The 72,089-nt window shown below is 38.2% G+C and overlaps 1 protein-coding gene across 1 annotated transcript; it reads left to right on the top strand.

Moving 5' to 3' along the window:
* Positions 1-55,030: 55,030 nt before the first annotated feature.
* Positions 55,031-59,734, top strand: LOC129729068 (centrosomal and chromosomal factor-like). The gene has a single exon (XM_055687553.1). The coding sequence runs from the start codon at positions 56,187-56,189 to the stop codon at positions 57,846-57,848; it is 1,662 nt and encodes a 553-aa protein (XP_055543528.1). The 5' UTR covers positions 55,031-56,186; the 3' UTR covers positions 57,849-59,734.
* Positions 59,735-72,089: the final 12,355 nt, after the last annotated feature.

The raw sequence follows: 72,089 nt of genomic DNA, 5'->3' as shown, positions 1-72,089 counted from the left end.
CTTTTACCAAGTTGTAATTAAACCTTAATAACTCATAATCATTCACGCTAGTTTGTTTCGTTCCCTAGGGTTGATACGGTGAGCTACCGTTCGCAGTAGCGAACCTATACATTAGAGAAATGACAAGACACTCACCGTTAAGGCAACTGTCAACATCAAAACGGATAACGGCAATGCAAAATGATACAACTCGCCCGTTTTGATGTTGACAGTTGCCTTAACGGTGAGTGTCTTGTCATTTCTCTAATGTATAGGTTCGCTAGTTCGTAGCTTGGAATTTCGACTATCCGCAGCCGCACTCACCTGCCTGAACATCGTCTCCGCGTTGCTGACAATGAAACGGTACAGACTGGTGTTTTTCTTCGTTTTTTTTTCATTTCGTACGCATGACTTTTCAGTCTGAATTTCCTGGTTGCTTATTTACTGTGTAGTTTTTCTCCCGGTGCAGCAGCAATTTTCTATAATTTGGACGTTCGACTACAAAATGCTAAATTAGAGTATTCAGTTTTTAATGAATGCGAACGTGTAATTAGCTGTGGTAGGAATCCAGGGTTGTGGAAGAATAATAAAATTAGGCATTAATTTAACCACGATTGTGTACCATTACGTTGCTCATTTTCTTTGCTACGAAGTTGACATTGTTCGGTACGCTCAATGCCCCATTATACATTCGGTAGATTGTAGTACATTGTGGTCTCAACCTGTGAAGGGTAATTTATGGAGACATTGTCAGTTGAAACATGGCAACAGTCGCTTCATACTGTTTTCAATCAATTAATATAAGATTATTCATAAGGGTTACATACATACGAACATATAAGCAACATTTTGTCGTATAACTTTAAAAACTGAAAAAAAAAAACAGCTCTTTTAGTAAGACACTTCCTCATTCACTTCGTGTGTGGCGTACACAATAACTTCATTGGTACCATTTTATCGGATAATCTGAAATGTCGTGGTGTTGTTGTGCTTGGTAGTTACAACAAATCAAGTTTCTAAGCTTTAAATTATGCGATATACACAGTAAATTTAAATATAATAGAAAATATTCCGATATTAGAATGTCTTCAAATTACTGATGTTTAATCCCTGGCTTGAAGAAACAAACATTTATATTTCAAAAATACATCTGAAACTGTTCATATTATTCGAACAAACTTTTGTTTTATTGTTTCTATCCCAACGGCCGATTTCGAAAAATTAACCATCTTGTGCCCGAGCCCGCCTTAAGACGGGCTTCAGTAAATTTACTTTAAACCTTTATGAACATTTTATTATGCTAATTTAATTTTATACTGATTGATTTTTCAAAATTGGATTCAATGTTTCGCTGCACTCCATTTTTTCATGTGAAATGTTCATTTACCGGATTGCTGCTGCAATTCAGTCCCAAAATTTACTGAATTTCTTTCAGCAATTTTATTTTATGAATTGATTAATTTACTGGAAATCAGTAATCGATTTAATGATTCACGCGAATACAGTAAAATTATTTGCTGAATGCAAAACAGTAAATAAATATATGCTGGAAATCAGTGAGCAAATCGATTTGTCAAATATTTTTACGTCAAACTGTCATTAGTGAAATCCGCCAAACCGCTGCGAAGCTCATACGGGATCATAGCTAAGTTACTGATAACCGGTACGGAACCATAGCTAAATTACTGTTGAGCTAGATTAAGGTAGGTGAAATTTTGTGCATGAGGGAAACATGGTTCCCTTACTCCAGCTGGTTAACCAGCAAAATATACTTTGCTTTGCTGATTGTACAGCAGAATTTCATTGCTGATTTTCAGTAATTGAGGTCAAGTTTGCTGAAGTTGAGTGCTGTTAGTTGAATGTAATTTTACTTCACTGGATACACATCCAAATTTATTTCACTGGATGAATTCCTGGTCTTACAGCTCGGCAAAATCCACCAAAAATTTGCTGGTTTAAAGGCAAAAATACATGAGTAGTAAAAAAAACGTGGAAGGGGATATCGAATAATAGCGAGCTATCGCTGCTTTGTGACAATTTCGTAAAAGATTTTCATTCTCAAGTTGGCCGCCAGACAGAAAGTTCTATTCGTGTTGTACTGCCCTTGTTACTTACTTTTACTTTTATGACGACAGGTCATAGAGATTCTATGCCGAATCCAGAATACGCCTCCATAAAACTTGATCTTGGGTTGCTCCTCTCCAGTCGTCCCTTACACCCGCTACTTTTGGCATTCTCGTCGACAGCACACATCCAAGGCGTGCGGAGTCTGCCTCGAAATCGTTAGCCTTTATCCGGGTCAGGCCCGGATTCAAGGGAGGGGGGGGGGGGGCACAGAGGGTAAAGGCCCCGGGCCTTCCGATACAAGGGCCCCCCTAGTCCTAAGCTAGACGAGACGGTAGAGTGGAGACCTTTTTTTTTGCTCGTCAGCTTTCAGCAAAGCGTTAAATCATTTCAAAATTTAAAATTTTCTTACCTCTATTTTTTTAAGAAGAGAGGGCTCCACGAAAATATCTGCCACGACACACTCGAAGAATCCAAGCGCTCACTGATCGACCTCTCGACACGTCCACGATTTATGTTCGTAGAGCGCTACCGGGAGGATAAGTGTCTTGTGAAGTGCAAATTTTGCAATCCCTAACAAGCCCTGTTCGCTGCCGCAATCCCTCTCTTCACATCGCGGCTCACTTCGTTTTTACACATTACGAGTATACTGCCCATAATCGCATATCAGTCCCAGCTTCATTTTCATCAAGTTGACAAAACAGCGCGTAAAGGTATTTTTCTTCCTTAAGTTATTTCAGCTGTTGAGCGTGGTTCATTCCCATATTTTCGACATAATATAATGAGATAGACATTTACCATAACTTCTCTAGAAGAACAACAAAAATACAGGTGGGACTGGTTTGCGATTATGGGCAATGTACCAAAATAGACAAATTCATTAACCACTTCTAAAGATTCTCATCCATCGATCTTTGCCAGCTCGATGTCGCCCGCAGTGCATGTCAGACTCCATGTTGATGGTACCGCTCCTCTGCATACCTCTCCTTCGCAGAGCACTTTCCAAGGCTTTGTTGAACAGCACGATCGAGAGCCCGACCTTTTGCAACGTTACAAACGTATCCGAAATTTCATCCGCTGTCCTGACACTCGATGTGAACCGTCAAGGGTCGCACAACTCAGCTTGATCAGTTTTGTTGGGAAACTATGCTCAAGTATAATCTGCTATAACTCGTTGCGATTCACTAATTCCAATGCCACCTTGAAGTCTATTAACAGATAATATGCCAGTAAGTTGTGTTCTCGAAATTTGTCGTACTTGTGGTACCTTCGTCACCGTTAAGTACCACTTCGAAGTGTTGTTTCCAAGCTGCGAGTTATCGATAATCAGGTTCCCCTTCGTCTTATTACACATGGCAAAAATTGGCACGATTCGGTTTCTGATTCCGTTAATCACTCTATAGAAGTTCCTTCGCGAGTGCAATGCTCACGTTTCTCTCGGTGGTGGAGCCGCTTTTCGGTAACTCTAGCTTCCCAGTGTCTCTCCCGCAACTGATGCGTCACACGGTTTGCTGCCTCTAACTTGTTAGCGTATGCTCGGTTCTTTCCCTCGGGCACATCTGAACACTCAGCACCGAACCACCCACTATGCATCGTCCCCACTGCCATGCCTATCATCTTTGACGCTGTTTCACTGATCGCGTCGTGGATCGTCGCCGTCGTTGGACAGCCAGGCGCGAACCTTACCTACTACGAGATAATGATCTGCAGATAGCCACACCGAGCGAATAAATTCCTACTGTTTAACTTGTGTGTGTTTAAATTCCAGCCCGCGATATTTATTTCGTGTTGTACTCTCCGTACGCATTTTCAATGAGCTTAGAAAACTTCTTCTTTACGTTGTTGGTTTTATCGTTTGTTGGCGTGTACACGTTGATGAAGCTGTATTTGAAAAATCTGCTCTTGATTCTCAATACGCATAAACGATCATTAATGGGCCTTCACCCAATGACGACCTTCATTTGGTTCCCTAGTAGCACGAAACCAACGCCCCGTTCCGCTCTGTCACCGCCACTGTAGTAGATGTGGTTAAAACAAAAGCCCGGAATTCATGTTCTTCTGTTTGTGGCCAACGCACCTCGTGTATTACTGCGGCTCTCTGGCCAAGATGCCCACACGTGCCAGTTCGGGCAGTGTTCTAACATTCCAAGTACCAAGTACCAAGTTTGCTTAGGTCTATTCAGATTGTTCCGACTCATGTTGTTCTCTGGATTGTTCAAAGTATATTTGTTTTGGCATGCGGCCTTACTGGGGCCGCTTGCTGGCGAAACGCCATAGTTTAGCTCCCCGCTCCGGACCAGTCGCTGTTTGAGCGGCCTGACATGGGAAACAGACGCACAGACGCTCAGACAAACTGCCCTCCGAAGAGAACAGCTTCCCCTTCCGTGTCAGTATATGATCAAGCTAACCCCCCCCTGGTTCAGCGATCTTCCCTTGGATTCTCGTGTCTCAGTCGGTACCTCGTGGAAGTAGGAACCTGGACCACATTGAGGTCTATTTTATGCCAACTAGTACTGTTGTACATTTACATGCCTCCTGTTTGTTTCGATTTTTGACGTATGTTGTCTTAATGATTGTTTAACAGATAAAGCGTACCCAGTTAGTGAACAGTTACCTACTGTATCAGAAATCTAATATTGTGAAATGGGAAGTGATAAACTGCTGAAAACAACATAGACTGAGGCGGTTGCAGGGAACTTTTGCTAGCAATCCTTGATTAATTCAAAATGTTCAGCCTTCAAATTTACCGCCAGTAAACGGAATTTGACACTGTTACTTGCAACGCTGGTGGCACTGATGTTCTTCTTCCGTTCAAACTCAGTTGACAGCTGTTGCGCTTCGTGCTGCCAGAAACAACAGACAAGGGGAATGGTTAACAGAAATGCTGAAGACACGAGGAAACTCTCAATGTAATATTATCAGACAACTAAGATTTTTGAAATTGCACTGCGTTTATGTTACGAAAATTTTCTGAATGCTTGTCGTTATGTTTGAACACAAGCAGATGCAGGTAATGTTATTCAATTTAATTAGTTTTAGTTTCCCAACGCATAGCTTCTACAGCGTCCTCAAATAATAAAAACGATAGCTAGGGGCGTAATACGCAAACTATCCACTGACGGAAACTCTGGGAATCTTTGTATAGTTTCCCGTATTAAAATCAGACTTGCAATATCTGACAATTAACGCATAGGGCAAAACCTGTTCTTCAGAGCTATTTAAGGCGATATAAAAAAGAGGATAGATCGACCATCCCGTAGGTACCAGGAGGTTTTCTCATAACTTTGGTTAGGACACACATTGCCAACACACTGGGGACTCTACGCACATATATACTGAAAATTAGCAAAACTATGAACATTAAAAACAAGAACTCTCTCCTCTTGTCATTGATTCTAATCTGGCTCAAAAAATCTAATTATTTGTTCGGTTAATTTTTAGATATGAGACACACAAAAAAGTTTACTATTTGACGCAGACTTTGACCGAAGTGTATCAGATAGGTAGATCAAATTTTGAGCTTAAGAATTTAACAAAAAATTGGGCCCGAATAAAGACATTTAAGTTAAGTTTTTTTATTCTCCTCACCGTGCGTGAGGTGAATTTGTAATATTTTATTACACTATTCTACTTTGGTAAATATGTTTCAGATCGAATTATTCTTCCACACAAATATAGTGTTCATTCTATGCAAAAAAATCGATTTCCTTGAGAAAAACAAAAATAATCTGTCAAGAGAAGATCCTAGTGGTAATAGGTTTAGTGTTAAGCTGAAGTAAGGTACCAACAGTTGCGGCAGTGAAATTCTGCTCCCATAGATGCAAATCCCATTGAAACCAAATAAGATTCTCAACTACAGGAACACTCTTTTACATCCACCACTGTTGGTACACTTGCCCTATGCTGTGACTTGTACATTCCTAAATCTACCAATTTATACAGTGAATGGTTTAGTCATTAAACTGAATAGAGTTTGAGTGTAGGTATGGTTTTGTTATTAGGTAAAGCGAAATCGAATTCCATATGCCGCATATAACGTAATTCGCGTATAAAGTATTTCGTCTAAAGATTGAACAGGGGCTTTGCGAATACAAAACCGACTTTGGTTTATTTTGTGAGGATATATTTTTGACCAAATAATTCATTGCCTGAAGGCAGTATTCTGACTCTCCATATTCTGTTCGCCCGACAGTTGAGGATCTAGTACTACCTACGATCTGATAGATTTCAATGGTTTATGGCAGCAAGTTTCGAACATACAATGAACGTTACGTTTATAATAAGGTCAACTCATGAGAATTCAAATTAACATTAGTCATTCTTAGAAACAAATTATGCATACGAACAAACAAATCCGCGTTTAAATAATCATTCGGAAACTCGTTGAGTATTGCGAAGTTGCTTTGTTCGATGGTGCTATGACATTAGAAGTCAATATTTATATTAAATCACAAACGGTTCGTGCTGTAAAAGTTTGAGCATGAAAAAAAATCGTGTTTACCACCCTAGTCGAGAAAGTATGATTACAACTCCAGGAGATACTTCTAATCACCAACAACTGATCGACAAAGGCCATGCTGGCGAAGCAATTTAGGGCCAGAGAAGAATGGTAAACAAAATTATGGACACCTAGAGCGATTTGTTAATGAAATAAATACGTCCCGTAAACAATAAACATCGATCGTCCGGGAGAGAAGTCAAGGGTACCAATAGTACAAAGCGATATTATTTTCTCGAATTTAAAGATGGAACCTCGGCGACGAGTGGCGCAGAAGAAGTGAAATGGAACGGAAAGCAGAAGCAATAATCTAAACCGAGCCAGGCCAAAGTTAGCGAGCTTAGTAAACATTCCTTTTTCGAGCTAGACGAGTTGAAGAAAAATTGATCGCTTCTCAGTTTTTTTCCGTTTCCTCAGTTGTCAACAACATACAATGTGTTATTTCTTCGGAAGACCGCATTGTGCCTCAGGTTCTGGGAAATCAGATGTTGCTTAATTTATATCGATCGTGAAGCTATCAAAATTAATTGCGAGTGTGGCATTTGGGAAAAAAATACATTTTCCATTTATCTTTTCATCTGTATGTGATGATGTACTATTGTCGTAAGAAGAATAATTGATTGCTGAAGCTGTATTGTGCATCAATCGTACACGCAAACGAAGAATAAAGCGAAACAACGGTAGTATTGAGTAAAATAAATTCAATTCTCGCGTGATTTTGGAACCTTGATAACGAATTGCCGTAAACTCTAATGTATATTTTGAATAGTATTTCTGTTTTATTCGTAATTTTAATTATGTATCTTCCGTTGTCTGGGATAGATATCTGTCTACACTTAGAGATTAAGAGTGATTTTCTAAAAGAGCGTAGACACTTCAGCATACATTTTATTTGATGCATTGTAGTTCAGAAATCTTTGGTTGTCTGTTCAATAATAAATTGTAGGTTACATTGGAAAAAATTAGTTGTGCATCTGTGACGCTATTTATTAGCAGCTATAGAACGTTTATTTTGTACCTAAAATAAAACAAGAAGGGGTAAATTTTGGTGGCCTTTGACGTTGTTCATATCACTTTTTGGAAGCTGTATTTGGAATCATGTAGAAATCGTTATTTACTACAACAACTTCGGATCGTTAACTGAAAACTCAAATCAGCATAATGAAACTGTTTTTCAATTGATTCAACAAAGTAATGTGAAATAATAACTCGCAACAAATTCGTTTCAACTTTCAGTCAGTGATTTATTTTGGACGCATTTAATTTCAGAGCTCACCTAACGACTATTTTGTTTTCCGTCATGCAATCAACTATCAAATTTAATTTGATATTCTCAACGACGTCATTGTATCACTTCGAAACGGAAAAGATAATCTTTCCGAGTCTGACATACGTTACAGCCGTACCAGTTTCCCCGGGCACGGGTCTGTCCACGAGTACGCTAGACGTGTTGTTCAAAGGAAAAAGGGGCTCCGGCCTTGTGAATATTCTCTCCTAAGCTCTTGTTATACTGAAACGAAACAAGCTCAGTGCGGGGTGGTCTAGTGCTGTCAGGCTCCTGAACGTGATACTACGAAGCCGATATTCATTGTCTTTTGTTCCATATGTGTCGCATAAAAGTGAGACTCTGCCTTTCCACCCGAGTTGGTTGCAAAGCTTGTTTTTCTTTTTTTTTTGTGTCGGAACGATCTTTTCTTTCGTTTACATTCAACGTTACCAATATAGGTGGAGAGGACAGAAATCGCTTTGCAAAAAATCTGAACCTCGGTGCGGCATAGAAATATGCTTTGAATGAACTGATTCTCCTGTCTTGAAAGAAAGAAAAACTCATGGAGCATTTCAATGGCTTCACTCTACGGTCGATTTTGTCTATGTTTGTGTCTTTTTTTTTTCTTGCTTCGTTCGTCTACAATTTCACCTCAAATTTTGATGTATCTATGCTGAATTAGTTTTGCTAATATTTCTTTTTAATTTCATAATTTTCTCATTTTACCGTATAGAATCTGGGTTTAGCTAATATTGTTTGATTATTTAGTGCAGCGGTTCTCAACTTTTTTTCGTTCGCGTACCCCTTGGCGATATTTTTCATATGGATTGTACCCCCTGGTTTTGAATGTTTTCGTAGAGTGGGAGAGAGTAGTGGTAGATCATGTTGTGGTAGTCTTATTTAGGTTTCAAATTGAACTATGGTTTGTTCGATTGCTACAGTCATGTTTTGAGAGCAAGATTGAAAAACGAATGAAGTATTGTAGAGAAAAATTGCTTTGTCAGCCATTACTGATTTTTCTCTCGCGTACCCCCTGAAGGCATTCGAGTACCCCCAGGGGTACGCGTACCCCAAGTTGAAAACCGCTGATTTAGAGTAAACATGACATTCAGTACCCCTATCATTTTTTTTCAACTACGTGCTGCTGGGAAAATAGTTTTGAAACGTATAAGAGCACTTTCAGTTCAACAGGCAGAAAAAAAACATCAGTTTTTCCGAGACATTGTTGAATTTGGCATAAACTTTGATATTCTCGGATGTGATGTCTTTCTTGTTATGAAAATACACCATGAACAATATTAATGATATCATGAACTTTTGCTGCGTAACGCTATCTATGCGTTACTGTTTCGCAGTGTTGACAGCAACTGAACTGGATTAATAAAAGCATGCATTATCAAACGCTAAATCGAAAATTAAGTTCATAATGCTTAGATTTTCATTCATAATTCTAAGTAGTTGAAACTTTATTCGTGATTCCGAATCATGAAAACTATTATTCTACTCGAAACCATGAAATAAAATCCTGAAAGGCCGAGATGTTTGGCCTACAATGCACTGATTGACAAAATGCCTGAGTGTTATAATTGTCTGCTTCTTCTCTCCTCAATAATGGTATTGAGTTAAATATCTATTTTCTTAAATAAAAACACGCTTATCAAATACGCACCAATTTTAGTAGGTTTCGCCAGGAATATCCACCTCTCTTCAGTCGAAAGTCTGGTTAGAGTCCCGAACGGAACAGAATCGTCAAAGTTTAATTGTATTTCGTTTCGAACATGAGTGAAGTATTCCGGCAGTGCTTTGGACAACTATTTCGGTTGTTCATAAACGATATATCAACCCTGCCGTTGACAGGGAAAAACAATATCGCACACTTAGCCTTGGGGCTAGTAGCGGCTTCGATCATCTAGATTAATTGAGAGAATTCGTTATCGATATTGTTGTTATTGGCACATTTTGCATGTGTAGGATAAGTGCAACGATACACCGTGCCCCAGTGCTGAGTCGAGAAAATTTCCAGCTCGAAAAGATCCTCGACTCTATCGGAAATCGAACCCGATATCACAACCATGTGGGAGAGCTAGCCGACCGACATCGCTAACCACAGAGCCACGGGGACCACATTGGCCGTTGACAAGCTTCGTGTTTTTGGAGACGACACGTTTGTGTCTTATCGAGGATCACCAATCGACGCAGTACAGCAACAGATTAAGCATGATCTTTTTCTGTTACAAGACTACTTCAAAACCAACTTGCTTTCGTTGAACTCAAGCAAAACGAAATACAACCTATTCCACTCACCGTACCGACAAATACCATTCCACACTACTCTGGAGATCCATGGTGAAACCATAGAGGAAGGACTTGGGACTTACTCTGCACTCAATGTTAAGCTGGTCAGCACACATCAACCAACTTAAAAGCAGGCTGTGTTAATTTTGTGGATTGCTGCGTAAAATTTCTGCGTTCATTTCAAGTAAATGGCTGACGAAGTGATACACTACCTGTCATAAGTTTGGAATCGCTTTACTGAGTATTGCAACACCCCGTTTGAATATTGCAACACCTCCCGAAAAGTTTAGCATCATCTGGAATAGGCGGATACCTCGTGTTTTTGACAACAAAGAAAGTTGCGGTTTTCAGAAAAAATGTTCAGAAGGTCAAAGGCTACTATATGGTAACCAAATCAATGTGAAATTTTAGCGCTATGTGACGCTAGTGACGCTAATCTCACGATTCCGACCTGCTAGAAAGTTGCGGTGTTCAGCAAACTTGTTCAGAAGGCTAACGGCTAATACATGTTAGACAATATAATACTGAATTACCCCGCTATGCGGCGCTAGGGTGCATGCAATTTGGACTTCAACTTATCGCGTGATTATTATTACGATTTCGACAACTTCGGCAACCACCAGGGCGAGTGTTTTTGACCTCGGTTGTCTGCTCGCTGGATGGGGCTTACACGCGCCTTCTCGAACGCACCAATCGTAAACAATCAGTGCTTATAGAATTGCGTGAACAAAAAGTGTCAGGGTAGAGCGGGGCTAGTTGGTCATTTTTGGTCAAAATGTTCTGTAACCTTTTGTGGGAAATATCATGGCAAAAACTCATTCCATGGAAATGTTGTGTTAAGTCTATAGCATCTAGAAAAAATATAAACTGTACAGAATAGTTTATGATTTTGCGGATATTCTATGTTTTTTGAGAGGATGTCGAATTGGCCAACTAGCCCCTCAGCCGGGGTAAGTTGGTTAGGGTGTGGGGTAAATTGGCCATTTATATTTCGGAAGGACAATTCAGTTTTCAGCGAGCAGCGAGCATTTGCGGCAGCCTGTGGCGTCTCAGCGGAGGTCAAACTGCATCCGGTTTTTGTTTATACATTTGCTTTCCGAAATCCCAAACAATGAAAATAGTAACTCATAATTGTATGAAAAAAATCCTGTTACTCTTTCATACCTGACGAGAAGTATATGTTTAAATCTCTCTAATAGTTTGGTTGCGAACTAAATCAAAGACAATACGGATTAAATTGAGAACCGGAGCCAAATTCTAGATTCGCATCTGCAATCACAATTACAAGCACAAAACTATAGCTACATTAGTTTTTTTCTTTTTTTTTTTTTTGTTGAAAGCTTGCTTTCGTCGAAATTTTCATCAGGTAGAAGGCATTTGTCGATGCATTAGTGTACGTTATAGTTATTTTAGATCAATGACTCAGCGTTTATAGTGTGCAATAAAATATTCATCAAAATGACAATGCAATGGAGATAATTTTTACCAAATAGTTTAATCGTTTCAAATAAATGGTTTTGCTTAACAATAAAAATGCTATTTTCGCTTGGATTCAGTTTGCATCACGAAAGCACTGTTCCTGAAATTGCGTTTACTTGGTTACTTGAATTCATTTATGATGTCCATATGACCAACCAGCCCCGCTAGTATGTGACCAACTAGCCCCTCATGTATTAAATATGTAAAATACTTGAAATATATGAAAATAAAATTTTTGGCGAAAATTTGCTTTACACAACTTAAAACTAACGAAAATGACTTTCATAATACGTTGAGCCATGTTCATTTCCATTTGGCTTACTTTGTTTAGACAAAAAGTTTAAACTAGAAAACCGAGTAGAATTGATGGCCAATTTGGCACCAACCTGTATTTATTATAGGTCCTTATTGAAACTGTACATCATTTTGTCATTTAGTTTCCCTGGTTATCTACTGCGTATCACCCATATAACCTGATTTTTTGATACGTAGATTCGAAGATATTCTCATTGACCAACTTACCCCGTAACCAACTAGCCCCGCTCTACCCTACTGTGTTACTGAATATCACAACTATCTAAACAGAGTTTGAGATAGAGTAAGTAGGGAAACACTGAAAACTTTATGCATACTAGCAGCACATTGAAGAAAAAATCCGAACTAAACTGTTAACGAACCAGAAACTCTTGATCTTTTGAGTAACTTTACTGAAAATCGCAACTCTCCAAATGATGGGATTATTGAGCTAAACCGAATTTGAGACGCTCCAGACTACATGCACACTAGTGCTGCGTTGCGTCTAAATTTCGTACTATACTGTCTGCCAATTACAAGCTCTTGACCTCCTAAGCAACTTTGCTGAAGACCACAACTCTTTAGGTTTCCAGAATCAAAAGATAGAGTTACATTAATCTGCCCATTTTAGGTGATGCTAAACTTTCCAGGGTGTTGCAGTATTCAAACTAAGTGATACAATACTCAGTAAAGCGATTCCAAACTTATGACGGGTAGTGTACATCGCACTGATCCACTCTAGACTGCAGCCTGCCTGTAATCGCATAATTGTAACATTCGACATTTCATGGATTTCGTGCTTTTTCTGGGAAATGCTTAGAATAAAAAATATGCTTATGTTTGTGTGAAAAAAGTAGTAAAAAATACCAAGTTGTTTTGTCACATAGCGTAAATAACCGCATAATTGTCACACTATTTAACTTTTTCAACTTTTTTGTCAAAAAAACTTCCATCCAAATCCACATCTGCATCCTTTGGAACTCGGAAGTTATTCTGGTCCGGTAACCAACCACCGGTGATCCGTTTCTGATGTTCAGCTCATGCTTATTGAATACATGAAAAACTTCATTTTCCCTGTGATATATTCCAAAAGTAGCTTGAAAGTGACGGCATAAATGTATCATTGCAAAAATTTCAACCAATTTGACTTCAAAAGTAATGTTTAATGTATACAGAATGTAAAGTAGTGCTTTCTTCATGATACAACGTTCAGTTAAAGTGTCTATTTGCAAGAATATATTGGGAACAAAGCATTTAAGGTCAAAATATAAAAGTGCGATTTGCTCGAACAACCAATTTTGCAAATGTTACAAATATGCGAGTATGGGCAGTGCAGTATCTAGTAGTACAATGCCCTGCCTACTGCAATAAGGACCTCCAGAAATCACAAAAACTTCAAACTTCAGATGAAACGATTCATCGAACAACAAACTCACCGATTCCTCACATAACCACTCTAATACGCCCTATTTTTACTTTTTCTCCGTTTCCGCCTAGGTCCGCCACCCGCCGCTCATCGATAATCACAACTATCAACATCACTAATGTGTTTATGAAAATCCAGTTAAAATATTTTATAAAATGTTATTTTTTAAGCATACTTCCTTAAAAGAGCATTACTTGCTCACTGGGAGATGCTACAGTAATTGTAAATAATATTTGAATAAAAATACGGGTTTTTATGCCTATTGAAAAAGTTTCTCGAAAGGAGTAACACTTGAACAGGCTATTTCCCGAAGAAAATTAAAAAAAAACTTCTTGACTAATTCTAGAAAAGTGCTTTTGCGAAAAAAAAACTGGCAACTTACGCTTCGAGACCTCAGACCAGAGCGAGTTTGGCTGATAAAAACCCGTTCTAGTCCGAGGGTTTAGCTGATATAAATTTCGAACTCTTTTTATGTGCAAGTTTATCAAAGTTAGCCAAGAGGAGGGCGAAAAATAAATAACACCGAAACGTAAAAAACGAATTTCTTTGATAAAAGTTTGTATACAAGTTACTACGTTGGCAACTTACACTCGAATGAATGTTAAAAAATACCAGTTTATTATTATTAGTAATCATTTTGCTTGCCTTTTGACGTCACTCTCGCTGTCACTGGACTTGTTTGTTGCTAAATTTAGCATAAATCTACTCTTTCGAAAAACCAATAATATTAACAAAACGGCTTGAACTTTTTTTTTCTAACTATCACAAGCTGTAATCACATATTTCCCTAAAGAGCATTATTTTGACAGGAGATTTTGAATTTTTTTTTTCGATCAAAAAAACATCAAAGACATTGTAGAAAATGAATTGATGATATAATACGTAATATTTATTTATTTATTTCGTCAAGCAAATGTAGACTACAGTTATAATAATACAATGTTTACTTATACTCTATACATTATTTCCAGTAGCTAGTCGTTTTTTTATTTGATTTCTGCCCATAGTGATGTCGATATTTTCGCAGTGCTGATTATAGTGACGCGTCATGCGATTTATTGGGCCATTTTTTGAGTAGTTAGTTCTGTGAGAGCTTTCCGAAAATATTTTACGATTTCTTAATTGACGACTGGGTGCATAAAAATTTAGTTGCGATAATAATTTAGAAGATTGCACGCGTTGAGAAATAATGTCATTGATAAAATAAAGCATTGAAAGTTCGCGGCGTTCTTCAAGTGCTTGGATGATTATAAGCATGCAGCGTGTTTCATATGATGGCATGGGAAATGCTGTCCAATTTAGCTTACGAAGCGCGTACAAAAGAGACTGTTTTTGGACAGATTCGATGCGTTCTTCATGTGTGACAATATAGGGGTTCCATACAATGCTACAATATTCCAGAATTGGTCGGACGTATGTAATATATAATAGTTTGATTGTATATGGGTCTTGAAAATTATGGCCGAAGCGTTTTATAAAGCCCAGCATTCTATTTGCTTTGTTGATTATTGTGTTATAATGTTCTATGAATGTAAGTTTAGAGTCTAAAACTACGCCTAGGTCCCTTACGATTTTGCATTTTTCTACTGGTTGGTTCCCTAAGAAAATGTTTGTAGGTGGTGTTACTGATTTTCTGCTAAAGGCTATTGAATTACATTTTTTAATGTTAAGTTGTAATAGACTTTTGTTGCACCAAGTGTAGAATATATTAATTTCATTCTGGAATATTTCGAAGTCTTCTGCATTGGTTATTTCTATAAAGAGTTTTATTTTTTTTTTCTTCATATATAAAGAGCTTTATGTCGTCAGCATATACAAGCACATGTATTGACTTGAGAAGAAAGGAAATGTCAATTACGTATAATATAAACAGAAGAGGGCCCAGGTGAGAACCTTGAGGAACCCCAGAAGTTACTTTTATTGGGTTTGAAAAGGAATTTTGAAAGCGGACTATTTGTGTTCGTTTTTTTAAGTATTACTGCAGCCATTCCAAAAATTTTGTTTCCATTCCGTATTTTTCGAGCTTGAAGAGCAATAAAGGTATGTCGATTCTGTCAAATGCCTTGCTGAAGTCCGTATAAACAGCTTCTTGTCCATTAAAGTCAAAGCGAAAGTTATGAATTCCAAAAGATTTGTGGTAGTTGATCGGCCTTTGTAAAAGCCCTGCTGTTGAGTTGTAATTTGGTGTTTTACTTGCTGAAAGATTTTTTCATTAATCATTGATTCAAATAATTTTGGAATGCATGAATTAATGGCAATTCCACGATAATTACGAATGTCAGATTTAGCGCCAGATTTGAAAATTGGCACTGATTATGAAGTTTTCCAGAGTTCTGGAAAAATTTCATTCTTTAGGGACATATTAAAGCTATAAATGGATAAAAACTGTTACGAATGCTCGCAGCCGATCACCAACCTTAACCTAATAAAATGTCATCTTTGCGATAGTGTCGCACACATGAAATGCTTCGGCTGGGCACGATCGAATTTGGATTTCGTCAATAGGCAGCCCAATTTGCTTTGGTTCTGCGCAGATTGCTTAAAGTCTATCGAGAATCTGAAGACGAAACATTCATCGGATACTGCTATCGATACCACATCAGCTCTCGCAGACTCAATCACCTGCTGTATGAATGAAGTGAAGAAAGAACTTGGACAAATAAATGCTTTCATAGGATCGATTTCTGATAAGCTTTTAACAAATACAACACCAGTAATGTTGTCGGCTAATCGCAGTTCTAAGCGCCCTAGAGTGATTTCCCCGAGCGACACCCCTAAGCGACCAAGAGGGTTTTCTGGTTTATTGAGTGGAACTAAAGCTGTCGAAAACTTTCCGTCTTTAGTCGAAACCGTCCCGCAACCAACTGCAAAATTTTGGATTTACCTCTCGCGCATCGCCCCTCATGTGTCCGAGGATGAAATAGCTGCTCTCGTTCGTGATTGCGTATCCGACATACAACCCGTCGTTAAGAAGCTTGTTAGAAAAGATGCTGATGTTAAATCCCTCGCTTTTATTTCCTTTAAAGTCGGCATTGACTTACAGTTGAAAGATGCCGCCCTTGATGCTAATAACTGGCCGAAAGGAATCTATTTTCGGCAGTTCGAAGAACGCAATGCATCATCGGATTTTTGGAAACCAAAAGCATCGAAGTTTCCCCGAACCGTACCATCGCAGCCTGCAACAAGTCCTCATCTTGTTCCTCTCAACTAGCTGCGCAACCTCCGAGGGATCCTGGGGGCCAACCGGCCCCCAGTCTACACATCTCGCCACATCGAGCTGAGCGTAGCTGAGGCGCATTTACCACCAGCACCTGTGACCGTCGTGAATCGCTCGTTACCATCAGCAGAATTTGAGCCGCTACAGATATCCAGCCCAGTTTTGTCGCCAACTGTTAACAGCATCCTATCTGCCCAGCAACGACTCGAATCTTCGTACAATCCATTGACTTTTACTACCAGAACGTAAACGGTTTACGCAGCAAAATAACAGAATTTGCGCTGGCAGTATCCGATTCGCTTTATGATTGTATCATTTTGACAGAATCTTGGCTAGATGAACAAATCTCTTCAGCGCAATTGTTCGGTTCTGACTATACAGTATATCGCTCTGATCGTAGCTCACTGAATAGCAGCAAAGCAAGGGGCGGCGGAGTAGTCATTGCCGTTCGGCGTTCATTGTTTTCTGCGCTGCTAGCAGAGGCTGCTGATGATTCACTCGAGCAAGTGTGGGTAACAATTAACAACAGTGAATGTAAAATCGTAATCGGAGTTTCCTATATTCCACCCAATTTGCGAAATGAAACTGAGATTATTGATCGTCATATTTCGTCAGTAGAAAAAGCCGTTAATTCCACTGGTATCAATGACGATCTTTTTCTTTTCGGAGACTTTAATCGCGCTGGTCTATCCTGGTCGGTGCAACCACAGTCCAATTATCTTATTGTCGACGCCCTGCACTCATCTGTGAACGCTGGTAGTACACATTTGTTAGACGGCATGGCTTTTAACAACATGTTTCAGATCAATCCTGTTCGGAATCAGAATGGCCGGTTCCTAGATTTAATTTTTGCAAATTTGCACGCTTTGCCATCATGCTCCGTCACCACTGCACCCGATCCTCTGTGTAACATTGATGTTCATCATCCACCATTGATGGTTACCTTCAACAGACCTGTAAAGGCTCAGTTTGTAGATGAGTTCGATCCTTCCAGTTTCGACTTTCGGCGGGGAAACTATGAGGCGATAAGTTTGGCACTGAGAGGTATCGATTGGAGCTTTATCAACCAGTGTAGAAATTTGGATGAGGCCGTGTCACGATTTACTGCATTGATTCAGGAACTTATACATTCATATATTCCCAAAGTTCGTCCTCGCTATAAGCCTACCTGGGGAAACAGGCATCTTGCTAGGCTCAATCGTGCTCGTAAATCAACCCTGCGTGCCTATCAAAGAAACAGAAACCCCGTCAATAGGATCCGTCTCACCTCTGCCAGTCGATCATATAAAGCCCTAAACAGAAAAATATATTCGTCTTTCGTGCGCAGAACAGAACACAACCTACGTTCGAACCCGAAAAGCTTTTGGAGGTTTCTTAATTCGAAACGTAAGGAGGATGGATTACCATCTAGCATATTTTTGTCAAATAGTGTAGCGTCCACGAATGACAGTAAATGCGTTCTGTTTGCCAAGTATTTTGCTGGTGTTTTCAATAGCGAGTGTGCATCCTCGGATGAAATTGCTGAAGCCATGTTTCCTGTTCCTAGTGACACATTTTGCGCCGGTATCTTTACAATCTCAAACGAAGAAGTTGCTGAAGCCATCTGCAACCTGAAACAATCATTCTCTCCTGGACCCGATGGTATTCCTGCCGTTATCCTGAAGAAATGCGCTGCAGTTTTAAAGTCACCGCTAGCCGCTATTTTCAACCTTTCCCTTCAATGTCATCAATTTTCTCGCAGCTGGAAAGAATCTTTGATGTTTCCGGTTTTCAAAAAAGGTGATAAACGAAATGTGGAACACTATCGTGGGATCTCTTGTTTGTGTGCTTGTTCAAAAATTTTTGAAACGATTGTCCACAATCATCTCATGTTCAGCATAAAAAGCTATATTTCTACCGCTCAGCATGGGTTTTACCCTGGTCGATCCGTTTCTACTAACTTGCTGGAATTCACTTCACTCTGCTTGCGTGGTATGGATCGTGGTCTTCAGGTTGATGCTGTTTACACGGACCTGAAAGCTGCTTTTGATCGTGTTGATCATGGATTACTTTGTGCAAAATGCGATAAGCTTGGAGCTTCAACTGGACTGGTAAAATGGCTCAGTTCTTATCTACGCAACCGACAGATCGCGGTAAAGTTGGGAACGTCGCAATCCGCTTGGTTCAGCAACAATTCTGGTGTTCCTCAAGGCAGCATTCTTGGGCCGCTGCTTTTCTCTTTGTACATTAATGATGTAACTAAAGTTCTACCACCTGGCACACGACTATTGTACGCTGATGATACTAAAATATTTCAAATTGTTGAGAATTATGATGATTGCTGTAGACTTCAAACGTTACTCGATGCTTTCAACGACTGGTGCCTACGCAACTATATGATGCTGAGCATTCCCAAATGTACCGTGATCAGCTTCCAGCGCAAAAAACAGCCGTTGCTTTTTGACTATCGTATCGCTGGCACTTATTTACATCGTAGCGACGTTGTCACTGATTTGGGTGTTTTGTTGGACACCAGTATGTCATTTAGGCAGCATTATTCTGCGATCATCAATAAAGCCAATCGTCAACTTGGTTTAATATTTAGGATTGGAAAGGAGTTTCACGATCCTGGTACTATGCGCACACTCTACTGCTCTCTGGTACGCTCAGTTTTAGAAACTTCCTGCGTTGTTTGGGACCCATACTACGATTTTTGGATACAGCGAATCGAGCGCATTCAAAAGCTCTTTATCCGAAGGATTTGTCGCAGATTGCCATGGAGGAACCCTGATAATTTGCCGCCATACGAAAACCTTTGCCTGCTGGTGGGGATAAAACCCCTTGAAGAACGTCGTAAGGACATACTGGCCAGAACTGTGCACAAAATCCTCACTGGTTGCTATGACTGCCCCGCTATCTTGACAATGCTTCAGCTGCAATGCCCTCTTCGTCCACAACGTCATCAGCGATTACTGCAGACCAACGCACACCGCACGAATTATGGCCAGCATGAACCTGTTCGTCGGATGGCTTTGGTTTATAATCGTCAAAATGTTAATTTTAATTTCTAGTATAGTTAATTAATGTGCATTGTTTGTTTTGACTTTATCTATGTTATCTGTATCAAATTTTTGTAATATCTCTGTATATGTTTTTGTTTTTTAAAAGAAATGCTGGGTTTTTATGCCGCCTTAATAGTCGCCTACCAGTGACTTTCAAGGTGGCTTTTCCCAGCCATACACTCGATTATTCATTAAGACTGCTAGTCGGATGGATTTATTTCAATAAATAAATAAATAAAAATAAAAAGGTGTTGTAATGGTGTAGATAGTTCTTCTGCCTAGTTTTTGAAAAATTGGAGCTATTCTGTCAGGTCCAGGACCTTTCGTAGCGTTTAAACTTGTAAGTGCGTTCTGAATTTCGAATTCAGATATTTGATTGACAGCTAAAGAATTCAAAAATTCAGGAAAATACGAAAAGTATTCGCGGTCGCGATCTGTTTCTTCATATGAGGTGTATATTTCTTGAAAAAAAGTGGCAAAAAGACTACATATTTCATCACTAGTTTTTCCTACATTGTTGTCAAGATGCATTCGTGAGTTGTTACTTTTTAGTTTGGTTTTTACGTAATTGAAGAAGTTCTTAGGGCAAGACTTGATTTGATGTTCGATTTTACGATTATGTTCTTCATGTGCAATTTTAATGGCTGCGTCAAGTTGAGAGCAAATTTCTTGGTAATTTTGAAGATTTTCGCTATTGTTGTCATTTTTGTATATTTTATGTGCTTTTTGTTTTCTATTTTTCAGGTTCTTCAATTGTGTATTAAACCACACTGGATTAACAAATATCCACTAAAAAAAAGAAGACGAACAAACAAATAATATGTTTGTTCGTCTTCTTTTTTTTAGTGGTACATTTTCTGATATAATTTTATTAATTATTTCATCAAATTTTTGTAGTTCTTCGTTGATATTTCCTTTTTTACAAATTATACTACGCCAATTTATTATGCGAAGTCTACGTTTGACTTGTTCGAAGTCAGTTTTGTGGTATTCCGGTACATCCTCGTACTCACAGTCGCTAGGGTACGAAGTGTTATTCATTATTATTGAATATTCAATTGCTGTGTGGAATGCTTCATTTTTCCAGATGGGTTTCAATGATGCATCTACACAGAAGTCTTCAGTGCAGTTTGTGAATAATAGGTCTATAAGAAATTTTGTTTGTTTTTGATATGATTGATTTAATATAGACCGAGTTCTGAGGATTTGCCAAAAAAATACTGCAGTGTTTCGCCTACGACTGGGAGTAAGATAGATTCATTTTCAATGTCTACAATAAAGTCTACATTACGTTGGTTGAAGTCGCCATAGACATGCAGTTTTACTTTTGGTGTTATGTTAGACATAATAAATTCTAGAGTTTTGAAAAATAATTCATACGAATGTTTATGAGCATTCCGGTGGAAAGTACACGGAACAGAAGATATGCTCTTCGCCAGCAATAAATGCTTTGGCCCATACGTGTTCAAATTATTTATGTTTGTCGGATATTATTTCTTCAGAAGTAAAGTCTACATTAATGGCAATGAGGACTCCACCGCCTGACTTTTTTTGACTGGTAGACAAATTCCGATAATTGTTTCCAAATACTTCTTCGCTTCTTACGGTTTCGTCCCAGCTGCTCTCAGTTCCTAAAATTATTTTAAAAGATGACAACAATAGATTTTGTTGAATACCTGGTAATTATATACTTATATACAGGGTGCGCCATGATTATTGCAGAAAAATGTAGAGTCAGTTTGCAGGTCGATATATGTTGGGCCCAGAAACTGAATAACAATCAAAACTGGACCTTCATGCAAGACGGTACCTCGAAGACCGTTCAAGATGAGTGGCCTCGAAACTAGTCAGATCTCAACTTGATAGACTTCTCGATTTTGAGAATGTTAAAAGCAAAGGCAAAACAACACTCGGTCCGTCTGTTTCTTGTTGCAAAAATTATAACGCACCCTGTGAAATATTTTGACGTTGGACTAACGTCTATATCGAAGTTAGGCATATGAATTTGAAAATCTAGTAATTCAACCGGGGAAAACCAGGGAAAAGTGGTCAGGTTTTGAGCGCTTATATATCAGTCATTTCTTTTCAGAATTTCGAGGTTTTGGCATCAACCGATCAGAAATTCTTTTACGGTTGAATTTATGTAACAAAAATAACCTATTGTTCGAGATACACTATTGAAAAATTGATAAATCACATCGATTGTCTAAATCATACCGAGCAACCAATCACCACCTCTCTTCACAAGCACAGTCGACACTAACGGATACAACCGATCTGACTTTGTAAACAGTCTCACAGCTTTCAACCAATAACGAGCTCGCTTTCGGTAGCTGCAACAGGTGTTTCAACACCGTTTTAAAATGCTTCTTCTATCATTACCACTGAACAGATTCTAAACACCAATGGCTTGATTGATAGGGGAAATATTGCGCAAGATTGTCATATAATAATTTAAATATGTTTTTGATACTAAACTAGTTAAAAGTTGTGTTAAAAGTCGTGCACATTCAACCAATCACAAGCTCGCTTCTTGTTTGCTCGCGGATGGATTTTTGCTTTGGGCTATATAATAGCCTGTGTCGTCTCATAGCAGTCATCAGTTAACAAGTGAAAGGCCACCAGGCCGGTCTTGTATAATCAGCAGCGGTGGCTGATTCCAGCGGCCAAACTGAGCTGCAGCAGAACCAGAGCGGTGGTATCAGGCAGCAGCGGCGGAGGTAGTGGGAAGCTGCATTTCTTCATTCAGTTCGGTGCTCCTTCGATCTGAGTTGGACCCCACCAGCGGTAATCCAATTCAGATATCGTTGGGTGAAAACGTTGGGTGTGTGTGCAGTGTGCACATAAAGCGTATGTGCATCTGTATTGCTATGACATTTGCGATGATAGGGATGGCGCTGTTGCGTGTGTATGGCTAGCTATAGCGTGTGTAAGACACTAGCATGTGTAGCATATTATGGCTATTGCATGTATATCTTCAGCGTGTGTACGGATAGTTATAGCTTGTGTGTGGATAGCTGCTGCGTGTGTAATGATTAGTTATAGCGTATGTATGGATAGTAATAGCACATGGTTGGATAGCTTATGCGTGTGTATAGATAGTTGTATCGAATGTATGGAAAGGAATAGCGTGTGTATGGATAGCTATAGCTACAGCGTGTGTATAAATAGTTTTAACGCGTGCTTAGATAGTTATAGCATGTGTGTGAATAACTATAGCGGGTGTTTATCGAAGATTATTATTGTCATTGAAAATATTAAAACGTCTTAACGAACACAGTTGTGAATTTGATTTTACAGCAGCGATTTTAACTTCTTCAGCCAGTCTTTATTCATCGAGGAAAAATTACTACCTATGAATGATCAACACTTATTTACTAGAAATTTGATTTAGATCAAAACGGGTTCTTTTGAGTATCATAAGTTATTGGTAAAAAGAGTTGCAAGTTTTCTCAATGAGCATTCATTAAATTTTCGTTTTTGTTTCTCGGTGCGCGGTTTTGATTTTGTTTCTCGCACACAGAGAAAGAAACAAACTTGTCGCTATCGTGAAAAATAACGAAACAATTAGAAATGCTCTAAATCACAACTGAAGAAGTTAAGATATTTTCCTGTCACTCGCCCAAACCTTGATAACAACTACCGAAAAACGTGTGATTGAGCTCTTGCTATATTGAGTTATTGAACCAAACTTTTTTTTTCCAAATACATGAAGTTATATGCTGGGCTGGAACTAACCTAGCATGAGTTTTATCGATTAAATGTCAAACAATTTTCAAATTTAAAATTTTCGGTTGAATCGTTCTGGGCTCCAATTTCAGATAGTTTCGTAAAGTTTGCTTTTTGCTTAGATAGGAAAATTTTACCAATTCGCTCAATTAAATGATTGTCTTGGTAGTGCAGCAAACAATTGTTTTAATGGAATATAAGAATACCGTAGTCCAACGTCATGCGGTCGTGTCTTGAATACCACCCTCCTACTTTTTTCTTTTTAAAGCATTTTGAAGTTAATGTAAATATTCGAACTGTAAATTTAAAATAAAAAAAAAACATGTCGCAAGACACAAACAAGACATATGAGATTTAGTTTTAAAACGTATAAGATTTGCCGTTAATGGTCGTTGATTACTGGTGGAGTTACGTTTGCTTCCTCTCCGGTCTTCTCCGAAATCTCCGGGTCTGAGAGGTGTTTTTTGGGTCTCCAGGCGAAATCTTGGGATACATGAGTTTAAAACATAAACGCAAAACAGTAATCAATTAGTGCAGCGGTTCTCAACCTGGACAACGCGCACCCCTGAGAGTACGTACAGGAAGAATAAGTAATGGCGGACAAAAAAATTTTTTAATATTAGTATTTTTTAGTATCGGATTGCACTAAGATTAAGAAAACTGCTACTTTTCTTCGTTATATTTATACACATTGTTTGATACACAAATGCCCACCTGTTGTTTTATTGGAGACTACTACTTACTTTATTGTAGACTAGCTGACCCGTTTTTGTGTTTAATTGAATAACTTTAAACATTTTAAATTCATTGATTCCTTGCGATTTGTTCATAGTCTGCAAATGCACGAAGAATCGGCCATAGGATATAATTGAGGTCAAAAAATAAATCTATTGATATGATTGGTTTTATCGGAATGGCAACACCCTCGACTTTTGTCTTCTGTACATCACCTTTATTCTGAAAATCTCCACATTGGGTGGTATTCAGTCATTTTCAGCTGTTTTTCTGGCATCAATCTGATTCCGAAAATACCCTTATTGGGTGGTATTCAGTTATTTTGGTTGTTTTCTAGAAAATGAAAGTGGTCATTTTTGAATTTAAAATGGTATCCAGGGTCAATTCCTGGCTTCTATGCATCATCTCAATTACGGAAATATCCATATTAAGTAGTGTTCGGCCATTTTCGGCTGATTCCCAGAAGTTACAATCTTATCATTCAAAATGGTATCTGAGGTCAATTTTTAGTTCCTTGAATCATCCTGGCTCCGGAGATACTCATAGTGGGTGGTATTGAATCACCTTAGGCTGTTTTTCAGAAACCGGAAGTCGCCATCTTAGAATTCAAAATTGTGTCTGTGGTCGATTTAAGCTCCTGTGTATCATTCTGGTTCCAGATATAATCTTATTGGGTGGAAATCGGCCATTTTTGGCTGTTAGGATGGTATTTGGCCAAGTTTCGCTGTTTTCAGAAACCGGAAATGGCCATCTTGAATTTAAAAATGGCATTTGGGAGATTTTCTAGCCTCTGGGCGTCATTTTGGTCCCGAAAACACCCATATGAGAAACCGGAGGTTTCCATCTTAAAATTAAAAATGGTGTCTGCAGTCGAGTTTTGGCTCCTGTGCATCGATCCGATCATTTGAGGCTGTTTTCCGAAAAACCTGGTTGAAACATCTGTTTAATTTGTATGAGAGACCTCCCTCTCCTTCCAGAATAAGGGAAGTGTCAAACCATCATAGCAAGTTGTGTTTGATTTGTAAAAAAGCCTTCCCATCCAGAAGTGGGGTGTCGAATCATTTTGAAAATATTTTTCGCTCCCAAAAACCTCCATTAACTTGATTAGTTCTTGAGTTGTAAAGAAATTTGAGTTTCATTTGTATGAGCCCTCTCTTCCAGAAGAAGGAGGGGTGTCAAACCACCATGAAAATTTTCTTGCTCTCAAAAACCTCAACATACCAAATTCGGTTCCATTTATTTGATCATCTCTCGAGGTGTGCATAAATTTGTGTTTCTTTTGTGGGAAACCCCTCCCTTCCAGAAGAGGGAGGGGTATCAACTATTATGGACATAGTTTTTACCCCTAAAAACATTCACATGCCAAATTTGGTTGTATTTGCTTGATTGGTTCTCGAGATGTAGCCGCAAGGCTTTGTCAAGCGGGTGGTCATGGGTTCGAATCTTAGTAGAATCAGACCATTCGATGTTGCAAATGCGATGTATTGCAAAAAGTAGAAGTGCGGGATACAGCATACACCCGGGCATATCCACATCAACGATTCCGGTCGCGGTGAGGAAGTCCATACAGGTAAAAAAAGAATCGCGCCAGGCTGTCCAACGTATTCAAACCAAAATTGAAGAAGCAGCTACACGCAAAAGTTGGACTGTGCGTAACCACATCAATATTGCATCTTTTTAGAGCATCTTTTATACTGTTTCGGAACCAGTACAACAAATGTGTGTTGTTCATAACGCATTTGGTGCTCTAGTGAATGTTCAATGTATTGGACGGCTCAAAATCAAAACACTTTTGAAGTATTAACCGGTGCTAGTATTGCCATGATGATTTGTACTAGTAATGATAATATTTTACAGAATGCTGGTATCGTTAATGCAGTGCAAGCAGTAATCAATACTGATGATCTTGGAACTGACTAGGTTAATGTAAATGTGAATTGATCGATTCACTATCATGAATCCGGTCATTCATAAACATCATCGAATTAATAACAATTAAAAAGACATTGGATGTGTTTAAAACATTTTGCATTTAACGATGACTCTGGTTTTATTCATATGCATTCGGTTCCACGTTACTGGAACCAGCGTCAGTAAATTCTGTTGCAACAAGGCTCGCTATTGGCTGTTTCGGTTGCTGACGTTGATTAGGGAATGACGAGCCTTTGATACGCATTGACTCGCGAAAGTAACCAGCAGTTTTTTGAGCATCCCAAAACTGATCGTTTGCTCAAAACCGAAGTCTGCCGAAACACCACGATTTTGTGTATATTATACATATTCTGATTTCGATCCCTGTCAATGTATTCATTACGCAACTGTTGCGTTATACTTTTGACACATTTGTTGTGCAAAGCCAGAGCATTTGATGTACGTTTTGAGAGGACACATCAGTTGATGTACCTAAGCTTGAACTTTTGCTTGTACTTCTGAACATCCAAAGGCTATCAGCAAAGAAAGTTGATGGATAGATCGATGAACCAGTTGACGGGGGCCTAAACGAGTGGTGAACGCACATCCACGGCGCTATCAGTGAAACAGTGCGAGAGGTGATAGGCATGGCAGTGGCCAGTGGGAACCACACTTTGGGAGCAGCAAACCGTGTGACGAGCTCTCGAATTTGCTGTTCAAGATAGTTCAACAAGTCTCATATGCTTCTAGGCATTGCGGACGATAACGATATTGTCGGGGTTAATTGTAAAGCTGTGGAGGAAACTTTTAAGGCTCTCAAAAGGGAGGCTGCGAGAAATGGACTCACATGTCCATGGTATCGGGCAGAGAGGTTACTGCGGTGGTGATAGATGAGAATCTTTTGGAGTGGTTGATGAATTTGTTTGTCTTGGTACACTTGGACTGTGTGGTAACGAGGTGATCCGCGAGATAAAGGGACAGATTTCGGCAGCGAACAGGGTCAATCACAGAATACGTGGCTTTGGTCCCGCAACTTACAGATCCGCACGAAATTTGCGCTGTACAAGACGCTGGTGGTGCTCTACAGACATTAATTGTGAACATGGAAGAAGGCCGCTTGGCGAGCGCTTGGAGTCTTTGAGCGTAGAATCCTGCCATCAATACTCGGTGGCAAGCAAGAAAAAAGGTTATGGCGCCACCACTTGAATCACGGGCTGTACGAAGTACGCAAATGTCAAGCTGATGAAACTCGGCAGGTTACAGTGGGTAAATTAGCACTGCACTAAGAACCAAATGCTTCGCAACACGACCCCCTCCCCGGAAAAAGGAAAGATCATCTGAAGACACATTGCTATTGTATCTATGAGTATCTCTTACACTCTTGATATTACATTAAACAGATTTCAAATAAACCAATGTAACGTCGAGATAAACCTATTTTATTTATGTAGGGAAATTGGGGCAAAATTGACATGTTGCTAACATTTTACGTCGATCAGACACCTATCAATCGATTCCTAAGATTTTTTTACTCAAACATAATTTGATTACAACTTCTGGATATTAGCGCATTACCATTAATGCTCATACATACTCGATATTACTTCACTTTGTGAAATATACTACAACCATGCCAAAACCGTTTTCATTTGAGCTCAATTTTTGTCCGATTGCAGAAAATGCTAACATGTGGACAAACTCTTAGACTTTTGGTATTTGGCTTACAACAAAAAATAGTGTCGAAAAAAACATAGAAAATTTCCGATTTCTCAAAAATTTAAAATGGCGCCACTGTTGCTCCTTAAGGTGAAATGTGCTCAATCTCGGGGGAATTTGCTTTTGCGTCAAAATACATAAAAACATTTATAGAAGCCGAAGCAGAAGAAAAAGTAAATTTTTGTTGCACTGTGTAATTCACAAAAATATCCACAGTATTAAGCAGATGCAAATTTAAAGCTCAAGACTAGAATATCTTGACAAAGTTAAAAGAATGAGGTTGAAACTTGTATAACATGCTCAAAATAATCGTATAATAGACCCAAACAGGTTAAGAAAAAGCGAGAAGTTTTAAAATGTTAGGTTTGGTAAAAATGAAAAAAAGGCCCAACCGCGAAGCATAATGGGGCCGAATGTCTTTGTGGAGTAGGAAAAAGCCAGCTTGAGTAGAGCCTGTATCCCGACTGCTCCTCCTCAAACAGGCATAAAAACCCTCTCATCTTTTCTCTTTAAAAACACAATTTAAAAATACAAAATTATTTCAACTTAAAACTAATATGCACATCTATCTATATCTTTTTATATGATAAACGATCTATCTATATAATTATGTCATAAAATTGCGGATGATGAGTTCTTGTCTCTTGGGAATCTTAACCTAAGACGAAAAATAGAGAGAGAAAACAAAGATTAGTATTATCCTCAAAGATCTATACATAGGAAGAGAGACAGAGAGAAACAAAGAAAGAAAGAGGATTTAGATACGATAATTTATATCTTTAGTGAATTGGTAAACATGGGTGAGAAAACTAATATCTTGGCTGGCAAATGCATCCCGAACTTGCATTGGAGATGGTGCATTCCGCTCCCGGAGGGAATCGAAAAGTTTTTTCTTAAACAACAATATCGCACGCTTAGCCTTGGGGCTAATAGCGGTCTCGATCAACGAGATTTTTTTTCCTGTATGGACTTCCTCACTGCGACCAGAATCGTAGATCTATTGTGAGATATGCTCTGGTGTCTGCTGTATTCGCACTTCTGTTAATAGCAATACCGCTATTGAGAAGTGGCATGTTTATTATTATTGTTTATTAGTGCTTGTGTGTAATGTGATACTCTTCCTTACACGCTTACTGTTCTACTATACCGATATACTCGTTCCTCTTGCCAAATATCACCAATTATAATTCCCTGGAGAAGTTTCGTCGTGCGTCCTTCTGGCCAGTTTGAATGGTAAGAGGGACTTATTTTTTGTTAAGAGGAAGTCACGCAAAGGTATTGTAGATTTCAGCGTAAAGGAAGGGTAACCGGTGGGGAGTCAGAGAATAAACCCATGCTTAAGTCCTTTTTTTTGACATCGGATGGCCTGGTTCTACTAAGATTCGAACCCACGACCATTAGCTTGACAAAGCGGACTCTGTAAACCTTGCGGCTACGCAGCTCCCCCATCAACTAGATTAGTTGAGAGAATTCGTTATCGATATTGTTTTTGGCACATTTTGCATGTGTAGGATAAGTACAACGATACACCGTGCCCCAGTGCTCAGTCGAGAAAATTTCCAGCTCGAAAAGTTCCTTGACTCGATCGGGAATCGAGCCCGAACCGTATGGGAGAGCTAGTCGACCGACATCGCTAACCACAGAGCCACAGGGACGTTTTTTTCTTGCTCTGTAGTATTTAGGGCATACGAAGACTACGTGTTCGGTATCTTCGTACCCTCCACAAAAAAAACTATCGATTTGAAGTTGTGCCAGTCTAGAATTCAATCGACGACATAGTCTTTCACAAAACCATATTTATCAATAGTCCATGCACATGTGGTTTTATACCTAGTAATTTGAAACAACAACTCTCCTGCTGATGTGAGTCTGCCCTCGATTGCTGAATACGATTTACGGGGCATTAATTTCAGCCACCAAATTTCCATTCATTATCATACCTCATCAGAACAATGGTTTTCGAGTATGTCTGCTTTCCGCAGAATTGCCTGTCGAAGCGTTTTTTTTTTACAAAATATTCAGCATCCAACGTCATTATTTCCGCCTCATTTAATTATACTTTCGACGCTTGCCTTTGATATATTCAGAAAAGAGCCTTACCCCAGTAGAAGAGCAACCGCATTCCATTCATTGCGCAGGATGCAAAACATTAATTACTCTCCCATGAGGCATTGGCATCGTTGCCCCGAGTAACAATGCTGAAACTGCAGATGCACTCTTCTTTTTATCTGGTTTCTTCCTTTCTCTAACTATCAGTCGACAATTGAACGCTTTATTCCACTCTGCAAGTCAAGCGAATGCGCCCTAGGGAGAAGAATGGGTTTTGTATTTAATTTTCCGAAGGATCTTCAGATTGTGATAAAATTCGAAGAACACTGCGAATAACGAAACCAAGGGCGATAAAGGATATGCCACTCCTGTCTGCTGGGAAATCGAGTGTATTGTGCGATCGAATATGAAGCCTCTCAGTTGATGGGAATATAATTCAATTTCTTTTAATTATCGGATTTTCTCGGTTGCTTACAAGATATGATAATTCGAAGGCGGGGTAGACGAATAAATTTTGCTTGCTGCGCTGCTTCTACTAAGCTGTAATCTATTAGGTATGTGTTCTTCTCCAAAGTATAAACAGAGTTTTATTCATGATCAGTGCAGATGAAGGAAACTGTACATGCATTAAAAACAAATAAGTATAGATTCTTTCATATCAATGGTTCATTATGTTTATATAACGTTTTGATATTCAGGCCACTTAACATACACGTTGCTATTATCATAAAAGTTTGTTTTACTTGGCGGCGTAAATGCTTATGAGTTTGTTTGTGTTTTATTGCAAACGATAACGGTTTGCATTATTTTTTTCTTTTTCGAACAAAACAAGTGTCATACCCAGCCATATCGATTGACAGGCGTTGAATAAGTGCATTGGAGCCAAGCATGCTTAAAAGCATTTCCACAGAGCACTAAACCTATCCCCACACTTTTTGGACTCATTTATGCTGCTGGCTGCTGCCAGTCGTTGGCCCTGATGGCAGCAGTCACGTCATGAGTCAGTACCTACTTTGGGTTCGTCATCAGCAAGAAAAAGCCATTAATTTGCGAACAATGTAGCATGCCGTATTATATGCAAAAACCTCTACATGAACCGGCAAAGAAAGCTGATGGCTACGTGCTGCTGCTGCTGATGATGATGAGGGCGATGGCGACGACGACAATATAAGCTGGTTAGTGAAGGAAGCAGGAACATCAACGGAATGTGTTTTTTGGAAAAATATAACACCGTGAATGTCGGCGACAGTTGCGGTTGGGAATACTAATGTTACCTACAACGAGCTGTAATGTAAAAACCCTTGATTTTTCGCAGTTTCAATTTACGGTGGTGAAAAATATATGGATATGCACTTTCTTTGCACAAACTAAAGTTGTTCTTAAAGCTTAACCCCAACCCGATTACTGTCGCTTTTACAAATTGTATTTTTCCTTCCATGTGGCGCAAAGTGGTTTTATTGAAGTTGGTGTTCCGTATTTGTCAAAAAACGTAACATGGAATAAATTTGTGAGTTGTATGTTAGTTATATGGAAACCGACTCAAGTCTTTTCACCAAATACACATACTAAAAAAATTACAGCCCAACGAGTAAACAACAACGCAATTGCTAAAGCGAAATCATGCCACTGTCGACCGAGCTGCTTTCTCACGATTTTTTGATCAATCAATTGTTTTCCACGTCCTACAAATAAAATTCCATTCTGGTCGGGACGATGACAGGCAATTGTTCGAGATGGGTGCGCCTTTTGCTGCTGGAGCCAGGTCAGATAAATGCTAACTTTATTCATCGCTTCGGCATTGTTATGATTGAATAATTGAAATCAATCAAAAATAATTTCTCCTTTGCACAATGCCCGATGGGGAACAATTCACGTTTCAAATCTCTCAGTAAGATATTCAGACGGTCCTCCAGGCATCCTCGTTTTTCATCTGGTGGCTGACAATAATGTTGCTTCCATATACTATTGTTTTCATATCTTTTTTTCTCATTTTTCAGTAAAAATGGATCGTTGGTTGAACGGTACCTACGCTTGTTTGAATTTTGAATAAAATTTATCTAGTAAATAGGGGTGAACAGGGCTTTGGTGAAAACTAAGTAACATTTTGTTAGCAGAATTAAAGTTTTTAAATACTAATAGCTCTCATACAACTGTCCCGCGTGCAATAAATAATATTACAAGTCAATAGAGGTGAGTATTTTCACATAATATTACAAGTCAACAAAGGTGAGTATGGTCACGAGCTCGACATAAATACCAATACTAATTGTTCGTATATTACAAGGTGTCACCGTGAAAGTGATACACTTATTTTTTCCATAAAATTAAAACGAATGAATATTTCTTCACTGGTTCATGGTAGAGTAGTAGAGTTACAGTTGAATCAGTTTAATGCGAATCTCTCGCTTTTGTATCTGATTACGGCTCGCAAACACTTCTCAAAATTACCACGAGCCGATGTTGGTTGGCATTTCATCTCAGATTGTCACCAAACGGTTCTTAAAAATGTCTAAAGCCATGTGGTTTCACTTCACCCAGCTTTCCTAGCAAGTACCTTCAAAATCCGAAGTCTAAGTGATTCAAATCGAGAGAGAATGTGGGCCATTCAGGGGTGCTGATAAAACACTGTAAATTTTTGCTGTACTGAACAGCCAATGCAAAGCAAAGCAAAGCCTTGGTGCTACATTCTGTATCGGAATTCGACCTTCTGTTTTACCACACACAGACTTCGCAGCCGACTGTTAAGTGTACAGGACAATTGCGGGGCTAGCGCTACGATCCTACTGACACTAGCAGTCTCTCCCGAGCCGGGACTCGAACATACGACGACTGGCTTGTTAGGCCAGCATCGTATCTCGAGACCAGCTGGGAGATTGGGAGAACAGCCAATGCACACCGGGAAAAAATAGACCCAAGTTCCCACTAAATAAACACCGCTGAGCTGGTATTCTGAAATATTGCATTTCTTATGTAAATAAAATTGGTCAACAAATCGATTGGTGATGGTGTCATTCTGTGCAGGGCACGGGAAAGGCTTCATTTTGCCCTTTTTCACCCTATATTTGGGTTTACTCTGTCGTAGCAACGATTGCAGATGATTTTTGTGCAAAAATAAACAAAATCCACGAATACATTAGCGAAAGACTCAATAGAGATCATTTTGTTTAGTTCCCGGTCCTAGAAATAGTATATTTCTACCAATTCACCTTATTATGTGATTTTTGTGCTGAAACGTTTATAACAACAAACGCCGCTCAGCTGACTGTTCAAAAGTGGACTTATCATATGTGAAAAGTTCCTGGGAATCGAATGGTGATAGTTTTAGTTCAATCAAGATCTTGTAAGTGGTATAATTCACCACAATTCACCTTATTCTTGTTCTTGCAATATATATATATATATATATATATATATATATATATATATATATATATATATATATATATATATATATATATATATAATAAAAATATAAATCACGATTTAACTCAAGAACCAATCAGCGGATCAGCATGAAAACTTGTATGTAGGAGTTTTTGGAGCCGAAAATGGTTATTAGGCTGGTTTGAGCCTCCTCCCTCATCTGGAAAGGAGGGTCCCTCACAAATGAAACGCAAATTTTGGCATAACTTGAAAACTAATCAAGCAAATGGAACCAAATTTCTTCGTTATGCTATGTTTCAAGTTGCCAGGTCAGCGACGTTTATTGAATGGGAATTTGGGACCATTTTTCCCAGTGTGCAATGCCTTATGCGCTGGCGCTGAATCCTGTTGAAAGCAGAATCTTTCGTTTCCAAATAATTTCTTGGCACAAGGCAGCAAATGGTCTTTAATTACGTGTTGTAGATAATACTCTTTTTTAATGTCCACACCCCTGTCGATGAATAGCAGTGGCAACTTTCCTATGTTGGATATTGCTCCCCAAACCAGCACAGCTGAAGCATTCTGGAATCATTCATCTCCTCTTTTATTGGTTTAGCTCTTCCGAGAGGTCGAACGGTGTTGGGTTTGGAGTTGATAATCGCGATAGGACATAAGCTACGTTTTTTCGACTGGAATATGTTTGACTGTATAATCAAAAGCTTGAAGCACCCATCGCTCAATCCGAGCGCATGGTTTCGACCGAGCGGTAAAAAGAAATTGCAATGCCTTACAATCAGTAATTAAATCAAAATGTTTTCCCAGAAGATACACCTGAAAACGCTTGACTACCCAAACTGCTGCCAACGCCTCCTTTTCCGTTTGACAGTATCTTTTTTCTGTGTCAGTTAGTGACTTAGATGCGTAGGATACAACATGGTGAACACCACACTGCCGTGGGCTGGGATTTTGACGTAAACGCCAAATTTTCAAATTTCTTTTATTTACGTAATACTATAGTATAAATAGCCCACTTCAAAATACTAGTTGCCGTTTCCAATAATATTGAAAAATAGCTGAGAAATATCAAAAACAAGAAGTGACGTTAGCGCCATTTTGTATAGAAATGACGATGAGATAGGAGTGCTTCGATGCTTCTGGAGCGATTTTGTGTTTCTGGCGCTTACGTCAAAACGCCAGCCCACGGCAGCACAGTCGTTCGTTTGAATCAGAATGGCACCCAAAGCTACGAGACTTACGTCTACCATCACCGAAGTTGTGAGATCGACGTTGTAGTACCCCAGACTAACTGGTTTCGATAGAGCGCTCTTGATATCTTCGAACGATTTCTGCTGTTCGTCTGCCCAACAAAGTCTAACTCCCTGTTGCGTCAGTCTAGGGAGTGAATGAATATATTTCTCGCGTAATTTTTCAAAAGGACCTAAGTAACAATGAGAGATGCTCTCCTCTCTTTTTTTGTTTCGTTAATTACATCGTCATTACAAATATTTTCCAAGCTTTCTTCCCCTTAATCGAGAGATTGTAATACTGTCTTGCTTTCTATGCATTGAGTGTTATGAAACATGGAAAATATAACATAATTATTGATCAAAGAGAAAGTGAACAAAGAGAGTCTCTCAATGTTAGATAGGTCCTTTTGAAAAATTAGGCGAGATTTGTTCATGTAATTGGCCAACCTCGGCTACGCTTTCAGGACGACGAAAAGAGATCAGAGCTTCTACTTTTGAAGCTGATGGACGAATACCTTTAGTCGAGATGACATGGCCCAAAAATTGAACCTAAGATACGCCTATTTCACATTTGTCCTGGTTGAGAGCGACACCACGACTCTCAAGAGCATCTGTTACTTGTTTTAAACGATCATCATGCTGCTTTCGATTCCCACCTTCAACATAAATGCCATCTAGATAGCAAACTGTACCTACGTATCTTGCCAATATCTCATCCATAACTTTCAAGAATATTTCAGGAGCCGATACTAGACCAAACGGAAGTCTTTTAAAACGGAAGAGTCCTCGACTCGTAATCTGCTACGGACAGCACCTTTCCCTATTCTTGCTAGCAGCTCATCAACTATCGGCATGGGAAAGCGCTCTCTTAACACCGCTTCATTAACTCGTCTGAGGTCAAGACATACGCGAGGTTCACCATTGGCTTTGCCCACAACAACCAATGGGGAGACCCACGTAGTTGATCCCGTTTTTACCTGAAATTTTAGAGTATTTGTATTCAATTCGGAAATAAATATATTCTGGATCATTTTAATTATTTATTATTACATTAAAGTGATAAAATTAACAAGTGGTACATTTGCTCAAGGATTATTCTTCAATATTCACCTCAATGATATCTTGGGCCAATAACTGGTCTAGCTTCTTGTTTACTGCCACTTCATAAGGAATTGGCACACGGCGTACAGGTTGGAACACTGGTTTGACCCGAGGATCCATATGAATCTGGACTCCCAAGTAACAATCAAAATGCTTCAAAGACTTGTTTTGTTTTCGTTTTATGCTGACTTACATTACAGTCTATGATTATATTTTGTTTTTATTTAATAGCAATGAAATACGATCCGCAAGTATTCTTTACAGCCATACTATGCCAACCGTCATACGCATGAAGCTGTATGACAGTCCTACTGATGACCAAATAAAACTAAAACCTGCAGACTATAATTGTGGATGAAATAAAACTTGGTGTTCGTAACTTAGGCAGATGAATACCATGATAGGCTTGTTGGGTTCAAGATATGCTGTGTTCTGATCAAATTAAGAGAATCAGTCATGATGAGGGATTTTGGAAGCGTTCGAGGGTTTCAGCATTTTATTTTACAATATTACCGATACCACAGGGTAGTTTTGAAATTCGAATGATGGATTTAACTATACATTTGACCAAATTTAACAAATCATGGAACTTATCCAACCAACACCTTAGTGCAGAGAAATAAAATTTTAATTGTATATTCATTTTCTACAGAATTACGACGGCGCGCAGTAGTAACGATAAAAATCGTGGCCGGTTTTACCATAAATATTCAACGGCTTGTGTTCTACATGCACAAGAACGATTTGAATGACAATAATAATTAATCATTATAGAAAGAAAACTTAGACATTTTTGTTTTCACGACACTGTCGGAGTATAATGTTGTCATTGAGAAATGAATCCAAGATAAAATTTGGTGCTTTACACTTAATTTGGCGAATATATCTCAGTTGAAATTTCGAAGCCATTCTATGGCAAGCGAATCGGCCTGTTGAAAACGTCTGGTCCTATGATGGAGCGCATATGAAGTTTTGATGACTGCAATAAACCTGAGCCTACTAGCCATGGCTCATGTATAGAGCTGTTGTTAATAGGTCTTTATAGCCACGTGGCATATCGCTGCCATATCCTTTAATGACATCCTTTGAGCCTTTCGCCATCTGCTGGACTCGCACGTTTTGTTGTTTGAGTTTTTCCCACTCAAGTGCAGTAAATAAATTCACGTCAGATCCTGAGACCAACATGTTAATAGAAACGCCACCCAGTGAAAACTCGAGTGTTATTCTTAGTTCCGAAATGAAAACAGTAATATGATTTTTGACTGGGTTTCGCTTTCTAGTCGGCATCACTAATGGTTGATGCAGCATCCGCATCAATTTTCACTTCTTCCACAAGACGGACCTTTTTTGCATTTGGGAAGCAAGCCATGACCGAAATCGGACGCAAAAATTTTTCGCTCGCATGTTATATCGGAAGAAAAATTGTTTAATTTAGTTGTGCATGTTCGTTATAGATGTTATCGCGGAGTGAGTTTATTTTCTAAATTTAAAATTGTTTTTTCTTGGAAAAGTTCGCGGATGGTTGTGCGAGGCCGTGATCAAGATTGGCCAGCTGGTTCCTGCTTAGAAATCATCACATTTGTGGAGTGTGTGGTGTTATTACATACAATAAGGAGAGTGTTTTTCGAGCAGCTGCTCCACATAGTTTCATAGTGATTGAATGCTCATTAGGGATTTATTCATTGGCATAGTGCAAATTATATTTGGCTTATATCTAATTAAACTTGAAGTGAAAATTTGCCAATAAGATCAAAACCATGCATCGCCCCGTTTACAGTGTTTATGTGCTATCTCTTTTCAACGAATAAAATGTTGTATGGATTAAACGAGTGTGTGAAGGCATACATGCATGTTGCCACTGTACTTCCATTTAAAGAAAAGTCCAAAAACGATGAAAACAACTGGAAAATGAAGAGATGAAAGCTAAGTATACGTTTTGTCTTGTCTGTATTGTAAAGTGATATTTTGATGCTTGTTTCTAGTTTTACTTTATGTGAGAAAACAGATACAGAGAGATTTTGATTTCAACGTTGAAATTGTGTGCGCGGTATTTTTTTTCCGCAGGGTTTCAGTAACAAGTTTTATTTTTGTCCACAAAGTGTTAGTGTGGTTTGTGGAGTTTGGAGTATGTGTTTCTCAGGAATCATATGCTTTGATTTTTTGATTGTTCTAGCTTTTGACCAGTTGTTTTACATAATTTGTTATATTTATGACTAGTTCGGCACTTTGTCAATAAATTTAAAAATATATTCAGGCTTATATGTATATTTGCTTTTATTAAATTGTTGAGGCTTTGGATGCATGGAACATTGCCAATTTTCATATTTATTAGGCGTATTAGGCGTACATTGTTAAGAGATAATCGACGTAAACGCCGAGTTCATGCGCGTATGTGTCGGCCGGGGAATTAAAGCGGTTGTTCGTAACGCTTCGGTGTAAACGCGTATTCAGCCCGGGCGAGTTTTGCTGATATATGGACTTCCGGCGTGTGGTGATTTCGCGAAGTGAACCCAGATATTTCATCATATCTTTCTTATCTTCATCAACGTTAAGTCGATAAATATCATTTCAACCCCCGTGTCGGTACCTTCCATGAGGTCGTATTATCTTCAGATGGATCAACAACGCGCAATAGTTTTAGGTATAAAGAGCATCACCTTACGAGGAGATATACGGTAATTTTAAGTTGTCTCGGTTTAGTCAAAAATCCTGTATCCTCGCGTACGTTTTATTGTTGCGGTGTTACATTGTCAAACTAAATAAGTTCGAATCACATTATGAATATCGTGGCGGATGTAATAAACTTGTAGACGCGGCACTTGTTCTGAAGAACCCGACATTAGCGCATCGTTTACCAAAACGAACCCTGCTGTATACCTTCCCCTTTATCCAACATCCCAGTGATTTCTCGTGGAAGTGCAGAGGTGTTCTCGGCTTCCAATAAAGCGAGTATCACGTCAACATATTCCTATACAAACTCCTTCTTTGACCTGCATTCGGATGCGGCCGGCGCTGGTATTGCCTAATATAAAGATTTAGGTCACCTGTTTTTACACATTGAGGATGCATGTTGGTCCCAAACATCATCTGTTGGTTCTTGGTGTAATTACAGCTGATCTGGCAATAACGGAGTAGCAACCGCGGGCGGTCAATCATGCTCATGCTCATGCTCAAGACGGACCTTTTTTGCATTTGGTTCACCATTGGACCATTTCCGATTTTCGACGAATCGATTCGATTCTCTTCCTGCTTAAAATGCCCCTTTCGGCTGCATTTACGGCACGTTTGATTCCGAGCTTTGCAATCCTTCGAGGAAGAGACACGTCCCTTTACACCACAGCTGTAACAAGTAACATCGTTTGAAGCCTCGTGATTCCGTTTGATGTCTATCGGACAGGTCTTTTTTCCTCGATTGGTTTCCACCCGGAACACCTTTTCCGAAGTTCCTTCACCAGTTTTTAGTGAACCCAAATCTTTTACTTGCTGCTCGAATCCCTCTATCATAGAGCCCATCTCTTCGATCTCTGACACCGTTACGTCCTTCTGCAGAATCCTTCGTCTCAGCTCTTCCGATGCGCAGCCCTCCACAATGATGTCAACGATAAAAATCTCCGTGAGGACGCTTCGTACATCTATGGCATACTTTTCAAACTCGCAATCAACCAGTTGCTGTTGGATACGCATCACGAAGTGAGCAAAACTCTCGTTTTTCTCTTGTCGAATCTTCTGCAATCGGCAACGTTCGAGAATGCATTGGTGGCCGGGTTCAAAAAATCCGTCGAATTTGGCTAACGCAGCATCGTACCAGTTTTCTTTAGTAGACACCACGGGAATCTTATCAGCGTCAGGCAAATTCTCGTAAACACGTTGCAACTGATTGCCACCGAAGTGCAATAACTTGGCTCGCATAACCTTCTGGTCCGATACACCGTACGCTTCGAAATAAAACTCAAGTGACGATATCCAGCTCTTCCACTCTCTGGCCAACTGATTCCTTTCTATTTCTTCGCACCGGAAAGGCGGAACCGGTCGAGCGTCGTTGATCTGTTAATGGAACACACAGAAAAATTACTGCAGACAGTAAAACTTTCGAAATGACAATATCAATCTCTCAGGTTAACATCTGTGACTTTTAACGTCGTACTACTCGTATTATAGTATGTATAACTTGACACTTCAAACTCCTCAGACTTCAAACTTCATGTATAACTTGACACTTTAAACTCCTCTAATGCTACTAGGAAAAGCTAAAGGAAGATTTAGCGGATAATTCTGATTGAGTTAGTATCATTAAATGAATTTTAATTTTCAGTATTTTGTTTGTTTTGGTGTTGCATATGCAAAGATCGGAAAAAATCGATCTTCAGATTGGGCGCTAAAAGTGCTGGAAGCACCGAAAAGTGCTTGAATCGCCATCTGTGTGCGGATAGAAAAGCATAGCAGTGGAGCTGCCCATTTATAAAAATCTACCTGCATATTTTCCAAATTCAAGGTATCGCAGATATAACTGGATGGATAATTGACCCTGACACAAGTAAAAGAGATTTTTAAGGCTGGTCGCATCTACGCGAATTTTCATATGCAATTGTCAATTTATATGTGAAAACAAAAACAAAAATATTTCCTTCCTTCACTTTCGCAAGTGAAAACCAAACCAATATCAACAGAGTCGTCAGGGCCAATGGAAATTGTTTGCACGTTTGACTATTGATCTCACCCGTTGAAATCTTAAGCGAATGAATATCTTATAACAGTGTGTTTTTTTTTCTCGCTTGTTTTCCGTCGGTCTAGTTCCGCCACTGTTGTGGCCAATCACCGACGCCCAGGGAGGCGACTCACGACCCGTTTATTCACGGACCGGCGCCAACGGCTTTACTTCCTCATGCGATGGAAGACGTGATCCCAGAGATTTTTCGCCTCAGAAAATCTCCCGGTGTCGGCTAGGATTGAATCTAGACCAGTTGGGTTGGTTGTGAGTGGATCACGCCACCTCACAACCATCGACACCTATGTCGGCGGTGGGATTCGAACCCAGGCGTCGAGCGTGGTTGGCGGAGACGTTACCAACCACACTAGGCCCCCGCTATATATAACAGTGTGTTGATCAGTGGCGTTTAAAAATTGAAATAGCAGAGAGTTTTCAAAATTAGGAGCTTCACGGTATTTCTATTATTTGTAAAATTTTAACTCGTTTTGTGTTGTTTTTAAACACGGTTATTATTCAAAGTGTCGCCTTAGGTTGCATGCAGTCGACCCATGCGATGGATTTGGAGGTTTTGACTGAGGTAATTCCGTTGGGGAACTGCTTCTGGAGCCTGTCTTCTCGTATTCTTATCAAATGTGAGGTTTTGAACTGTCCAGTGTTTGACAATTTTGAATGGCTAGTCGAACTGAATTCACAAACCCGTTCCATGACATTGTAATTCATTTACATGTTCCAAAATATTGGTCCTCCCTCGTATATTCCGGGTCGTGTCAGCTAATATAATACTTCTGATCCGACGCTTCCACGATAGAATTTAGACGTAATTTCAGCTCGTAAGTTGGACTTGATTTCGGCTCGTAGTCTGCAGCGAGGATGGAAAATTTTCTTTTTGCTTTTAAGATGCTTTAGGAGGTAGGAAACTAGATATAATTAGCGCTGTTAAACATTAAACTGTATTTGTGCCGTGTCAAAAAAATGATAGGTGAAGAAAAAAACTCGGTGCCTGCGAATCAGCCGAAATCAGCTCGTTGAGTGTTGCTCTTAGCGCTTACGATACAAAGTATTGCCTACCACGGCGGATCTTGATCTTACCTACCCCATCATACCAACACAAATTCCCTTCATGTGACATTCGTAGAGATTCAGATGTGAACTCGGTCTCATAATAACGTTTGTCTAACTAACAATTCTCTTCCTTTTTCCAAAAACCGTAAGGACGTGGCCAGCGCCATTATTGATCTTTCTAAAATGAGAGTTACTGAATTGATGTCGGGATATTTCGGCTCAGCGGTTGCAAGTGAAAACCAAACCAATATCAACAGAGTCGTCAGGGCCAATGGAAATTGTTTGCACGTTTGACTATTGATCTCACCCGTTGAAATCTTAAGCGAATGAATATCTTATAACAGTGTGTTTTTTTTTTCTCGCTTGTTTTCCGTCGGTCTAGTTCCGCCACTGTTGTGGCCAATCACCGACGCCCAGGGAGGCGACTCCACACCCAGGACCCTAACCCACGACCCGTTTATTCACGGACCGGCGCCAACGGCTTTACTTCCTCATGCGATGGAAGGCGTGATCCCAGAGATTTTTCGCCTCAGAAAATCTCCCGGTGTCGGCTAGGATTGAATCTAGACCAGTTGGGTTGGTTGTGAGTGGATCACGCCACCTCACAACCATCGACACCTATGTCGGCGGTGGGATTCGAACCCAGGCGTCGAGCGTGGTTGGCGGAGACGTTACCAACCACACTAGGCCCCCGCTATATATAACAGTGTGTTGATCAGTGGCGTTTAAAAATTGAAATAGCAGAGAGTTTTCAAAATTAGGAGCTTCACGGTATTTCTATTATTTGTAAAATTTTAACTCGTTTTGTGTTGTTTTTAAACACGGTTATTATTCAAAGTGTCGCCTTAGGTTGCATGCAGTCGACCCATGCGATGGATTTGGAGGTTTTGACTGAGGTAATTCCGTTGGGGAACTGCTTCTGGAGCCTGTCTTCTCGTATTCTTATCAAATGTGAGGTTTTGAACTGTCCAGTGTTTGACAATTTTGAATGGCTAGTCGAACTGAATTCACAAACCCGTTCCATGACATTGTAATTCATTTACATGTTCCAAAATATTGGTCCTCCCTCGTATATTCCGGGTCGTGTCAGCTAATATAATACTTCTGATCCGACGCTTCCACGATAGAATTTAGACGTAATTTCAGCTCGTAAGTTGGACTTGATTTCGGCTCGTAGTCTGCAGCGAGGATGGAAAATTTTCTTTTTGCTATTAAGATGCTTTAGGAGGTAGGAAACTAGATATAATTAGCGCTGTTAAACATTAAACTGTATTTGTGCCGTGTCAAAAAAGTGATAGGTGAAGAAAAAAAATCGGTGCCTGCGAATCAGCCGAAATCAGCTCGTTGAGTGTTGCTCTTAGCGCTTACGATACAAAGTATTGCCTACCACGGCGGATCTTGATCTTACCTACCCCATCATACCAACACAAATTCCCTTCATGTGACATTCGTATAGATTCAGATGTGAACTCGGTCTCATAATAACGTTTGTCTAACTAACAATTCTCTTCCTTTTTCCAAAAACCGTAAGGACGTGGCCAGCGCCATTATTGATCTTTCTAAAATGAGAGTTACTGAATTGATGTCGGGATATTTCGGCTCAGCGGTCTTTAATTTTAGAACCAATTATTTGATTTTGTCCAACGTTTTGATACCGGTTGGTCTCTTCATCAGGGAAACTATATTGGTTCAATAATTCACAGATTTTAAAACAGGTTTCATATTTTCATAACATTGTTTTCTTACAATTCTAATTGTTCTTTGTCCTGTGGCTTTTTAAAGCATATAACTGTTTGTTATAGTTCGGCAGTGATAACATTGATGCTTGTGGCTGAATTAAAAAAAAAGCCGTTCAAAAAATTGTGAAGTTTAGTCTTTTATTGGTGGTTCTATTTTAATATCTCTTACTGTTTAATTACTGTTGTATTAAAAAATCTATGGTTGTTCTAACGGTTGCGTTTACTGTGGTGGTTTTTGCTATTGAGGATTGGTATCTTGGCTATTGATATTCTAGCTATTGCTGTTATAGCTATTATTAGAGGGAGACGGGATGTTGTTGGTCATTCTAGTCAAGAGAAAGGCATAGGCTGTGTTGAGACCAGCAATATATGTTCTCTTGTTGACGGCTTGTTTGGTGGTATATATGTGACACATCTCAAGAAAAGGGAGTGTGTTGATGGTTCTGCTACGGTCTACAATGCTGATTGCGTCTAAGTTAAACCTGTGTCCGAAATCAACACAGTGTTGTATGAGTGCTGTTTTCTCTCTAATTTCTTCTAGTGTTGTTGTTGTGTGGGTACCGTTGATTATCTCATCTACACGTTTTATATTGGATTTGTGGCACAATAGTCTAGCGTTGAGTTTATTTGTTGTCATACCAATGTAGCAACTACTGCAGTTGCTACATGGTTCAGTTAGGTCTTTTTTTTCACGGGTTTTTTTACGCAGGTTGCTTTTCTTAATTACTCAAAAACTGTATAAGATATCGACCTCATTTCCATCACGTTTTCCGTTTCGGGCCACTTGGGGCCATATATCAGTTTTCAAAAAAAAAAATCACAATTTTCGGTGTAAACACTGAAAATTTAAAATATTGAGTTTTGGTCTCTAAATTGACCACTATCATGTTCAAACAAGTTTCAAACATTTTAAAACGTTTTTTTCTTCGTTGTATTCGCAACTCGAAAAAGTATTTTTTTACGCGCTCCCATACAAATTTGGAACGCATCCATCGTGTAAAAAAGGACCTTACTGTATTTTATACACAACACTACGGTTGTCTAATTTTTTGAGAATTTACGGTGAATTATTGGAACAATATAGTTTCCCTGATGAAGATACCAACCGGTGTCGAAACGTTGGACGAAATCAAATAACTGGTTCTTAAAGTAAAGACCGCTGAGCCGAAATAACCCGACATCAATACAACGGTCGATTTCCAGTTTACGTCACTGAATTGTTTAACATTGAAGATGGTATAACATCTTAAAAGCTATCTATTTGGTTTTCCGTGCAACTTCACTAGCTCCGGTTAATCACGAGGAGCAACTACGTTATGTGCGGTCGTCAATAATCATGCTCATGCTCCATCACTAGTCGCGTAATGCTACTGTACAGTACACAAACTGAGTTTACAACATTACAGTTCACACAATGAAACACAGAAAAATTAATTAAATAAATAAATAAATTAAATAATAAATTTGAAACAGTGAATTTCAAACGAACACTCTTTCACTGTGCCTGACGGATGACATGACTTCTATTTGTTCACGATTACTGAAAAAAAAAACGGAGAGAATGAACATTGCATGAAAGCAAAACATTTTCTTGTGATATTAAAAAAAGCACTGATGTTTATGATGACTATTTTTCACTTTCAAGCAAAAGCGCTGAAATTTCTCAGCCCTTAACACGGAAAATTTTTACAAATTCAGATGTGGCTGCTTTCTTCATATGATTACGCCCACATTTGTTGGATTAGATTTTTTTACGTTTACCTTGTGATTTGTTATAAATTTATTCAAGAGAATTCATCAAAACAGTTGTGATTTGTTATAATTTTGTTCAAGAGAATTCATCAAAACAGTAAAGATACCTTGATTCAACACAACAACAAAAACGCTATCATTTGTGTAAAATAATATAGCTGTTGATTCTTCGTTTAACAGTAGTGAAATATTCATTAAAATAATATTTTGGACTAGGTTTCTACACGACTAGTTCAAATAGAATTTAGGCAAATACGTTCCTAACAGTATGTCATGATCATGAATGTTTACTAAATATAGTATACTACAGAAATTTTTCGACAGAACGAAACAAATCAAATTGCATCGAATCTGATCGAATCCATATGATCATATAGATTAGAGATGCACCGAATAGCACTATTCGGCCTTCGGCCGAATACCGAATAACCTTTTTTCCATTATTCGGTGAGACGAATATTTGGCCGTATATTCGGCTGAACACAACGTTGATCGTATGATAACAAAATAACCAAATGGTCATTGTTTGAAGTTTAAATTGTTTCTTTCGCTTTCCAATTGTTCATGTACGAAAACGATTGAAAATTGTCCGAACTATTGCACAAGAAATAATTAATTATGCGCCTATGGAATAAGGCACGCTAATCCGTGGCGCACATAGTATTGTTCTTATTTGAGTTGTCGTTTAAAAATGTTTTTGAGGATTATGGTTAACACAATTTAAAAGTTTGTGTTACAACTACATTTTGAGTGTTTTTGAAAAAAAAAATAGATAAAATGCGAGAAATGAACGAGAACTGAGGATGTGACTTTGGTTCAGAAAAAAAATATACCTCATCCAGACAAGATATGGAAGAGATGTGTGGAGAATGCGGTTCGTGTTTCAGTTAATGAGATATATTCCTTTCTAAGCCCAAGTTACATCTTCAGTTTTCGTTTACCCCCGTTCATAGAACTTTGCACTATATTTTTATATTATTTGCTGATAATCATTGGCCACTATTCGGCTTATTCGGCATATTCGGCCGAATAATAAACTTACTATTCGGCGAGCCGAATATTCGCAAAATCCAATTTTTGCTGATATTCGGCCCGAATATTCGGTGCATCTCTAATATAGATGAATCGATAATATCTTTAATAAGCATACGAATATGCTAATTCTACAGAGGTGAATGTAATAATTTTTCATTCGTAATAAGAATAAATACCTACTATGAAAATGTTAATTGATATCCTTCAAGATAACATCTAAAAAGAATACGTAAAAGGTTACGGACGAAATCAACAGACAAGTGTCTGAAAGAATGAAATGGTGTAGGTAGATTGACACAAAGTCCTATAGTTTTGTTTTTAAATTACAAACAGATTCTGAGCTTAATATGAATAATTTTAAATTAAATTGTTTGTCGTCAGGAAGTAGATACAAGCATCGTATGATTTAAAAAAACTAACTGAGGTACATTGAATCGATGTAAAGTGGCACTACATGAGTACAAAAATATTGTTGAGACGTTTTAACAGTTATTATAAAGTTTGTAAAAGGTGTAAGTAATCAAATTGCATCACCAGAAAAAATATAATATAACATATTACTGTTTTTCTTAGCCTTGTCTTTGTCTCATTCAAGAACAAATTGTTGTCAAATCATTAAGTCATTCACGATTTCTACATCTTGCAGGAGAGTATTGCCTAAAATCAATTTCTTTGCCATACTAAAGTTGAAAGCTTGAACTACCCGCTTTGCATGATATGTAGATATCGATACCGATTAGAAATGTTAGTTAGCGTAGGGCAATTGTGGCTAAAATGAACAGGGGTGGTAAAATGGACACCTGCTTAAATCTCGACTATTAGGGTGTTTGATCATGGTTCGAACTAGTTTCAGTGTTTTTCATGATACACTTGGGTTGATCTCAGCGTTTCTAATAAATCATGGCAGTTATGTATCAAAATTGATTTCTAATGTGAAACCACACTTATAAAGATTATATTGTAGTAGTCAAAACTGTATTTCAATGCCTGAATGATTTACTATTCGATATTTAATAACAGAGAAATAATGACCCAGGTTCGAACCATGCTGATTGTGGTTTGAACCATTTATGATCCTTGTTCGAACTACTGATTGAATTGTGCAAAAGTTTTTTTTACTCCTCAAAACATGCAATTTTTCTTCAATGACTCAAACAAATAGTGAACGGAAATGGATAACCCCTAATAGCATACTAATTTACCAAAAAGTTACTAAATATTTGGACTGCTTTGATTGAAATATAAAAAATACGTAGCGACTCTAGCGGTGGTATAAGGAAGCTTGCTCGTTCGAACAACGATCATCGGTAGTTCGAAACAGGATAAAAAAATCACAGTCATATTTTTATTTAAAATGTATTTTAACTAACATTTCAATTGAAAAAATGTTACAGGAATGGAATAATATTCATGTCTAAATGTTTCAAAACTGTGCTTGCTTGAATATAATTGGTTTGGATACCATATAATAATGACGACACACCAGGTCGCATATAAACAACCAAAGCCAAATTCAATGCTTTTTTAATTGTAAATAATTGAACTTAAGGCTGTAATTTTTATTATTTAAAAAAATTCCTATGTTAAGACAGTTATCGAAAGCTTGTTATGCAATCGTTCTTATCTAAAATAACTGAATTTAATATGATTATTCGGGATTTTTCGTAATAGTTCGAACCAGGATCAATTTTGACATGGTTCGAACCAGGATCAAAAACCCTACGTTGAAAAAAAGTACAAACTCCATTGGCATCTTTTCTTAGATGCACTAGAAGCTATTTAAGACAAACTATGCGACATGAAACAGTCAAACAACGAAAATAATAATCAAAAACAAAAGACACGTGCACATTCGTGGTAGTGATGTTATTTTTAGCTCACATAAAATAACCTTTTTGTTAAGTAAAAAATGGACAGCCCATAGTTATGGTAGAAAAATTCTGCGAATTTCCGTTTGAAATTATAGATGCTTTGTAATTTGTATCAGAAAACGCAAAAATAAACCTGGACCGATGAACAGATGGCATCGGCTAAGCGTGCCGTTGAATACGGCATGTCCATAAACCAAGCTTCCACCATTTTCCAGTTTCTTGCAGATAAGGTCATATATTGTTATTAATTCTACGATAACCGGTGAAAACTGAACTGTAGGTGAATGCATAACTGTGTCACGTGTAATCGAACAACATTTTGCTACCAGTATGTTCATTTTACCCACACATGTCCATTTTACCCCCAAAAAAACTCTTTTTTAAAAACCTCAAGAAAACTTCGAAAAATACTATATTAAAGTATCTCTACCTATTTTTTGCATCAATCATTAGTTATTCAGTTAATGTGCGCGATCGACTTTAAGTTTATGTTATGGTTTAAGTTAAATTGTGAAGAAAATTGAGAAATAGCTTAGGGTGTCCATTTTATCACCTCTTCCCCTGGATAATACAGTTCTCAGCATCCTGCTAACCCGAGCAGGAGTAAATATCACTATAATATCACAACCAGATATGGGAAATACACCTCATTTTGATCTTAAAATGGTTTACATAGTTGGTAAAATAACAAAAAATAATACCAAAATATTGTTCCTTCAAGACTATATGAATAACAAAGCTTGATATTTCAATAACAAACCAAGAATTTGCATTAAAAATCACGAAAATAACCGATTCAGATATTTTCAACTTATTGAACACTGAATGCATAACTGATACATTATAAATAATCAATATCGAACTATTTTCACTTAAAAACTTACTTTCAATCAGATATTTTAAAATCATCTCAAACATCTCATTGAAGGCATAGCGAGATATGATATCAAAATTTTATGACATTTTCATATGCACGTTTGAAACGTGAATATCTTTCGAATAACACGATAAGTCCTCATAACTAAATATGTTATTGATAAGTTATGATTTTGTTATGCTCTCCTGCCCGGGAATGGATCGGTGAGATCCGGATTTCGCTTACGTGCGCATTTTTTGCCGTTACTGTTCTACCGACCGTGAAGTGTTGCAGTTTAATTCCGTACGTCCTTAAGTACATCATACTAAAAACTTCAGAATTCTAGATCATTAAAAAATAATCTTGGATATTCCCTCACCCTCAGGGCCGGATTTAGAAGCTGGGGGGCCCGGGGCAAATTTGTTTGTGAGGCCCGCTTTTCTTAAAACATTTTGAGGTAACGTTCTGGAAGGTGACGAGCAAAAAAAAGGTCACCTGGGACTAGGAGGGCCCCTTCAATCGGGAGTCCCGGGGCATTTGCCCCCTTTGCAACCACCCCCCGCCCCTCAAATTCGGGCCTGTTTACCCTTGTTCTATATTACCTAATGTTTAAAAAGTAAAATGCTTATAAAACGGGACTGAACCAGCTAAGATATAGGTACTAAGCTAAGACGACAACTTTGATATCGTGATTTGATAACCCTCCCAGCAACTAACCAATGCCAAACAATAACTGTCAAATACTTGAACAGTAATTTGTTGAATAAATTTTTATGAGAAATTCTCAGCAGAAATTTATGACAATCCATAAGAAATCCTAGAACAAACAATAACCTGATGAAATATAAGTTTTTTTTTGTTTTCTTCTTTCGTTCATCCGAATATTGAATACGTAGTAATCAACCTTCGCTCCAGTGCTCATTATCCGAGTGTCACCGACAGCTGCAAATGGTGCGCTAGAGTAAAAATTTGCCTTATTTTTCCCAACTGTCCTCGACAATATCCCAGGGGTTCTCATTTTTCACTCTGTTCCCTTCCTTTGCTGGTCAGATTGAAGAATTGAAGATTAAAAAATTCGATAAATCTCTTTCCTTTTATATTTGCTGATCCCATGCTGTCGTCTTCGGCGTGCTCTCTTATCGCATCCCCTCCAGGCAGACGGCGTAGCCGGATTCATCTTCTACTAAGGCTTTCAAATTTTGACGAAGGAAACTCTTGCTTTCCTACCACGCTTTCGTCGGCTTCGTGATTCAATAGATTGCTGTAGACAGCATCGCAACCGACGACGGCCCCCATACAAAGTGGCAATCATAAATATAAAAAACTTTTCATCTCTGCTGTACTGCTCTCGATTTCTCAGTGCAGCGGAGGTTGTTCGTGTCACTTCTTTTATCGCTATATTAGACGGAATGCTAATTACCCACGAGAAAGTAGATATACCATAATATTCAAAATACGTTTTGATTAGTTATCGGCAATCTAAGGTTAACAGTAAAGCGGTAGTTATATTGCGCATTAGCCACAGCTTCCGTCATCAAAAAAAATATACCTTTGACTAAGAACAATAATTTCTCGACGCTCAACCAGCATGCATGAACACTTCTATGATCATTTTTAGAACCATAAAAAACACGTATGAATCCACCGAGTAGTGGTGAAAATATTTTCTGGGTGGCTACTGATTGAATTTTTTTTATTTTTTTGATTGCATTAAAGATTTGGCAGAATATGTTGTATGAAACATTTAGTTTTCTTTGCAACCTGCAGTAAGTGGTTTATAACTAAAATCGTGAAATGCTAAAACATTTTCGTTTTTCATGATACTTTGTATATGTTTTCGACTTGAACAGAACACATAATTCGACGCACTTCCGTGGTGGCTAGGGACACCCAACTTCACCGGAACAGTTAAATAGCCATGATCTTTCATTTTTCAGTTTAAGATTCAGGGTAAAGTTTTTGTCGCTTTTGCCATCCAGTGCTATCGTTTTCTGACTAATAAACATTTTAATTTAATTGAAAACAGAAGTTCTGATATTGTTACCCAAAGAACAGTCAAGTATCTTACTTTAAGTCCGATTATAATGAAAACAAATAGCGGTCTCAACAGAAACTGGACTACCGCAGTGAAAAAAATGCATAGAACACTTCGATATATAAGAAATTGGCATTACCTGTAACATAAATATTTCTAGATGTCAATTAAATCACAATCCGGCAAACATAAGACGAGCTAGATATGTGCATCGCCCAATGAACTAAAATGAAACAAATTACTTTGAAATACTTGGAAAAGTTACAGTGCTATACACCGTTGAATCAGTTATGGATTTTAGTTTCGTAGTCTAGCTTTGACTGGCAACATTCAATGAACTGTTCTGTGGAAAATGTGTCGTTTCGGGCATTCTATTTTCCGTTCAATCACATCGAAAATTGGTACTCGTTCAACGCGCTTCCTATGACATAAATTAGAAATAAAATAACAGCGTGTTACATGGTCCCTTAGTCCCTCGCGATAGCGAAGAACTGTAGTCGAACACGGTCAGCATGATCAAAACGACCCCACGCGGTGCATGAATATGTCGCCTCGCTGTGTGTTAATTTCCCTTTTACTGTGCTTCTCCATTTCCAGGCCCACCCATTTCCCCCGGTCGAATGAACGACCGACAAGTAATACCAAACCTTCTGTCTCTGCTCCGCCATCTCCTGTACTTCGCCTGATCACATGCGAAACCACGGTCAGGTCTTGTTTTTGTGACTCTACTGCTGACATGTACACCTATATCCTAATGTTTATGACTTCTCGCTAGTGACTTACATCTTTTTTCTTTTATTTATCGTGCTTCGTCTAGCAGCGACTAAGTAAATGCTATCTCATCTGCCGAAGCAAGGCCCCATGCGAACCTTCGTTTTCAATAGATCGTCTTCCTTTAAATTTATGCTGCCGTGATAAGTAAGCGTGTGTTTCAGGTTTGCATCGTATTAATGAATATATGCTTAGGATGTTTTTGTTGCAATATCTCACATTCTGCTTCAAAAATAATGGCAGCTAGATTCGTCACGCATTGATCGCGCAAGAGCCAGAGAATAAGAGAGAAGTTAAAGATGTCTAAACAGAGCGAGAGAGAGAAAGAGAGTAAGAGAGAAACAAAGCAAAGAGCATGTGCAGCTTTCACCACTACACTGTTGATTGCTCGCAGCAAAGCAGCAATGGCGGCATATCTCTTTGTTTTTTCTTTGTACAACTCTTCTTTTTATTTAAATCTTATCCAACATGCACACATTCAAATAATGACAGTCGGTCGGTGCTCTGCAATGGCCAAACCATTTGTCGGCATCGGAAGACACATTAAAGGCGACTTTGTTTGCATTGTGGGAATTTGCTATCCAGGAGTAGCAACCTATAGCTGACAGTAAACTTAAGTTTACGGCGCATGACCTATGGACTAGCTTTTTTTTGTAAATTTTCAGAAACAATAAAACCATTCGCTGTGTATTCTAGAAACAACTTTCAAACGATAAATATCAACATGGAATAGAATTCGCAGAGATTCATGTCTCATCAGAGTATGTCATATGGCCAGTTCACATATAAGCACAATTCAAACAATTTTACAATTTAAACGATTGTCACTTACACATATCTTAAACCAAATTAAATGTACTCATTTGCACTTTGCAGTTGCACATATTTTAAATTCGCATAACCCTTAGTAGTTAGTAATTTAGCTATAATTAGTACGAAACACGTAAAAACAATTAAAATGCTTCATATAAAATATACATTTTATTATTTCAAACCACAAAACACTTCAAAACAATTAAACTGTTTTCATCAAGAGAAGCCTATGACTTTCGTCCGATTTATTTGCTTTCATCAGTATTCGACATTACCAAATATAAACAAACTTATAACTAACTTACATAATAAATTTAATGCTTTGACAAGCTTGTTTTTTTTTAATAGTGAATTATAATAAAAGAATTAACAGTATTTTTGTGACGACTGCTGCCTTAAAAAACAATAACAATAAATGATATCTCTAAATCCTGTGAAAACGGTCGACACAAACGACCATCTCTGATTCCTTTTGAAAAAAAGTTTACACTGTTGATTGAGACTGCAACGTCGAAAATTCAAAATTGAGAAGTGTTCAAAATAATTTTGCCTTTCCTAATGGAAAATACTTTTTTATCCTCCTCCCACAACCTCTGTCGTTTAAATTTGAATTTATTTTTTATGTTTCAGGCTTTGACTTGACTGATGGCAAAAATGGAATACCATTTTATATGATTTGAAAAACAACAGCTATATATTAGCGGTATTTTAAAACGAGTTTTAACAGAAACTCTGGTATCATTAACATATTTTTAAGTGCGTTTTTTTGATTGATTCTAGGATTCAAAACAGGAAATAATGTAAATATTCACTCAAACCTAACGCAAGACACACAAATAAATCACGGTAATTTTGGGGCCGTTCAATAATTACGTAAGCATATTTTTCCACTTTTTCAAACCCCGCTCTCTCCTTTGTAAGACATCGTAAAATTTTTCGATACCCTCCCTCCCCCCTTGTAAGATCTTACTGCCAGCATATATAGATTTTTATGTTAGTTTTATCATCCTGAAGCAAGCACAATACTTCGTTTCCTCTACTGTCCTTAAATCGAGTTAATCGTCCTTCGTAATTTTCTTTTTATGAATTTACCTGTTTACACTTTCATGAACATGGTTATTTGAACAGCTACATCAACAATGTTTTTCTTACGTAAGATAATCAATTCACCCCCCTCCCTTCCTTGTAAGATACAGTAAGAAAATTGCATAATTCCCCCCCCCCCCCCCCCCCCTATTTGTTTACGTAATTATTGAACGGCCCCTTTAACATTTTTCAATTGTATAAGTAATTTCTGTTCAAATACTGTGTCAAATATACTTGATGCTAGCCATTTATTAGTCTTTAATTGTCTCAGCCTCGAGCTTCGAGGGTATTCGCAGATTTGAACTTCGTCAGAACGTTTCGAATTATTTACATATAAAAGCTTTCATTTACAGAATATTTGCAACTATTTATATTCTATTCATAAATGATTCCATACCATCTTTCCTTCCAAAATATTGAGTAGTTTCTCCAAATAATTATTACAACAATATTAAAGCTTCCCAGTAATCATGCAGACTGCAGTTGAGTTAATTGATTGCTTCCTTTACGTGTTACAATCACTTGAATTCTGTCTTTGATACCATTGAAATGTTCGAGAAGCATTACATTTACAGTTTTTGCAGGTTGTTAATCAGCTTGACAACTAAATATATTTTATTTGACCTTCGTAGCTAATTTTTCCTGTAATTGTCTAAATGCAAAGTAATTTACAGTGATTCCGGTCGGGGTCATCAATGCTGGTATTGGTACAAACAAGAGAACGAGTATTCCACTGCTCATGTCTACCGGACTGCAGCATTCACCAATAGTAACGTGTAAAATTCCCAGCAAGAACAATCATATGTTTTCAGGTGTGTATGCGTAACTCATCAGTGGAACGCGAGAACCAAAATTTCTCTGCAGAGAAAGAGCGAACTTGCGCGTGCTCTTTATCCGTTCCGTACGAAGCGATCGACCCCCTGTAGACCTGGCTGCTCTCCTAACTCGTACCGCTCCTAGACGGAATCCCTCGATATGATTCAACGTCGACCATTATTTGCTATCCACCATTGCCGATACTTTTCATTGATCACACATACTATTAAGCGGAAATCCCAAATGACTAAAGTGCTACGTCACCTACAGCCATTCAGCTAACGAAAGCAAATGAAACCGGTTTTTGCTAAATTGATTCGGTTGCCAGAATCAATAAAATAATTTCGACAACATTTTGTTCCAAGACCTTAAGCCTCTAGCTTTATTGTATTAGGTACTTTTTTCAAAAATTAACTTGAACTTCTCAAAAAAGTGAAAACAAACCTGCTGCTTAAATGCTTAAGTCATTCAAAACTGCATTACCTGATTTCACCAAGTTTCGGGCCCACGTTACGTAGGACTCTGGTATCTTGGGGCCTCAAAATCTCAATCTATGTCTACCGAAATAGAAACAGAAACTGCCTAAAATTTATTTAAGTATTATAAATAAAACAAACGATAACGAAACCACCGAGAGGTAGTGTGTAGGTAGATTTTAAAATTCATAATGTTAGTTTAGGTATACTAGGACGCTTTCGGTACATATTAATTATTTCAACAATGTATAAATAATTTCAAATACCTATAAACCATTGGTTGTGCAGGCCAGAATGGCTTTGGTATAAAAGCTTCTGTTCAACTGATTGTCTTTCATATCAGAATCAATCACGTTATTAATTATAAAACATAACAAAATTATCAATAACAAAACTTTCCTAATTAAACAAATCGTCATCGGAAAAAAGGTGACGAAATCTCAATCGTACCGTGCAATTGGGAGCACTGGAAACCCACCAGGCGCTGACCTAGACTGCTAACGATAGTGAGAGAGAATTTGAAAAAGAGATTTCACGATATGCGCATTCGTGCGTACTGGAAACTCAGAGCTATGGTGCTACGGAGCTTCGACACTGCTCAATTTTTAGTCGAGGCTTAACGCCCGAAGAAGAAACATCAATTCGAAAAGAAATTAGCGTGCCGCGAGCCGGTAGCTCATATAATAACACAAAAAAAAATCCATAGGAAATATGCCGGATTCGTCGTGAGAGCGAGAGACCAATTGCGAGTACATGCCGGTCATGTGGTAGAAAGGGACGGTAACAAAGATTTCAACGTTGTTCAGTTTGGTACGAGGCAGGTCTCGCGCAAACAAGAGAAAGAGCGTAGACCAAGAAGAACGCACGGGCAGGCCTGGTTTCAATACTGAAGAAAAGGACACTAGTGAAAAAGCCACGGATCGAGCGCGTGTGTATTGTGGCAAGTGAAAGAAGAAAATCGATATTATGTGAATGTGTCAAAATCAGGTCACTGTGGATTTAAAGCAAGCCAGGCTGCAAAGCCGTAGATCGATGCCTGATTAGTCTTAAAGTTAGACAAATCACAAATAAAATTTGACAAAAAGTGTGATACTCGTTTTGGACCGTCGATCGGTTGCGAAAACATATTCGTGTCGTTTCGCGAATTTAACGAAAAATCATTTGGTCCCTCTTAGTGAAGACTGAGCTGAAGACGTTCGCGAAGATTTGGGAATAGAGGAACAGCACGAGCACACGAGCAGTCGGATTTTTTGCTGTCAGTCTAATTCCACATTATCGACTGCAACGATCAAATTATCAGCGCCATTTCGTTTTAAGAAGACTGAGTTCTTGCAGCCAACAGCATCCAATTTTCATCAGAAGCAGGAGCAAACTACCGCCGGTGATTACACTGTCTACGCACGTAGAGCCGTTTGCAGTAGTTTGGAATTTCATTAGCTGGATGTTCCTGATAAGTGTTAATTTGGTGGCAACGACGAAAATAAAGTGAAACCACGTCAGAATTCGATTGTGATCTGAATTAATAAAGTTGAAGCATATCGGTAGATTTGGAAATTGCATGTATACGGTGCCAAATAAAAAAGTGTGTGTTAATGAATATTAAGCATTAAAATAAAAGAGAAAATTCCAATGAAAATTGGTTGAAGTGTGGATTGGCAGTGTCGTTCACCCGTTCAGGTGGTTCGGGTAACACCTCGGGGTCTAGCATCGGAGTGGAATAAAATCAATACCACCAACACTATCAGCACTAGCAGGATGGCAATGGCAGCATGTTATTCAAACTATGAGCTCTCGGCGGGTTCAGGAATCTCCCACCAGCAGCAAGCCCAGTTGCATCACATACCTGTGTCCACGAGGCTGACTAGCGCTGCACCTATGGCACAGAAGGACTATAGTATTCCGCTACATGTAGACTGCAGTGTGGAGTATGAATTACCAAATCAAGCCAAACCTCCAGTAGGAGCTCGGGTGGAACCGTTATTGATGATTCATCCCTGTTATTTTCGTAAAATGGAAAGTCAGCGACGCAGTCCATTTATAAATAATATGCCAAATTCATCCCGTAGTTCTAATTCAATTGTTGCCAATGTTGTTGATTCGTCATCGATGAGCCGGCGCAGCTCAAAATCTAGTTCACAGCAAACTTCGCAGCAGCCGCAGCAACATGTTGTAGTCTCTAGTCATCAAAGCAGTATGCATCATCATCAAAATCTACAGCAACAGATTGATGAATACGTACAGCGACAGATGGCTCAAAGGTCCCAACAGGCGCACTATCCTGTGGGAGCAAGCAGTCAACAGCAGCAGCAACAACAACAGTCACAGCATGTTCAATCACAACATCATCGCCATCATTCGCATCAACCACCGCCACAGCAACAGCAAATCCATCAACAGTCACATGTATCCAGTCAACAACAATCCTCCAATCAATACAGTTTGCAAAGTCAGCAGCAGCAACAACAGCAACTAGCAAATACCTCAGACTGGAGCCGTTACATGGGCCCCGACGGGGTAGTTCGGAACTACGGAAAGGTCAATATAGCCAATCAAACTGCCTATAGCAACAGCAACAACAACAACAACAACAGCAAATCAAAAGCTATTAAACGTTGTAATACGGGTATGACCCAGTTGGCGCACACAAATGCCGCCGGCACTGGTCAGCAACAACAGCAGCCGAATTTGATGCCGGCCAGCTGTGCTGCATTCAATAGTAACAGCAGTTTGGAGGGTGGCCTGCCATCCGGTCCTCGGTGGGACGTTGAAAAGACTTCAATGGCCGCTGTGCCTCGTGATTTTCAGGCTGGTCCCGAATCGTTACCGATCAAAGTGAATGCTAGTCTACTGGCGAGCGGAAATAGTTCCCAAACTGCCAGCAGTAACAATAATAACTATCAACCGTCGGCAACAATGTACCGAAATCCGTCGGTCGTTGGCAAACGTGATGCTATGCTTTCTGGAGGCTGTGGTGTATATAGTAATAGTAGCAACAATAATAACAATAACACTAGTATCAATAACAGCACGGAACTGGGACTATCAACTAATGGTCTGTGGGACTCAGCGGCGCTTTTAGAGAAAAGTCCAATGGCTACGATACCACGTGACTATCAAGCTGGTCCAGATCACATGTCGTGTGGCAAAATGGTGGGCGCTGGCAGTGCCATGCTCACATCCGGCCATGCGTTGCTGCGAAGCAGCAATCATCACACCAGTTCCAGTAGCAATAGCATCAATAGCAGCAGTAGCTATCAGTCGGAAAAGGTTGCTCTGTTCGGCAAGTATCGACAGCACCAGAGGACATCCCATCGACTGCATCCCTACATGATGACCGGTTCGATGGGCGGTTCATTTCCGCCGCTGATGGCTCCAGCATTCCCTCAGATGCAGCAAGTGTCGTGTTACAATGTGTGATTTTAATGCTTATCGGTAAAGAAAAAATTGATGAGAGTAAATGAAAAGAAGGAATAATTTATTAATGATTATTCTTTGCTATAATCTCTTTGTTTGTGTCTTAAAACGACGAAGAACATGAAGGTAAAAATATAAAAAAATATAATCGAGCAACTTTTTTTGTTGCATTTAAATGTGATAGTAGTTTTACTCCAAGCAACTTCGAAAGATAGTAAGAAAGTAATGATTACAAAATAGGATACAAGTTAAACAAAATATCGCTATATATAAAAATATGTGTTCCAAAGAAAGTCATGCGAAATGTAGTGAATGCAGAAAAAAATGCTACAACAAATGAAAAAGATAGAAATGCCGTCGGATGTTTTAAAAGAGCAGAAGAAGCAAGAAAATAAAGCTAAAACAGAAATAGTACGAGAGTTCGATAATCCGCGAAAGTTGAAAAGTTTGTCGTGTACAGATTACCACAAGGAAGAAATAAGAAAAAATAAAGTGCTGATGATGTGCAGGATGTTGGAAGAGATTGTGAGAAAAGAATGAGTTGCAGAGATTCCTAGCCACCATTTTGGATTACCGTTGATGTTCTCATCAGTCATCGGAAAAGTACGACTGTTTTGTACCTCCATTGACTAAAACTGCGCTACTGTGTGCGAAATCAGCTTTACTCATCAATATTTATCAGTGATAACCATCGTTATAGCCGTGGGGAAGTTTTAAGCTATTCCAAAACGAAATATTGTCGGTTTTTGCATCACTACCGACATCACTATCATCATCGTTCTTTAAAAACCAACACAAAGATAATCTACACGCATCCGTTCGCCTGAGGCTAACAACTGTCAACGGACTGTCCCATAAACTTATCCAACCTTTGCCTGGACTATTTGGATTACCGAGTTTTCTTACTGCTAGTTCTTGGCTCCACTACTCATCTCCTCGCTAAAATATAAATTACACTTACTGAAAGCAAACATACAAACACATAAACACATCTACAATCACACTCACAACTATGCGAGAACCCTCTTCCTATCTAACTACAAAATTGAGGGATTAGAACTGATTTCCGGAATATATATCTTAATAAGTAACTAAAACGGTCAGAAACCTTTGAAAAGACACAACATTTAGCTCGCCCTCGAATGATATTGTTACGTTTCTATTATTATTGGTTTGTCTATGTTGATTTGTTATTTTCTAGAAACCATTTCTTCTGTTTCAATAAAGTGCTTTTAAGTAAACTTCAGTTCATGATTATCGAAATAAAAAAAAAACATAATTATATCGCATAAAAATATTCTCACAGTGAAAGATATCCGTACATGAGTCTATGCGTAAGATTTGCTATCTATCATGAAATTATGATTATATTTTATTTTCTATTATGTTTCTTTTATTAACGAGGAATAAAAACTCCATCTAGCTGCTTTAAACAAAATTAACCGAGGGGAAAAAATAGCAAAAAACATAACGAGTCGTTGGAATTATTAAGCAAAATTGTATCAAAAATTATACCAAACGTAACCGAAACAAAATAAAACACACCTTAGTGAGAAGAAGAGGATATAGGCAAGTAAAGCAGCATGAATGGTCGCAGTTATTTCTTATGTAAAACTGAAAACTATATGCGAAAACAGCAGTAACCTTGTTTGTACATATTCTTTAGGAGAAACGAATGAAAAGGAATGCTAAACAACTGATACAGATGCATGCAAGTATGCATTAGTCGCAAAAACGCAAAGGAAAACTGACAGAAAATTGAGTAAAACAGTAAACCAATCGTGTATAAATTATGATAATTTAATAATTTAAAAAAAGGTGAAGAAAACTATGGAAAACCACGAAAAATCAAATGAAAATAATAATCGCTCTTATGCAAAAAGTTGAAATATTAACAGCTTTCTTACTACTGATGATAATTGACCTACCAGATTTCTCGACTAGATTTCACCTTCTATCTTTCGTTCGGTATTACGCTTCGAACAGCACTGGCTGATTAAGTTGTTTGTACTGTGCTGGTGTAAAGTAGTCTACACACTATTTCCGTTGTACGAGTAGTTCGCATTTCAAGTCGACAGACTTTTTTCTCAGATTTCAGCTTTACTTCGACTTACTGTTTACAGTGTAGAACGATAAAAATATCTAACTGTGTAGCGTAGTGCTGTTTTAATTCTTTTAACTTAATGTTGTGTGAACTACTGCATAACATTGGCTATGGTGCTGTGTTGCGAAACAATTGCACCTAATTTTGTTTAATATATAAGCTGCTGAACCACGCAAATTGTTTGTAACCAAGTTAGTTACATCGGCATCGTTGAAAGAAAAAATACAGTCACAAATCTTTCAAGTCCTTCTCGTTAGCTGTAAAGCAGAATATACCATTGTTAGGCTAGGCTGACACGCTGTTATAATCCATTCATACTACAGTGGATATCATGTGATATCGTTCATCTTGATATCGAATTTCATACAACAAACTAGATGTATGGCCCCTGATATCAAGATACGCGATATCACATGATATCCGCTACAGTGTGGACAAGTCATTTGATTTGTGTCTGATTTTTTCGCAATCCACATTCATGAAAAGAAAAAAATTGATGGCGAGGTAAAATAATAAACCGAAGTGGACCTTCGTTCATCAGGTCATCGGCAACTTTTTATAATGTTTGAAGTTATATTTTTTTAACTCATGGCGGTTGCTTGCTGGAGCAGTGTTTATAATACAAATTTTGTTAGAAGGAGTCATCGTTACACCCGATTCACTGGGTAGACTGCAACTTTTACTAAAGTGGTTTTTACACCAATGTAGAGTAGGTAAATCATAAGCTCAATTCTAGCCTCATTAGAAAACTAGTTTGACAGAAGGCAACACAAAATAATACCTATTTTCATTTTAAATCACTGATATTCTATCACGAGGGGGTTTTAATCGAATTAAGTTCAACGGAATGAAAATGTATCCATTGGACGTATTTAACTTACTGTTTTAATAATCCTTTCGGTTTGATAATAAATGGTGACTTATTATGTGAATTTCTTCTCACATGTTTTCTGATCACATTATTAATATCAAGGCTGAATCTATACGAATTTGACAAAAAAATATCATCAGTTTGGGTATATTCACTACCTACTATACCGCTGCATACGCTTTGTAGGCGGTTCGACTAAAGGTTAGAATAAAAGCATGAAATGAGGGGCAGTAAGGAAATTTTGTAGGTATACAAATTCAATAACGCTTGTTTGATCTTGTCATTCTCAATACGTAAGTAAGTCAGTTGATGGTCCTCGTTCTAAAAAAAACATTTTCTGTGAACGAAACCTGTTGCTGTCACATTCAATTATAATGACTCTTTGTGCGTTGTCAAGACGGAGAATTCTAACTCTCCCGCAGATTATTAAATTGTATTCCATGTTGGTTTTGCTTTTGAATAACGTCAATAATTCTGCCTAATTTTAGAATGTGCACCAAAATACAAGACATTTCATTGTTATAAATGTCTTTTAAGAATATGTAAATGAGGTGCACAAAATTTGTTTGTTATTTGTTTTGACCTTGACCTTGACCGTGACCACAAAATATCATGCCATGGGATAAAAACTCGGGTGCTCCATTTCAAACTCTGGAATTTCAACCAACTTGGCGTCTATTTGTTAGTGTATACCGTGGAGTATTATGAAATTGATCAGTAGAATGTTCGTTGATCGTGATACAAAGTATTTATCAAATAATACTGATCTTAGAATACTAGATAATGTTTATGTATCTTCGAATACAGCTTTTGTGTGATTTGCGTATTTTTTGAAATTATGCTTTGTCAAAACTCAGTAAAACTTTAAGGAACAAGTTTCAAAATACAAAAATTATATTTAATTTACTTGAAGTGAACTGACTTTAATATAATGTAGGTTACACTTGGAAACCTGTGTAAAATTTGATGAAAGGTAAAAAAAATTCGGATTCATTTCATTCTAGGGATTTTTCTTGCCATAGGGCTTGTACATGATCTCTCTGAATTCATTAGAAACTACGCACCTTAATGCTGCTGTTTCGTAGGAAAAAAATCTAGGAAAATTGAAAAAGTTGGGCCACTTTTAAAAGAAATTGTGGAAAAAACTAGACAGGAAACACGCCTGATCTGCCGTTATCTCGCAGACTAGTTTTAAACATAATAGCATTCGTTGCCTCTGCCATTTTCCATCTACACTTCTTCCGTACGAAAATCACAAGTGCGCTTGAGTTGTCCACGAGCATGGACAAGCTTCGTGGCCTTAGAGGGCTATAGTATGATCAAAGTTTTGTAGATAACCAACTTTGTGCCGCGGCGAATTTTATTCGAGCAGAGCGTCTTCCGGAGTCCAAAAAAGGCACGATTTCCCGGCATAGGACCTCGACTAATTTCTCTGATAATGTCGTTCTCGATAATCACCAGTTAGCCTTGGTCCACGCACTTGTCAACTAACTCGATAACTGAATCCGTCGTCGGAGATTAACACGGTCTTCTCTGGAATCAATTGTATGCTTCTATGCATCATCCCGATCACGGAAATATCCATATTGAGTGGTATTCAATAATTTTGGGATGTTTACCAGAGAGCAGGAGTTGTCATCTTGGATTTCATAAAAGCATGCAGACTTAATTTCTGGCCTCTGGGTATCATTCTGGTTCCGTAAATTCTCAAATTGGGTGGTATTTGGCCATTTTGGTTTGTTATTTGGAAACCAGATGTTGCCATCTTAGAATTTAGAAGAATCTCTGGGGTCGATTCTTAGCTCCTGTGCATCATTTCAATCATTTTAAGCTGTTCTCCGGAAAAATTGTTCCAAATATGTATTTCATTTGGACGGAACCCTTCTCTTGCAGAGAAGGAAGAAGGGTCGTACCACCATAGAAATATTTGCTGCTCCCAAAAACTTCTACATGCCAAATTTGGTTCCATTTGCTAGATTAGTTCTCGAGTCGTTGAATGTAATAAACGCATCGCAAACATAGTTGTGTTGGATTTACGTCACGTGGAGTAGAAATGGCGGTTACGTCATTTCGTTTTCATGAATTACTGACGCTATTTTAACACTTTTGTTCGAATTTTAGCGCCTATAGGACCAATTCGGTGTGTTCTATCGTTTAATCGCAAAAAAACTCAAATCGACCATTTTGGCGCTTACATCAGTCTGCGAGATTACGGCAGTGATGGTGTGAACTCCTTGAATTTTAGGTATTTGATAATAAATTACACTGCTGTTCAAAAAAATCTAAATTTTAAATTCATATTTTAAAGCAAGAGTGAGGAGCAAAATGACACACCTTATTGTTTTTGTAACAAGACAAAACTATCATAAAATTAAGTTTTGTTACCAAGTATTACATTTCAAATGTATTACTAAAGTTTTTCTTTTTTTCTAATAGGGGGATTTGTTAGTAGCTTAAGTAATTATGATAAGTATTAGTAAATAATGAGTATGTGTGTCCAACCACAAATGGTGACTTCTCAACACTGTTAGTAATTTGTAATTTTAATTGTTAGGATTTGTTTGCTTTCGCAATTAGGACTTATCATTCGTAGGGATTTAAACCTACTTGTCAAGAAAGGAAAGCAAACTTAAAACTAACTTAAATACTAACTTATTGGCTATAAAGAGAGCTTATCGTAGCATTGAGGATTGCAACGATTTTTGTCGAAAATTGTTAATAATTTTATTTGACCTAGCTTCTAATGGTTCAACACCAGTAAGTCTATGTAATTCGAGTGTACCAAACCTAGGAGGACGCTTCAAAATCATTTTCAGAATTTTATTCTGAATCCTTTGGAGCGTTTTCTTCCTTGTTGAACAGCAACTTGACCAGATCGGTACAGCATAAAGCATTGCTGGTCTAAAAATTTGTTTGTAAATCAAAAGTTTGTTCTTTAAACAAAGTTTAGAATTCCTGTTAATGAGAGGATATAAACATCTCGTATATTTGATGCACTTGGCTTGTATACTCTCAATGTGCTTTATGAAAGACTTATGAGGAAAAATTATCATTTGAGTTTTAGAAGCATTGGGAGAGATTTTCCACTTTTGCAAGTAGGAAGAAAAAATATCGAAACTTTTCTGCAATCGACTGCATATGACACGAAGGCTTTTTCCTTTTACGGAAATGCTTGTGTCATCGCAGAACAATGACTGTGCATCCTGGAGGCAAATCAGGAAGATCTGAAGTGGATATGTTATACAGGACTGGGCCCAAGACTGAACCTTGAGGCACACCTGCTCTGACAGGAAATCTATCAGATTTTGAATTCTGATAGACAACCTGCAGAGTTCGGTCAGTAAGATAATTTTTCAAAATTTTGATTAGGAAAATTGGAAAATTAAAAGTTTGCAATTTCGCAATCAAACCTTTATGCCAAACACTGTCGAATGCTTTTTCTATGTCTAAAAGAGCAGCTCCAGTGGAATAACCTTTAGATTTGTTAGCTCGTATCATATTAGTAACTCTGAGCAATTGATGAGTTGTGGAAAACTAAAGTTTTTCTAAATTCGTTTGTAGTATGAGAACTTCATTTTCTTATTTTAAATATAAGCTTTCTACAAGATAAGCATCCGATGGTTGACAATTGTGAACGTCAAAGACACGATAGTATCTTTGGAAAGATGTATTCAATGAAATATCTTCTTCTGTAATCCAATTGTTACCGTTATCTTAAAAAAAACTTTTTGTTTACCTTTAGTAATTCCTATACGAAAACAAAGTTATTTAAAATAGCTAAACCCATTTCTTCTTACCTATTTCGTAATTTACCCACAACGAGTTTGCCAACCGGTTTGATTGCTATGACAATCACCGAAAGATTTTCGGCGAAACCAATTCACCTTATAAACCACAATTACACAAGAGTTTTTTATGTCCTTTTATTTCTAGTTTCTGTAGTTTCCGAATAGTTTACTTGTAATTCTCAAAACTAAGAAAGTTAGACTAAAACAGTTCAGAACACATCTCACCCCATAACTTCGGAATCTTTGATGAAATCATCATGTGTTTACATGTGTGATCAGCTGACCTAATAATGCTGCTAATTCATGCAATGTTGCCAGCTTATTTCTCTCGGCTGCTTCGAGAACTATACTTAAAACCAGTAAAAGTCAATGGGTTCTTATTTTCCATCTTCTATTTCGAGATAAAAATTTGGTTCTATTACTTCATATAAAGCGAGTACAGTAATGAAAAAATGTATTAAAACTTTATAATAGGTATGAAGAAAAAATTTTCTTCAGGTATCGGTGCATTCATTACAATAACGTGGAAAAAAATGAAGTTGGGTAATAATGATATTTTTAAGGAACAATTTGTATTAAATTACTATTATGGGTAAAGAATTATTTCAATCAGGAGAAACAAAAATCAGCAGATGAGACATCCAGAAAAAAATATCCTGCTGGTTTTCTGATGTACTAGCTATAAATAAATCAAGAATGGCTTGACTACGTAACCAAATGAGTATTCGATCTCGTTTTGCTCCACCCGACCGAAACGTTACTCAACCACCATTTTTACGTCAAAACGATTATCGTCATACGGGAAAATCCTTGAACTCACGTCACGTTGCTGGTGCGCACACAGAATAATGGAGAGAATCCCCACTGGGTGCTTCTCGTGACAGGAAAAGTAGAATAATCCGCGTGGATTGTTCAATTGCGTTTTTTTATTTCTCTTCAAGATGTCTTATGAGCGCGACAGGGGTTATTGTATTGTAGTATGTCAAGCGAAATCGATGTTGAAGCTAAGCCAATTAATGTGTTGTTTTCGAAACGGTAAATTGCTGTTTGTCTTCGTATGTGTTTTTCTGAAGACTTTCCCAAATTATTCGGAATGGCTGACTGTGTGAGCGGACAGTCTGGCTCACACATACAGATAACAGGATATATCCTGTTGAAAGAACATCAAAAACAGCTGGTCTCTCAATATAATCTCTGTCGGGGAGTCAAATTACGATGGCAATAGCAGTCCCAGCACAAAAACAATTTTATGTTCCAGACATCGGTAACAAAAAAACCTGCAGTTTTGGGACATGCGCAGATCAACGGGCGTGGTACGAAAGATTGTTGTAAAGAGGCAGATTCGCTGCGAGTGTGCCAAAGAGCAGCAAACCAACATTGGCCCCCATTTGTTCTTCAGTCCATCGAAACGGCTAGACCCAGCAAAGAAACTACAGGCGCTCTCAGCAGTAGATGCCGTTCTCCGTGCCTCACCAAGTGCTCCGAAGAGAGATTTTTGCTGCTCTCCCACGTTGATTTTTCGCGATGTCGGCTGTCTCAAACACGATTGCGATTGTCCGTTCCAAGCGCAGAAGATAAATTAAGAGATAAACCTTTGGCTCGCGGCACTTCACATCACCCTACTCCATACTGGAGCTCACGCCTTCCTCCCAATATGCGGTCTACAGCCGCCACCGTGGAATACTCGGTTTGCCGGCACCTCTGGAGACGAGGTAGAAAATAAAATTGAAGATAGTTTCTATTACTGCCTGCTTTGACTACCTTAACTATCTCTGAATGTGGTCTCTGCCAACGTGGAGTGGGTGGACGAGAAGTATGACTGAAGGTGTTAAACCAGCATTCGTTTTTTTATGTTGTGCTTAGAATTCTTACTTTTTGAATTAAGCACCATGAATCCTCGGGCCGTAAGTAATGGTGGAAATTGATTCAATTACTACAAGAAGATTGTACTTGGAGTTTTAAAACGAGTTGTTCATATCATAGCGTTGCTCAGAAAATGGTGAGCTTTCAGCGTCAGCTTCCTAACAGAACTCGGCGGAGGTAATTGCCAACAGATATCAAATTTATTGCAGAATGCAAGGCGAAGGTAATACAAATAGATTAAGTTTCGCTTGAAATCAATTTTACGGCCTTCTTTTTCACGTCCATTGTATAATTTTCCTCAGATTGTAAAAATTTTCGAAACACATGCCGATCGAATCAGTCGACTGGTCGGCTCACGAAACAAAATAGATATTCTTCGCTGCGCAAATTCAGCAGTACGTATACATAGTTGGGCCGTGTGCTCCGAAGGGAATACAGGAACAGGCAGTGGCAGTGAATAGCAGAGACGATGGGAAGGATGGAAGCATGCAGCGGCAGATAAAAATTCGTTTTATTGTTCCTTCTGCCGGGTTATACCCTCGGGTTTTATTATTTTTTACGACTTTCGGTGCTTTTAGAATTGCTGCTCTAAAGCCACAGTATATACCTCCGGTTGTAGCTATCTGGGCAAAGCTATCTGTTTGCGCCTTTTATCTCGGTACGTGCTCTGGGGGGGTTTGTAGCCTGGCCGCTCTTCATAGCCCAGCGTGCATAGTGCCAGTAGAGGTATCTAACATTTTCCATTATTAATCGCCTGTGAGTCAGATTGCCCGTGGGTTGTAACTTTGGATCGTATGGTGCACCCATTTATAGCGCAGTGGAGCTGGTAGATTATGGAACTAGAGCTATATTTTCACTGACGGCTGTACTATTAATTTATCTAACATTGTATTTAGCAATGGTATTCAATTTGTGTAGCAGTACCGAGCCATAAATTGTGTACATGCCGAATTAAAACCGTCTTTCGTTCCTAGTGGCTGGCTGATTATGAACATGAATCATCCGGATCGAGTTGAGGTCCAATTTAATGTCACGCAGGAAAAGGAGAACGAGGGTTGGTTTCACGGCGACCTTCGAAAAAGCGTATGGCTAAGGAAGCATTATTTTGTGACATGATTAATGAATGAAAGAGCTTTAACGCTTTCGGAGCTTAGCCTTCTGTTTGAAAAGATTTCACCGATGTTCCGATCCGCAACATTGAGTACAAGTTACGAGAATATTTTTGTCTTTACTAGGGTTTATTCGTTAGATAAAAGCGGTAATAGCTGACCACAGTAGAAAAATAATATTGTTTGTGATACTTATTTTGATTATTACTTTTAAATCAGTTTTTGACAACTATAAAGGTTTGACAATTTTAGTTTTAACGAAAAAAAAATACGAAGATTTGGAAGATTGTCAAAACTAATAAATAAAAATATGAAATAAATAATGTAAACGAAGTATGTACGTATTTTTGGAGTAGACACGAATGAAAATATCTATGGAGCAGTTTTATAAAAAGCGAACAAATCCCGTTAAATATAGGCAACGTTACTCAATTGTCAGATTCCTGATGTAATCCAGAATTTGTTTTCAATAAGTTGCAAATCATGAGCAGTTTTCTTGTGCCGTAATAGTTTTTACTATTTTGAATATTACTACTACTGTGTTGATTGCAAATTGCTCTGATATTTTTCTTCCACTTCTGAGAAAGGTGAATTTGAGCCCGAATAATGAATATTTTCGTTATGTCTTCTCAAAAAAAGTCCCCATGTAAAATTTTAGCTCAATCGTGCAGCAGCTTCCTTTCCGAGGTACAGTCACAAAATTTCATTCCCACATACAAACATTTGTTGAAACCCTCTATTGCATAGTCTACAATAGTATGTTTTCCCGACATTTTTTCGCCAGAATAAAGTGCTGATACTAGACACCTGGTTTTCCACGAGACAAACAACGACGACCGTATGACAGCGCAATGAGTAGGCATCAGAAAAAAATAACGATAAAGTTTCCAAATCCAAGAATGAATCGACACGCTGAGATGCGATATCGTTAACAAATGACATCATTGCGAATTCACGACGGGCTTTTAATGATCGGATGTCGATAAGTCTGCAGCGTTCGTCATATGAGCCGTTGCGAACCAGAGTGGTCTATGTGCCATCGAGCAAATTGTTCAGAAGAAGCCATTTTCGAAAAATCTCTGAAAAAAATTCTGTTCTGGATTTTTTTAAACAAAATGTTATAATATAAAAGTTATGAAGTGGTTTAACATTGGAATACGTAAAATTAATAGTGTCTCTGCGAAATCGGTGATTTTATCTCACCAATGTACATAGACCACTCTGACTTCATATATATATATATATATATATATATATATATATATATATATATATATATATATATATATATATATATAAATATATATAAATATATATATATATATATATATATATATATATATATATATATATATATATATAAATATATATATATATATATATATATATATATATATATATATATATATATATATATATATATATATATATATATATATATATATATTCACTGGAATCCTCGAATCGTTTCGGAACAGAGTGGTCTATGTACACAAACCCGGTAAATGACTAAGAAAATGACGGTAAATCGTATAAAATGGCTAGTGTCACATGTTATATGATACATATAGCATGTCACATGTAAGATGTCACGTGTTACATTACAACACAACATGTTACATGTTACATAATATTTTACATGTTACATTTTTCGTGTTACATAACGTGTAATAGTTACATATCACGTGTGACATGTACAAAACAAGTGGCATGTTCCTTATCACATGTAATATGCTACATGTTACGTGTTACATGATAGTATTACATCGATTTATGTACATAGACCACTCTGTTCCGAAACAAAACGGCCATTCTGTTTCGGACGAATTTTCAACACGGAATAAATTAGCTTTAAAATTCGATTTTCCGAAATTTTCCTAATCTCCCAACTTTAGCTTCTTGAGTAGATGCGGTTTATGCAAAAAAACTCATTTTCGAAAAAAATGGTCTTTAGACCACTCTGTTCCGCAACGGCTCATATGATGGTAGGGGAAATGATGTCCATCGTAGATTACGAAGTGCATATAACAGTAATTGCTTTTGCACTGATTCTATTCTGTCTACATGAGTTGCAGAAAACGGAGACCATACAATGCTACAGTATTCCAGAAGTGACCTGACATAGGAATTATAAAGTGTTTTCATTGTGTATGGATCTTGGAAGTTATAGCAGAAACGTTTTATAAAGCTGAGCATGTTACTAGTTGTTACTGAGCATGTTACTTATTAATAATTGTATTGTAATGATCAGTGAATGTTAATTTTGAGTCGAGTATGATTCTCAAGTCCCTAACTCGTTCACATTTCTCTACTACCTGATCTCCTAAGGAAATAATAATGCTTGGTATGTTTCTTTTTCTGCCAACAGCCATAGAACTACATTTTTTACGTTTAGCTGAAGAAGGCTTTTTGACGTAGGACTACGTCTAACCGCACTATATCGAGATACATTCTGCGGAAACTAAAACCAAGGTGTAACGTCGGAATGAAAGATTTCAAACGGTTATACTGATGGAACCACATGATGGATCACAATAGTCAATATGTCGTTGGATTGATAAAATGATGGACAATTTTGTGATTCTTCAGCTATCATTATCATTTCATTGTTAAACAGTGAAAATTTCATAAAAGTTTCAAGGTCGAATTTTCACGAACAGTATACCAATCACATACGAGCACGCCAGGCACAGACTTCATGAGTAGACACCAACTGCCTGCTGTGATATCCTGAATAGCAGTGGCAAAAAAAAATTTGACAGAACCTCCCCGTCCCAATAGGTCAACTAACGTTTGCTTCTATGAGCCTAGACTATTTTGATGTCTTGAAGGTAGAGCTTTTTTGGAAAGTTTGTAACTACCTCTACTATCAGACAGTTTCACGTTCTGCTGTTAGAATGTTATCAAAACTGATGTCTCGAAAGAAAACATGCTGGAACAGACTACAGTACTGCACCGAGCAATGTATGAATAGAGCGCTGGTCACTCGTCGTCTATCTGTGCAGTAGAACTCGATATTCATTTGTGTGCAGCCAAGTTAAGTAGAGATTTCATTGTCGCTGTCGACGCACAGTGGGGCGTGTTGGATTAACGCGTTAAGTACCTATCGTGTTGCGACCGCTGGAACACAATCGAATTGCCTAAACGGCAATTGTCTTCTTCTTCTTCTTCTTGTTTCGTATAGTAGCAGTAATGTCATTCAATATGATTATTCGGGTTTTAGGGACAGTACGGGACGTCTCGAAATTTTCCGTTGTTCCAGATTTATTGAGGGGAACCGTGGGGTTCCCTTCCCGAGACACAGGCTAGATAGAAGACGGTAGCGAAACATTGCCTGCGACATATCAAACTTTAAGTTTTTGTAAACAACACCGATTCCGGTCATCCGCATCAGCAATAAAACGAACCAAAATACCTATTTTTTGGTGCCTAAATTGGTTAAAAAAAATCACAGGAGGGTTGTGCGCAAAGCCACGACCGCAAGGTTGAAGTAGAATACTTTTACAAGAGAGATAACCCGGCTGCTTGCGTGTCAGTCATTCTTCCTAGCAAATAAATATTGACCGCTCATTGGCAGTATTGAAAATTCTGTGCAAATGAAGTTGAAGTACTACTCAACTTCAGTTTGCACATATTAATACGACCTCACTGAACAGGAAAAGTACAATCTCTTTGCGGCGCAAACAAGTTTCAACAGTCAGAGTATATTTACATGTGAATTCAAATTAAGATAATTAACTTTAACCAAAAGCTCAGAACAAGAAAATATTAAATCTTCATTTCATTTGTTTGGTTGTCCTAAAAAGGACAGTTTGTTGTTGAATTTAAAACCAGATATGACGCTGATTGCATCTCTGTGTTACGCCGATAGCCGATTAACCTACGGCCGGGCGAAACTGTTCGCGCCGCTTTTCGCGTTTAGCCTGGCAGAGGCTCAATGCGCACGGCCAACAGAATAGAAAGGTGTTTTCACATTGTCTACGCTGCTATAGTCTGTTACTGCTGAGTGCTGATATCTGCTGCTACTGCTGTCAACGTTGTGGACGGTCCATCTAGCTCACCTTCCGACTAATAAATGTAGCTAGTTTTCTCAGAAACACTCTTTTATAGCTGAAGAACGCTACGAAATAGGCCACGCCTTTCTGTTCAGTTTTACCATTTCCTAATGTTCTTTAGAGGAATCATTCCACAATTCGCATTTGATTTTTGTATCCAGCGAATAAACACCGATGGTGCTCTCACACACGCAACGGTTTTGACCCGTATGTTATTGCGGTTTGTAACATCAAGCGATTTCGTTTGCTCGCTGTTGCGTGTTGCATCATGTTGCAACTTGGCAGCTGGGAGACGACGAAATTCTGTTAATGCTGATTGATTGAATCGACTTCATATTAGCTTTGCATGGTCGAAATAACTGTCTTTGTGAATGCGTTCTAACAGGGCAGTTTGTTATTCAAAGTCGGTTATGCTGATCACAGCCTTTGCGCTGCCCCTACAGTGGGGGCTTAA

Source organism: Wyeomyia smithii, chromosome 1 (assembly GCF_029784165.1).
Source record: "Wyeomyia smithii strain HCP4-BCI-WySm-NY-G18 chromosome 1, ASM2978416v1, whole genome shotgun sequence".
Lineage (NCBI taxonomy): Eukaryota > Metazoa > Arthropoda > Insecta > Diptera > Culicidae > Wyeomyia > Wyeomyia smithii.
Note: the sequence above shows the minus strand (reverse complement) of the source record. Positions and strands in the feature narration are given on the sequence as shown.

Bases quoted from the DNA above. Each gene is read 5' to 3' on its own strand.
- LOC129729068 (XM_055687553.1), top strand. From the start codon at position 56,187: ATGGCAATGGCAGCATGTTATTCAAACTATGAGCTCTCGGCGGGTTCA.